This window comes from Eumetopias jubatus, unplaced genomic scaffold, assembly GCF_037043125.1.
Source record: "Eumetopias jubatus isolate StellerSeaLion01/CBP00866 unplaced genomic scaffold, mEumJub1_p1.0 scaffold_8, whole genome shotgun sequence".
Taxonomy (NCBI): Eukaryota; Metazoa; Chordata; class Mammalia; order Carnivora; family Otariidae; genus Eumetopias; species Eumetopias jubatus.
In genome coordinates this window covers 40,749,900-40,807,600 of record NW_028274814.1, presented here as the reverse complement: position 1 = coordinate 40,807,600, position 57,701 = coordinate 40,749,900, and the positions used below count along the sequence as shown (strand labels likewise).

At 43.6% G+C, this 57,701-nt stretch overlaps 1 protein-coding gene, 1 non-coding gene and 2 pseudogenes across 2 annotated transcripts; 3 read left to right on the top strand and 1 right to left on the bottom strand.

Moving 5' to 3' along the window:
- Window positions 1–4,616: 4,616 nt before the first annotated feature.
- FKBP4 (FKBP prolyl isomerase 4) lies at window positions 4,617–13,204 on the bottom strand. Its single transcript, XM_028121105.1, has 10 exons — window positions 12,902–13,204; window positions 10,642–10,786; window positions 10,042–10,184; window positions 9,100–9,220; window positions 8,703–8,859; window positions 7,969–8,059; window positions 7,789–7,872; window positions 7,438–7,623; window positions 6,766–7,005; window positions 4,617–5,429 (listed from the first exon to the last, which is right to left on the bottom strand). The coding sequence occupies exons 1-10, from the start codon at window positions 13,004–13,006 to the stop codon at window positions 5,322–5,324; spliced, it is 1,380 nt and encodes a 459-aa protein (XP_027976906.1). The 5' UTR covers window positions 13,007–13,204; the 3' UTR covers window positions 4,617–5,321.
- A 17,169-nt stretch (window positions 13,205–30,373) lies between these two features.
- LOC114222624 (small nucleolar RNA SNORA70) lies at window positions 30,374–30,505 on the top strand. The gene has a single exon (XR_003611977.1). It is a non-coding gene; the product is annotated as a small nucleolar RNA SNORA70 (small nucleolar RNA).
- Window positions 30,506–30,565: 60 nt separating this feature from the next.
- Window positions 30,566–30,867, top strand: LOC148163684 (large ribosomal subunit protein uL16-like; annotated as a pseudogene).
- Window positions 30,868–56,831: 25,964 nt separating this feature from the next.
- LOC148163683 (uncharacterized) overlaps window positions 56,832–57,701 on the top strand; it is a 2,187-nt pseudogene continuing 1,317 nt past the window's right edge.

Below are 57,701 nucleotides of genomic sequence, written 5' to 3'. Positions count from 1 at the left end.
ATGGTTGGCGTCTTAGGGAAACTTTTCATGTTGAATCAGTCCAGTCTTTCTTTGGGGTGCCTCATCAGTCAGGGCGTCCGAAGTCTAATATTTGTAAAATTCTGCAGGTGTTCAGTATTTTAAAATTTAGGTCTGCAGGTCAGTGCCAGTTTATGCACTGATCTTTCAGGAGTCGACATTGTGAAAATAAGGATATCCACCTCACCTGGGGAGTTTGGATAGGGCATGGTCCCGCTTTCTATATCTGAACAAACTGGGAGAAGGCACTGAGGGCAGGACCTTTTTGCCTGGGGGGGTGGGAGGGGGATGGCACATTTTGTCCCAGAGGTCCCAATGGATCTGACAGCCAGATAACATGAGAACAAGGAACAGCAAACAGAACAGTAAACAGAAGGCAGTCCAGACAAATACTGGGGACTGCAGATACACTCAAGTTTCTGTTTTTGGTGGTATACTGTGGGCTTGGCCAGGTCCCTTCAAAGGCTCTTGTGTCATACAGGTGTACCTAGTGCTTTAAATACATGATCTCATTATGAAGCGGTTGCATGCAACCTCATCCTGCTCTACCACATCTCTATTCTCTTATTCTAGCTCATACCTTAAGCTTCATCATAGGTTTTACGGGAGCCAAAGCAGAAAGTTATGTCACCGCGTAAGCAAAAGCCAATTTAAAATGTTTACCACTAAATGTAAAGTTAAATCGTTTTGAATTATGTTTCTTTTCTCTGTTATTTCTCCATTGTTTTTTCTTTTTCCAGCCTTTTGAATGAAATTATAAAATAAATAAATAAGTAAATTCATAAATAACCCAGGACAAAATAGATGAGGATCACCAGGCTTCTGCCACCAAGTGCCCTGGCCTAACCAGTTCTCTGAAATCGTACCCTGGCCCAGCAATCACAGTGCCTTAGTTTTATCTTCTTCAACGGTTGCGTTTCTTGTTCTTGACCCTTCTATGCCAGGGGTTGCCTGTTAATGTTTGTCCTGTAGGTTCTGTCATTATGATAACATTATGGATACCATGTCTTCTGGCTTTTGTCAAGAGAACCAAATAAATTTAGAAAGGGAGGTAAGATAGGTCTTCAAGAAATATGACATGAATCAAATCTTTCTACTCTCCCCACCTTGCATCAATTACTTTAACTGCATTGTGTTACATTCTTAGTAAGTGGCAGAGCCATGTGGACAGATCCCTGGCTCCACAAAGAACGCCCCTGTTCTTGGCCCTTTCTAATGGGGTAGTTGGTGGGTCTCCACTGACACCATCTCTAGAGCTCGTCTTTTTTAAGCCAAGCACTCTTTGAGCATGGGTGTTGGCTTACTCCCCAGAACTGCTTCACCAGGCCGTCTTCCTGGTTAGATGACACGGATACGGTTGTGTGGGTGGTATATTCTTTACCAACCAGCCAAACAACAGCTTCATTTGAAACCTGCTATGGGGCGGGGTGGGGGGGTGGGGGGGGTGGGGGGTAGGAGTTAAGTGGGAAGAATTTCCAGGGAGATCCTTTGTCCATTTCCTCCAAGAGTAGACAGAGGGGTCCAAGTTCTGTCTGCCTAGGATGGCCAGCTAAGAATCAGGACCTTTAAAACTCTTTCTACACCTGAGGCTCAGAGGCCACTCACCATCCTGGGGGCAGGGCCTAGGGCTTCCTAAGGGGGTCAGTTTGAGACTTCCTCATTCCCCTTCCCTCTCTAATCTACAGTGTACCTTACCATACTGAAGGTCCTAAGAAGTCCTCAAGTACAGAAACCTCTCTCTTAGACTTACTTGACCCAGAAATTAGATAGAACAGTGTAGTAGCCCTGCTCTGAGTGAAATGCTGTTATTCAGAGCTCTCCTTTTGAGTCCCACCCACTTCCTCACACGTTTGGCTATGTCACAAAGGATCACCCACTCTGGGAAGCTTTGATCCCAGAGCCTGTCAGGGTTGTTATCTGGCTTGGTTTTGTTTTAAAAGATTTTAAGTAACCTCTACACCCAACATGGGGCTTAACTCACAACCCTGAGATCAAGAGTTGGATGCTCTACCAACTGAGCCAGCCAGGCACCCCAGGATTGTTGTCTGTCATGCTCTACTGGCTATTAACTGAAGGATGAAGAGTAGTCCTTCACTGCCTCTGGAGTCCAAACATGAGGAAACAAAGGATGATGAAAACGTTTCAGAACTAGATAGAGGTGGTGGTCGCACATCGACGTTAATTGGATTAAATACCACTGCATTGTTCACATTAAAATGGTTAGTTTTCTGTTATGGGAATTCCACCTCAATAAAAAAAAAATACAAAACAACAATTTTATGTGTGAAGCACTGCTGACAGTTGGAACCTACAGCCTTGGGGACCAGTCCTCTCTTCTAGCCAGAGAAATCTGGAAGTTCATGAAGGCGTTTTTCCTTGATCGTCCCTCCTCAGAACCACTTTGTGAGTCTTTCATTCTTACTTTTGCCTCCCAAATTGGTATATTTAGTGTTACTCATGACATACTAAATGGGGTTTTATTATGATCCTTAGATTTTATAATTGAGGACAGTGGGTGGTGCATTCAAGTTATCGGAGGTTGGCAAGCAGCTGGGGAACTAAAGCCAGAAAGTAGCAATAATGATTTCCAGAAAGAGGACAAATTCTCTTAACGTAGGATCTCTTTACTTTGGCTTTACTCAGCACTGCCCTTAACCCCTTTTCATTTCGCCTTCTGGTTATAAGGCTCTGAGATGCTCTGCATTTGGAAAGGGAATGGAAGAAACATGGTAGACAGGAAGATGGGAGATTTCACTCTTTAAAGTGAAATGAGATGCACAGTTCCCCCATTTTACGGTGGTGTGGCTGGTTTGAGTGAAGGAGTCAAGTGCTCTGCTGCTGGTGTAAGGCAGGCAGGGCCGGGCCCCACAGGGTTTTGTGGACCTCAGTATAGGTTCTAATCTTCTTAAGTGGGGTAGGAAGTCATTGACAGGGTTTTAAGCAGTTGGACAGGAGACCCAGCGGGCGGTGCATGGTGATGTTGGGGAGGAACGGAGATGGGAAAGACTTGGGAGATCAAGTTCATAGAACTTGATGTGAGGATCAGCACTAGGACAAGATAAACCTGATCTTAAAATTTCAAAATCTGCAGTAAGCGCTAGCAGTATTGGTTTTTACTGGTTTTCTAAGCACATTCTCCCTGCCCAGGAAGATTTTGAGTGTTGGTGAGGAAAGGTGCAACTGACGAGGCAATGAACTTGAGCATGGTCCAGAGCAGAGTGAAAGTACATGACACGTCTGTTTTTAATCCTCAAGACTTCTGGCCACTTAGATAAAACATCTTCACAGTACCGTTTTAAATGTTACATCAACCAAGGCTTATCCAGCTCTAGAATTCTATGGAAGTGCATTTATTTTAAATTCCTGGAATCATTCAGAGCTGAAAGGAACCTTAGGAGTGTTTTGTCCACTCCCCTCTTTGTGTAGTTAAGGAAATAGGGTCACGTGAGTCTCCTAGCAAGTTTGGATTTGTTCTAGATTGCTCATATTCCGGACAGACCCGTCTCTTGAGCCGTTTTCCTCATCTGCAAAATGGGGTGTTAAACTCCTTTGTAGGATGGTTGCAAAGATTAAGTTTAATTCACACAAGACTCTTGGTTTAGTGCTAGGCTTATGTCCTAGGTGCTTCATGAGGGTTAGCTACTGTCGTTGGCTGCAGGGGCAAGATGGCTCTTGAAATAGCAAAAAGACCCAGATGCACAGGACCATGTGCACACCGCAAGAGCGTTAAGTGGGCACTGGAAGACTGAACCAAATTTTAGTTCTGGCTCATGGCACCAGCCATGCTATAGGACTTGGTGAAATTTTCACACAAATTAATCTTCCTCAGTAAAAGCATGGAGACATTTCTTCTTGAACTGTTACAGGCACGTGGATAGGCAGGCTACCTCTACCACCTCACAGAAAGGACAGCTCACACAGGAGGGCTGAGGGCTGAGAGAGGCTCTAGCCTGCAGCCACGACCGTCGGGACAAGGCAAAGGAGACTTGCGCCCCTTGGCTTCTCCCAGGGCCCTGAAATGCTATAGGAGCCAAAGGTCACCAAATAGAAAAAAGTACAAGCTCTTTCCTACTAAGGCCTAGAGGCAAGCTGGAAAGCAGGCGTGCGTGAGCGCCAGCGTACCCTGGCTTGCCGGCTTGCCGGCGGTTCCGTACCTTAACTGTCTAAAAGGTGTCTGATTGCAAGGTTGCTAACAGGGATTTTTACCCTGAGAAGAAACTGAGAAAGCTTGTGCTTTTGGCTAGATTACTCGCCTCTCCTGGATCGATTAGGCAGCAGACCCACCTAACCTAAAGACACACAAGCGGTCCCAGTATTTTATGTTTATATTTGCCTCCTCCTCAGTGTTAGGGAAGGAAAGCAGAGATACGAAAACCCACCCGGCTGTGGGGCACGGGTGCTGGACCACCTGTGGTGTCTGTGTGGCACCCAGGGGGAGGCCCTGCGTGCTGGCAACGGGCTCACGGAAGGCTTCATCAGCTGCTGCACCCCAAGCAGGACTGGTGGGGGGAGGGGAGGACGCTCCCTCAGCTTCGCCCCCCAAGTGTAGCCACCAGGCCCACCCTCTGAGGCCAAACAGAAAAGGGCTGCCCGACACCCAGGTTTTATTTCCACTTTATTGCTCAAGCACAGAACTTGAGGTAAGCCCGGACCTTCAGCAACGTGCAGAGAAGAGGCTGAGGGGGTTGGGGACATGACCTGGCTGAGAAAGGAAACTGATCCAGAGGGAAATACTGGTGGGGGTTGGGGGGCAGGAGGCGGGTATCAGGACACCAGAAAACATCTCAGCCATACCATCTGGGGTGAGGATGGGAACAAAGAGCAGGAATGGGCACAGCAGTGGTTTGTCCCACACCCCTAGCACCCACATGGAGGCCACATGTTGGGGAATGGACCGGGAGGAGGGAAGGACGAGGAAAATGGCTGCCCAGGAGTCCCCCTCTCCACCCTGGTTTCACATCAGACCCCGTATAGCATCCCTACCACTCACTCCCTTCTACCGTTTGAAAAATGGACATAGCGAACAGAAGAAGCAAAATAAATTAACATTCCGATGAGTGTGCGTGTGGATGGACGTTCATTCACATGTAACGGGGGAAGGGGGAAGGGGAGGGGGGGTGACACCACCTAAAACGATCCCCCAGCCTACTCCTTTCCCCCTTCCCCCAAAGCCACCGTCTAACCAGGTAGAAAAATAAAGGTCTAATTCACTCAAAATTCTTCGGTTTTTACAAAACTAACAGGGCGGAGGAGGGGAGGGAGCAGGGGAGGCAGGCAGCCATAGGAGTAGGGCTGGGCAGACTCTACGCTTCTGTCTCCACCTGAGGCTGGCTCCCTGCCACATCATTCTTCTGCTCATCTTTCATCTCTGTGTCCGCAGGATGGTCTCCCGCAGCCACTGCTGCCTTGGCCTGGGAGAGAGGAGAGGAAGGAGATAAGTTCCAGTGCTCATCTGGCCCAGGCCTCTGATGAGCCAGGCGACTTTCACTCCATGTCCCCACGCCCACTTGCCTGCACCGAGCTGGGGCGGGGACTAGCTATGTCCCCCTAACACACTAACACCGTGTCAGGTCTGTACCAGGTCTGTACCGCAAACACTCATCCCCCTAAGTAAAAAAGAGATACACACTAGCTTCTAACAGAATTACACAGGCACAGCCAACTCCCTCTCTGGGTGTGCCCGGAAGAGAGAGAGAGAGAGAGAGAGAGAGAGAGAGAGAGAGAGAGAGAGAGACACACACACACGTATACATTTACGAGAACACACACGTATACATTTACGAGATCACTTAGTGCAGTACTACTTAGAACTGCACTCATCCAACACAGTAGTCACTACCATGTGTGGCTCCTGGACACTCTACAACTAGGTCAAGCTGATGAGATTTTAAATACAAAATAATATGGTGGATTTCTGAAGACTGACTTAGTCTGAAAAATAAATGCAACTTAAAAATTACATGTTGCAGTATTTAGACACCTTGGGTCAACTAGATACTAAAATTAATCTCACCTGTTTCTGTTCACTTTTCTTAGCACGGCTACTTAGAAAACTGAAAATGTGTACAATTTGCATTTGATTTCTATTCAACAGTGCTGGTTTCGAACACTGGAAGACTAACAGGGACTGGGAAAAACGGTAGGATATACGCCTACGATGGAACACCATCAGCACAGTGAAGAATTTGAGAGCTGTTTTTATACGTTGTACTTGCAGGGATGATGCACAAAGAAAGCATGATGTACAAAACCGGTAGAACACGGTGCCTTTTATTAAGGAAGAGGAAGAAAACAGTCTACTTGTGCATGTATGTAATTTACCGGAACCATCTAAACACTGGTCATATCCAATTGCTTCTGCATGGTGGGAGAGAGCCTTTTTACTACGTACTCTTTTGTGCGGCTTCACTGGAATGATGTAACTATATTGCCTATTTAAACACAGGCTTTTAAAACCTAGGTTTTAAAAAGGAACGGAGAACGTTTAGGAGGCACAACCAACTCCTGACCTCTAGGGTTCGCGAGTGGGTTTTTAGCCCTGATCACAGGGGACCCGTGGCCCTCACAACAGGGGTTTTTGCCGAGGGGACGTACGTGTTACTGCTCCAGGGACAAGGGCTGGCGTCTGGCGTCCAGAAATGGCATACACAACCAGAGGTGAAAAGCGACAACAGCGGGGTCAGGCACAGGGACAAGGCAGCGCCTTTTTCTCGGTCTGTCCCCACCATTCCCTGTCCCGGGCCTTACCTTGCTCTCCTCCTCGGCCAGCCTCTCAAACATGTTGGCGTAGAGCTTCTTCTCCCGCGCGAGCTGCTTGCGGATCCGCTGCTGGCAGACAGCCAGCTGGGCCTTAGCGGCTTTGTTGCTGGGGTAGAGCTGCAGGACCTTCTGGAAGTCAGCCCGTGCCAAGTCAAAGTCATTCACCGCCAGGTGGGCCTCTCCGCGGCGGAAAAGGCCCTTCTCATTGTTGCTGTCCAGTTCCAGGGCCTAAGGACGCAGAGAGGAAGCAATGGGGAGACCTCAGCCCCTGCGGCCTATCTGGCCGAGACAGGGTTCCAAAGGGAGGCCTCAGAGGACCAGGCAGAACCCACACCACCAGCTCCACCTCAGGAAGTCGTCTTCGGGCATGAAATGGAAAAGACCAAGGTCTAGGGAGGAACCCGTTAGTCCTGGGCTTTCGATGAAAGAGAAAGACCTGCAACAACATTTCCATTCTCCCCAGAATAAAGCAGATAGTCATGAGGGACAGGCCAAGGTGCTTGCTTCTTGAAGCCCTTGCCTCTGGGCTCTTCGTCTCCGGGTGCCCACTGGTTCACCTGCTACCCTAACCCTACCCTAGTCCAAGTTTCGGACCCCCTGGCAGCTCACCCAACCGAGCCTGTAAAGGTTGCTCCCGTGCCCTCTTTAGACGGGCCTCACCTTGTTACAGCTTTCAATGGCAGCTGAAAAGGCCTGTAGTTTCAGATGACACATGGCCAGGTTGAGGTGGGAGGCCAGCCGAAGGCCCTGTGCCTTCTGCGCGTCCTCATTAGAGAAACTTGACTCGTATTCCAGCCAGGATACAATCTTCTTGTACTGCAGTAGAGCTTGCTTGTACTTGCCTTCCTAGAGAGGGAGGGAGGCTCAGGCACGGGGCTGTCATCCTCTGTAGATATCAGTGACACATGATCCCCAGGCAGGACCAGCCAGCTCCAATACACCAGGTGAAGACTGCAGGTGCTCCCCATTCCCTCCCTGGGAGTGTCCTCAGGGCCCTGGATGCTGGCTCACCTTGAAGTACACGGTGCCCCGCTCTTTCACTATGGTGCTCTGTTCCAGCTTCTCCTCGGAGTTCATCTCCCAAGACTCCTTGGCCTGCCGTGCCCCAAGGGAGAAACAAAGTCGTCAGCTACCCCAGAGCCACGTTCCAGGACCTGACTTCAGGACAGAGAGGACCTTGAGCAAACTCACCTTCTCAAAACTCTTGAGGTGTATTTCATATTTCAGTTCAGCATTTGGTGGGATCTGGAACTTTTCCTTCCCCACGTTGCCAAAAGCATAGCTGTGGGGGCAAAAAAACTAGGTCACCGCAGCCACGCCTAACCTGCTCCAAACTGAAAAGGTTCCCAGGCTGTTTCCTGCGAAGCACCTCCCCATCCCTTGAGACTTGGTTCAAATGTTTCCTGTATGGCAAAATCTTCCCTGACCTCTTCACACAATTAGTTGGGCTCTTAGCATCTTCCATATCCTTCCAACTCATACCAACACTGGAATGATTACTAACTTAATAATTACTAAATCTCACTGAACGAGTCCCTAGAAGGCGGGAATAATGTCTTTGAATGCCTAGGAATTTTCAGCACGGTGTCTGGCACGTAATAGGTGCGTTTCAATAAATGCCCTTAATGACGGAGTATGTTTAATAGCAGACACCAAATTTGACACTGGTAGAGGCGGAAGTCTGGAGCAGCCATGACTGAAAAGATTAGGCTTTGATTCCAGATGTGGACAGTTGTGACCATGCTCCTAAATACGAAGAGATCGGGTTTGCTGTGCCAGAGTCACAGGGACCACTAATGAGGCTTTGGGGGTGGTGAGCACACACAGAGGAACAGAAACAAACGGCTACATACACACCTCATTGCGGACATGCAGCTCTCAGGGTCACCCGCCTGCACCCACCCCACAAAGTGCCCACTCCTCACCTGGGCTTGAGGTACACAACAGAATGTTCTCCCTTTTCCATGCGCTGAATGGCTTTCTCCAGCCCACAAGGCAGGTCCAGGCTCTCCCCCTCGCCAACCTCAAAGCGGAGCTCCCGCTGGTCAAACATCTGGTCCTTGTAGTACCCTTCCAGTCCAACTAACAGGAGAAAGAGGCAGTGTGCCCGGGATATGAGCAGGCAGGGGGCTGAGGCCTCCCTCCGTCACCTCATCACTGCCTGCCCCCAAGGTGCCCTCGTCGTATTCTCAGAGCTGGAGGGATGTTAGGAAGGTACGGTCCCATCCCTCATTTCTCAGATGAGATACTCAATCAGAGAAGGAGTCACCCAGGGCCTAAGTACCAGAATCGGAATCGAAACCCCAGACTGCGCGGTCTCACCCTCCACGATGGCGCCCTCATTGGGCCTGGCGTAGCCTTCACCCCGAGTCCGTATTCTCCGGATGATCCCGCCATCTTCTTCTTCTGTCAGGTCCTCTCCCCTGAACTCGAACAACTCCACCTGTGGGATGAGACGCAAGGCGACACAACTCCTTTCAGCATTAGCCCGTCCACAGAAGAGTCCCTGGTCTCTGCCAGACCTGGCCTGAGCACCCAGACAGTCAAACCAAGAGTGGACAAAGTAGCACTTTTGGTAAGTTCTGGGAGCTCTAGTCTCAACTTTGGTAGCGGTGGGCCGGTCGCACACAATTTGTTGACCTCAGGAGATCAATCTATTTACTACCTGCTCCACCCAGGAAGGACAAGCTCCAGCCAATCCTAAGCCAGCCATCTCAGAAGGCCAATCTGGTAGGCAGTGGAAAGGACCCAACACCTTTCAACAGTCTCGCGAACATTCTCCAAGTATCCACTAAGGAGGGCTCAGCCATTCTGACACTGAATGGTGTCAAGTTCCACCGCTCAGTGAAGGCTTTCCTCAGCTCGACCCATGGAGGGCATCTCTCCCCTCCTTTGATCTCTAAAGCACCAACATTCTATACTGTCATTTATAACTATACAGATTCTGACCTTGACTCCTCTCAGTCAAAATTATAACCAATCTCCGGGCACGGCTCTTGGAATAAAACATGCCTCAACCCTTACCCCGCTTCAAGCCTGAGGAGGGGTTTGTGGCCACCTCTTTCCCCCCGGAAATCTCCACCAGCGGCCACTTTCTGGCAGTAGCAGAGCCAACTGCCCTCTCCAGGCCCCTTCCTCCCCTTTGGCTAGGCCCTTAGCCTTGGCTACATTGTTTCCAAGCGGCAGGAAGTGATGGAGGGCAGCCAGGCCCTGGGCTGAGATCAGGCTGGCTCTTTGCCTTGCTCTCCGTGCCTGGACACTCACCTCAAACACGAGCGTGGCATTGGGGGGGATTTTTGGAGGGCTGCCTGCCGAACCGTAGGCATACTCTGGTTTGCAGGTGATGTGGCACACTTCTCCCACCTTCATGGTTGCTACAGCAATGTCCCAAGCCTTGATGACCTCTCCTGTAGGTACAGAAAGCAAACAGGTCCTCCTTGGCAGGGATCTGACCCTGGGCTTAAACAGTGGCTCCAGAGACCTTTATTACACCATGCCCATCGGGAAGCTATACACTCTTCAGAAATGAGACCAGGGAGGTAGAGAACCTGGTTGCAGTAAGCACAGTCCTCAGACCTCTTTAAAAAAAAGAAAAAAAAAATCATTCAACTCTGGAACAAAGGAGTTCAAGAAACACGGCAATCCACCCCCCTAAGAGGAACTGAGGTGTTCAGAGGTGATCGGGGATGGTGAGATAGAGATCAATACGGTTCCAGGAGAGAAGAAAAAAAGAGTTAACCGAAGAGTAATTCACGGACTGTAACAGACCATTCCTCCTTACACTTCTAAGAGTATGGTTTCTGCTTGTGACAGCTTATACTCTCCTCAGAACTGATGCTACCAATCCACTAACCATGCACCTACCTTTGCCCAGGTCAAAGGAGAATTTGTCCTTGCGGTCCAGACTGGAGTCAAACTTGGTGCCATCTAACAGCCAGCCAGTGTAGTGGACAAAGACGCGGTCCCCAATCATGGGCATCTCTGTGCCCGTGCCCTCTCGCTTGATGACCTGGGAGGAAGGCAGAGAAGGTGAGTACTCAGGTGTGGGGGCAGAAGAGGCACCAAAGCTGCCTGCACACCTCTGACAGAAACACAGAGGGACTCTGTCTCCTTGGAAGCAAAGGGACCAAGCCTCAAATGATTCCCACATGAGGTTTGGCTAGACGCCAACGGACACCCCCACTGACCACCCCCCTCTATCTTTCTTGAGGTGCAACAGGACTTAGTTTGAAAACTAGAGACAAAAGACCCAAGTTCGAGTTTTTGCTGTATGATCTTATGCAAGTCAAGCTCTCTAGACCTTATTTATAAACTAGTGATAATCGTCCCTATCATGGTTGAAGAATTAAATTGGTAGGAAGTTGAAGATTATTATCAGCAGCAAAGGGGGAAGCACTTATGCTAGGTTTCCTCATTCTTCCTAAATGCCAGTGGTCATCAGATCCGGGTCTGGTTTGTGGGTAACAGAAAAATAAATATGAGTAACAGAACAGCAACAGTCCAAAAGAGGTGAAGAAAATACCAGGTCACTGATGAGCACAGGGGCGCTCACTCAGACCCTAAACTCTGACTTGGGACCCGAACATTCCTGACTGATAGGCTAGTGAAGTCTTTTATTTGAGGGCTAGAGCATTTCTCAGGAACTTAAACAATCTCTGCTTCTCTTAACATTTATAAAAGGTGACAGGGAGACTCCATGGGTCACCTGGTAGGTATGAGGTTACCTTCTAAAGGAAAGCCCGCATGACAGAATGGACAGACGACTCGAGGAGTAGAAAGGCAAAGGGCAAGGAGTGGAAGATAAAAGGGGAAAGGACCCTTCTGGGAATAATAACCTTGTAGAAACCACCAGGGTGCTGGAGAGATTAGGGGAAGCCACATGCCCACTGCAAGAACAGCTTAAGATGCCAAGATCTAGGGCAAAACCAGGAGCGTTTCTGGACCAGATAAGGGCTCCCCGAGGTCTCTAGCTTTGCCCAGGCCTCACACACACGTGTGGAAGGGAGGAGTGGAAAGCCAGGGTGAAGAGAAACACTAGAGGAGGAGGAGACGACATGAAATCCAGCCTAGGATTTCGCCATCCTGTACTCGGCAGAACCTGCTCTGAAGCACCATCAGTCGCCCCGACCCAGGTCAAGATGCCCTGCCCCCCCCCGAGTGCTGGACCCCTCCCCTTCGCTCCTCCGACGCTCCCAGCAAAGCACCTCCTCCCGGCCCCACACTCCTTGCCCCAACTCACGAGGGGGAGGGCGAGGTAGGAGGGGAACTACAGGTCCCGGCATGCACCGCTCCCTGGTTTTCCCGGGGCCGGGGGTGGGGGGGAGAGGGAAGGGGGCCAGCATGGCTGAGCCGGTGACCTAGCTGGGTCCACCCAGCCTTTAGGAAGGGGGTAACCAAGGGGACGGAGGGCGCCAGAACCTCTCCCGCAGCCAGGCCCCGGGCGCCAAGTCGTACAAAGGCCTCTGGGCCAGGAACTCACTCTGGTGACCGGCTTCGGGTCCTAGCTAATGTTTAACTGCCCGGGGGAGCCGAGATCTCGCAGCACCGCCGGCGAAGGCAGCCAGGGACTTCCCGGCTGCGGCCGGCGGGGAGGGCGCTGACGGCCTGGCCGGGGTCGCGGGGTCGGGGAGAGGTGAAGTGAAGGAGAGGCGAGGTCGGGGAGAGGTGAAGTGAGGGAGAGTCGGCGTCGGGGCCGGAGCGGGAGCGAGACGGGCCGGCTCCGGCCCGGGTGCACGCCGCCCGGGGCCCCCTAGCTGCAGCTCGCGTGCAGCGGTGCGGCCCCGCCCCTCCCTCCGCGCTGCACCGCGCACGCCGGAGTTGGCGCTGCAGTCCCGGGCCCAGGCGCCGCAAGGGCTGGGGGGCCCGGGGCCTCACCCGGACGGCGCGGGTTCCCCAGGGGGCCAGAGAATGCCGTGGGGGGGCCCGCGCACCTAGGCCACCCCCTGCGAGCGTGCGGCGGCCCTCCCACCCCCGAACAACGCAGCCGGGTCCAGGAAGGCGATGCAACCGGCCGCCGGCCGCACGCCCGGCTCAACGACCCGCCCGGACGATGCAGAGGCGGCCCGGGGCTCCCCAGCTCGGCGGGAGGCCGGCTGCGATAGGCGCCTGCGCCGCTGCCCCTTACCTTCAGCACGCCTTCGTCTTGCTTGGGGCTGATGTCCACCCCCTCGAGGGGCAGCGGCGCCGACTGTGCCCCGCTCTCGGCCGCCTTCATCTCCTCGGCGGTCATCGCCGCTCGGTGCGCCGTTTACTCCGGGAGCCAGGCACTGGGCGCGAGCCAAGCCCTCTCGGCCGGGCCTCTCTGCACGGGTGCGCGGGCAGGAGGGAACTGGCGGCAGCCGACCAGCTGCGAACCGGTCGAAGGCTGGAGCACCTCTGACTCCGGGCGCGCTCGCAGCCCGCGGCGGATCGGGCGCGGGAGCGGGAGTAGGTGGGTAATGAGCGGCCGCGGGGAGCGATTGGTCCCACCCCGCCGCGGAGGGAGGGGCTGGGAGGAGCTGGAGCGGGAGCGAGGGACGGAGGGGGAGGGGGCGGAGAACTTTCTAGAGACGGCGGCCGCTAAGCCAGTTCGGGCTTTAGTGCTAAGGGTGCTTATGTGAACGTGTGTATGTGTTTTGTTTTGTTTGGGGGGGTTCATTTCTCCCTCTGGCTGCCTGGCCTCCCTTCCCCCACTCCTGGGACCCTCGGACTCTGGGGATTTCCCCCGCTCACCCCCTCCCCAACCCCCAGCGCCCTTCCCGGGCCGTCCCCCGCCCGTTTCCCGGTCTAACCGGATTCTTCCAGATCCTTCTCCATCCCCCTACATCACTCCAATACCGAGTCGGCCAGCCGCACCAGATCCGCCCTATACATTGCAGCCTGCAGCGTGGTTTGCTTAGAGCCGTGTAGCCGGATGTGAGTGGCAGCGCGTCGCTCTTCCCGCACCCGAGACGCGCATTTTTATAAAAGCCGGTCGTAATCGCAGACTGCACGGCCTCCCCATCTTTACTTGGAGTATATATACTTAAGGAATTGGGGAGCGAGAAGGAAAGGGGAGTCAGGTGGGGAGTAACCCCAGTGCACAGAATCGGGGAAAGCTACCTTCATTTCCCCAGAGCCGGGAACACGTGCCGCCTGTAGCTCTTTAAAATGCTAGGGAGCAGACGATTTGCAAGAAAAGACCCGCTGAGCTAAGGACTCTTTAAATGGGGCGCATATTAAAGGGACCTTCCCCGGCAATAGTAAAACGACCGTTTAGGTTAGTATTCAAGAATAAAAATGTTTTCAAGTCACGAAAAAAGTCATTCCATTTTACCAAAGACCCACGGGAAAGAATATTTGGTTCTCAAGTGTTTATCGACTGCCTGTGGAGAGGATCTGTGCAGCAAGTCAGTTCTGCAGCACCTAGTTAACCTAAACAAATAGCCTTTGACAAAAAAGAACCATCTAGTGAGTGTTGATTTTGCTCAGCGCTCAACCCCAATTTAACATAGTGCCTGGTGAGTGGTATCAAAGTTATTGGCTGCATAGATTTGTATTCCAGTAATCTTTTTTTTTTTTTTTTTGGAGTCCTCGCTATGTGCCTGGTACTGTGCTGTTGTATGCAAGCCATCCCATTTAGGTACATAATTTTTGCCCTGTTATAGGCGAAATTGCAATACCCTAACGTAATTTGATCGTTGATTATAGTTCTTTCTGATGGAGCCTAACGGGAAGGGGATGCGGAAGAAATAAAACCGTTTCCTCCAGCAATTTACAGCAAATGACTTTAGCCACAACTAACACATGTCTCATTGGATGACTGGGGATGCCCTTAGAGGGTAAGAGGAGATAAATCTATTTTTTTTTTAAGAGAGATTTCATTTTATTTTATCTTATTTAAAGATTTTATTTATTTGACAGAGCACAAGCAGGGGGACTGGCAGGCAGAGGCAGAGGGAGAAGCAGGCTCCCTGCTGAGCAGGGGGAGCCCTAGCAGGACTCGATCCCAGCACCCCGGGATCATGACGTGAGCCGAAGGCATTCATTTAACCAACTGAGCCACCCAGGCGCCCAAATCTATTTCTTTTCTATGGGTCCCTTGGTAGAGTAAAAAGTAACAGTGTGGAGGTTCTCCAAAACTCCAGGAGACAGGGGTGGTGGGTAAGGTGCTGGCTGGATGGGTCGGCAGTTACCTTGCTGTTGGTTTATGCACTTGGCTATCCCATCGTGTGCTAGTTTCTTTCTTTCCCTCCCTCCCTTCCTCCCTTCCTCCCTCCCTTCCTTCCTTCCTTCCTTCCTTCCTTCCTTCCTTCCTTCCTTCCTTCCTTCCTTCCTTCCTTCCTTCCCTTTTCTTTTCTTTCTTTTCTTTTCTTTTCTTTTCTTTCTTGGTAGGATTTTTATCTATTGATTTATTTTAGAAGTTGGGGGCAAGAATTGGGAGAGGGAGAGGGAAGGGGACGAATCTCAAGCGGACTCAAGGCTGAGCGCAGAGCCCATCCGTGGGTTCAACCGCAGGACCCGGAGATCATGACCTGAGCCAAAACCGAAGAGTCAGATGCTTAACCGACTGAGCCACCCAGACACCCCTGTGCGAGTTTCTTTTGATGCTAGGACCATTGGGTATTATCTGGAGGAATGAGTTGGGATGGAAAAGAAAAGTTCACCTTTAGAGGACTGCTTTTCTAGATCTTTTTCTTTTTCTTTTTTCAAAAGATTTTATTTATTTATTTGACAGAGAGGGACACAGTGAAAGAGGGAACACAAGCAGGGGGAGTGGGAGAGGGAGAATCAGGCCTCCCGCCGAGCAGGGAGCCCGATGCTGGGCTCCATCCCAGGACCCTGGGATCATGACCTGAGCTGAAAGCAGACACTTAACGACTGAGCTACCCAGGCGCCCCTATATCTTTTTCTTTATTGGAAGCAAGTAGTGTAAGTCTACATCTTTTAGTTTCTGTTAGCACATATTGAGTGCTTAAGATGCACTTGCCATGGAGAGTTGGGTCACCCTCGTACTATTTGATCTGGAGCAGGTTCTGGGAATAGTAACATTTGTCAATGGGAGGAGTTATGATGGTTGAGAAAGAGGGAACATCGGGCAGATATCTAGCACAATGCCCACCTTCAAGTGGGTGGTTCCTGAATGATGGTCATTAATGTGGTTAAGTGTAATGGTGGACATTACACTTGGGGGGCAGAGTGCTAAGCACGTGCAAGTCTACTAGAGAGGGGAATGATAGGGTGGAAGGGAAAGATGAAGGATAGGAGGGAAAGGTTTCCAGTGAAAAAGCTCTGACCCGTTCTGTGGATGAGTACAGGAGGGGCTGAGAAGTGGAAGGGAGAGGGGAGGGGCAGTAGGCACTGGGGTCTTGAGTTCCCAGACCAGAACCTTATTGTTTCCAGATTTTTCCCCCCCAATTCTTCACTTTATATTCTTCTGATTGTAAAACTTACACATACTCAAAGTAGAAAGTACACAGATATTCTGTTCTTTCCCTCCCCTGACTGATCTTGTTCCTAAGCCTATTTAAATTAGTATTCCCATTAAAGATGTTTAACAATGTAATTATTTCCAGTGGTATTAATCACTCATTCAAAATCCTTCCAAAATTTTTCCTTTTTGCTAGAGAACATACTTTTTTTTTTTTTTTAAATCACCCACCTTATTCTGTAGATGACGCATGCTGTGGTCAGAATCTTTGTTATTGCCAAAATCAGCCTTCCCGAGCTCATCTAATTCACCTCCCTAATGCTAGGCCTGTCCTTCAGACATGAAGACCCTCCTGTCTTTTAAAGTTGCCTTTTTGACCTTCTTTGACTGCCAATGCTCTTAAACATTTAATATATATATATATATATATACACACATATATATGTATGTATTTGAATCATTCAAAAGTATGTGAAATGAGTATTTGTGGGTGTTTGTACATGTACACGTACACACCATATGTAACATACCAACAGGATGAACCTTGGGAATATGCCACCTAGCCTAAGGATTACTACGTTACCAGTATGATTTGTGTCAAAAATGTAATAGCAAACTCCACTGGGTATTTATCCAAAGAATATGAAAACACGAATTCGAAAAGATATATGCACCCCTATGTTTATTGCAGCAGTATTTTCAAAAGCTAAATTATGGAAGTAGCCCAAGTGTCCACTGATAGATGCAGGATAAAGATGTGGTATATTCATACAATGGAATATTACTTAGCCATAAAGAAAGGCATCTTGCTATTTTCAACAACATGAATGGATCTAGAGAGTGTAATGCTAAGTGAGATAAGTCAGAGAAAGACAAATACCATATGATTTCATATGTGGAATTTCAGAAACAAAACGAACAAAGAAAGTAAGACTCTTAACTCTAGAGAACAAACTGATGGTTACCAGAGGGGAGGTGGGTGGGGGATGGGTGAACTAGGTGGAGGGGATTAAGAGCACACTTAATGAGCACTGAGTAACGTACAGAATTGTCGAATCATTATATTGTACACTTGAAACTAATATAACATTACTGTGATAATTCTACTGGAATTTTTAAAAATGTAATACCAAAAATGTTAAGGACACTTACATAATTTCTTTCTACTTTCAGTGTCTTTTGATTGAGAAAATGACACCTATACTCCTGACTAAAACAGCTACTCCATAGTTCATGAAACATACATTTATTTACTTCTTATTTCAGTGATCACTGGTTCTTTCCATTTATTATTACTTTTATTCTAAGTAGGCTGCACACCTAGCATGGAGCCCAGGGTGGGGCTTGAACTCACAACCCTGAGATCAGGACCTGAGCTGAGATCAAGAGTCGGACGCTTAACCCATTGGGCCACCCAGGCGCCCCCCCCCCGTCCATTTTCATACACTTGAAAAATTGTAGACCGTTGTGTGAGATTTGCACATAAGAGATCTGCATAGTGTAAAGGTTAAGTTCTTGAGCTCTGGCTTGGGTTCACATTTCTCAGTTTCATCATTGAACACACTGTGGGTCCTTGGGCAAGTTTTCCTGCGCTCTAAAATGGGAATCATGCTAGTACCAACTCAGAGGGGTTTTCTTTGAGGATTAAATGATTAGGTGTGAAGTACTTAAAGCTTACATAGTAAGTAGGTAAGTGGTAATCACTCTGGGTGCCACGTCTTATTTATTCAGCCCGTTGATTGCTGGACCCCGTTTTTGGCCCTCTGATAGAGAGCCGCTGGTCTGGACAAAGGTTTGCTCTGTCATTTCCAGGGGAATGCTTCTTTCCTGATGTTAAATCATATCTGTACCTTTTGCTCTTTAACAATTATGAATCTGACTATCTAATATAACTCACAGTATCTTTGTGTGCTGACATTTTGTCTTTCCAAAAAGACTGGGAGCCCTGTGAAGATAAGGATTTGGTCTTCATGTTTCCTTGGGCTCCATCATTATCTGATCTCTCTGGGGATAGAACAGAATATTTAGTGGTTGTCCTGCTAAGTGAAAGAGTTGTTCTTCTTTTTAAACATAAAATCTAATTTCCTACCACAGATAAATATATATATTTTTTGTTTTGCTCCTAGGGTGACAAAAGGCAGCCAGTCTTCATCTTTCTATATCTACGGAGGCACTGAAATTTGGCTTTGGCCTTGTTTTTCAGGGGATCGTATAGGCAAATACTTACTTTGGCATTATTTCTAGTTTCCCAAACTTGAGTGTGATTAAAGATCAGGTGTTTGTGTAGGTTGTCATCCTGTCTAATTAACATAACTAGAATGAGGATTGTCGTTTGAGAAAAATAAAATCTTGCCCTCCATTGTCCTTGGTTGAAAGTAAATGTATATTTAATATTGTATATGTGCACTGTAATAACCACAGGAGCAACCCAGCAGCTATCATTACTGAGAAATTAAATTATTTTTCCTTCAGTACAGGGTCAAACTTCTATAATGGGTCTGCTAACATTTTTAAATGTTTAAGTTGTAATAATAAAAACATTATATGAGAGTTTGGATTTATTCTTGTATTCCAGAAATTCGTTCAATATTGGTAATAGCTTTAGTTTAGTCAAAAATTGACTTTAGTATTTATTCCTTCCACATTTATCCAAAATGTGTATTCAGAGCATCTCTCTCTTTAACCTTTCACATGGTGACCTTTAACCTCTCCACAACTAGCCACCTGCAGGGGAACTATCTGGTATTTCCTTGGGCTTACTTCCTCAGGTTTAATTTCCTCACGAAGCCCTAGCCAGAGGTGGGAATACTCACACAGATTTTGGGATAGACCAGACGGAGCCTCATACACCTCTGGAGAGAAGGTATCCTTTTATAAAGGGGTTCTTGGTTTGCTCCTTCATTGATCAATTACTTGATCCCAACTAGCCTCTCTTTCCCATGGGAAGGAAAGACAGGGTGTGGAGAACATCCCTCAGCCCGTCTTCAAGACTGGTGCCCGCTAATGCTTGCCACCAAAGCTTCCTATAAATGGCCAGTGGGTGTGCAGATATTTACTGAGCACGTATTGGGTTCCAAGGTCAGCAGTAGGGATTGTGGAGTGCCTAGAGTCTATGACAGAATTATCCTACCCTTGAGGTGCTTACACAGAGAAGTTAGAGCAACACTAAGGGCTGACTGGTGTGGCCCTGTTTTAGAATGCAAAAATGCCCAGATCTGGTAAGGGGAAAAGTATTCTGGGCATGCCTCAGAAAGAGCTAGAACTTGAGAAAGATCTTGAAAGGTGGATAATAATATATTTTGTTTTTAAAAGATTTTATTTATTTGCCAGAGAAAGAGAGAGGGAGGGAGAGCACAAACAGGGGGAGAGGGAGAAGCAGGCTTCCTGCAGAGCACGGAGCCCGATGCGGGGCTCGATCCGAGGACCCTGGGATCATGACCTGAGCCGAAGGCAGATGCTTAACTGACTGAGCCACCCAGGCATTCTGAAAGATGGATAACAATATTTACTTTTTAAAAATATGTAAATGTATAGCTTAATAAATTCTTGCATGTATATGTATATACCTAACTACCACCCACATCAAGGTAGAACATTTCAGCACCCCAGTAGCCTCCCTTATGTCCCACTGGGGCAATAATAATCTCCAGGAGTAACCACTCTTCTGACTTCTATCACAATAGATTATTTCTTCTTCTTTTTTTTTTTTTAAAGATTTTGTTTATTTGACAGAGACAAACACAGCGATGTTTTAGGTAAGAACACAAGTAGGGGGAGCGTGAGAGGGAGAAGCAGGCTTCCCGCTGAGCAGGGAACCCGATGCAGGGCTCGATCCCAGGATCCTGGGATCATGACCCGAGCCAAAGGCAGACACTTAATGACTGAGCCACCCAGGCGCCCCCACAATAGATTATTTCCCTCTGTGTTTGAACATCATTCAAAACGAATCATACAGTATGTACTTTTTTTGGACTGGCTTCCTTCATTCCACATTATGTCTGTAAAATTCATCCATTTTATTGTATGTAGGAGGAGTTCATTAACTTTCATTGTGACATAATATTTGATTGTATAATTATATCACAATTTTCTTATCCAATCCATTGTTGATGATATAGGGGTTGTTTCCAGGTTTGAACTATTATTACAAAGCTTCTATGAACATTCTTTTTTTTAAAAAAGATTTTTTAAAAATTTATTTATTTGAGAGACAGCACAAGCAGGGGGAGTGGCAGGGAGAGGAGAGAGAGAAGGTGTCAGCAGAGAGCCCAACGTGGGACTTGATCCCAGGACCCTGGGATCATGACCTAAGCTGAAGGCAGGTGCTTACCGGCTGAGCTACCCAGGCATCCTATTCTATGAACATTCTTATACATGACTTTTAGAGACACAAGTGCTCATTTCAGTTGCGTATGTACCTAAGAAATGGAATTGCTGGGTCATGGGTTTTTCTTATACTTAGCTTTGGTAATGCTGCCAATTTTCTGAAATCGTGGTATCAAGTTACACTCCCACCAAGAGTGTCTGAGAATTCCAGTTCCTGCATATTCCTGCCAAAACGTGGTATCGTCAGTCCTTTTAAATTTAGCTTATCTGGAGGATGTAGTGCTATGTAATTTGTATTCCCTTGATAATTAATGAAGTCAAATACCTTTTCATATACTTATTGGCCATCTGGATAGCTCATTCAAATCTTTGTGAAGTACCTGTTCTTATCTTTGGCCCATTTAAAAGGATTACATTGTCTATCTTTTTGTTATTAGTTTTGGCGTTTCTTTCTATATTTTAGGTAAGATTTGCTTTGACAGATATCGCAATAATCTTTTGGTCTGTGGCATGCCTTTTCACTCACATAATAGTATGTTTTGGTGAATGTGTTAGTTTTAATGAAGTTTAATTTACTAATGTATTTTTTATGATTAGTGATTTTCTTTAATAGACTTTACTTTTTAGAGTGGTTTTAGGTTCAAAGCAAAACTGAGCAGAAGGCGCAGAGATTTCGCATAGACCCTGACCCTCACGCCCATTACTGTAGCCTCTCTCCAGTGATCAACACTCCTCACCAGAAGAGTACGTTTGTTACAATCAATGAACCTACATCAACACGTCACTATCAATCAAAGCTCATAGTTTACACTAGGGTTCACTCTTGGGCTTGTACTTTTCTACAGATTTGGACAAATTTGTAATGACTTGTATTTGCCATTATAGTAACCTACAGGGTAGTTTTATTGTCCTAAAAATCCTCTGTGTTCTGCCTGTCCATCCCCCTCTCGCCTGATAATCCCTGGCAACCACCGATCTTTTTACTGTCTCTATAGTTTTGCCTTTTCCAGAATGTCTTATAGTTGGGATCATACAGTATGTATGTAGCCTTTTCGGATTGGCTTCTTTCACTCAGTAATACGCATTTAATTTCTTCCATGTCTTTTCATGGCTGATAGCTCATTTCTTTTTAGTATTGAATCATTTTGCATTGTAGGGATGTACCACAGCTTGCTTACCTGCTCACTGCTGAAAGACATCTTGGCTGCTTCCAAGTTTTGGCAATGATACTGTTATTGAACAACAGTAGTCAGTTTATTGAATAACTGAAGAAAGCTGTCTTAAACATCCACATACAGGTTTTTGTACGGACATCAGTTTTAAACTCCGTTGGGTGAATCACTGTACGATAAGAGTATGTTTAGTTTTGTAAACTGCCAAACCAGATTGCAAAGCGGGTGTTTTGCATTCCCCCCAGTGACAAATAGGAACTCTCTTTCCTAGTGCTCCACATCCTAACCAGCATTTGGTTTTGTCAGTGTTCTGGATTTTGGCCATTCTAGTAGGTATGTAGGGCGATCTTGTTTTAATTTTGTTTTCCCTGTGACTTATGATGTGAAGCATCTTTTCATATGCTAATCTGCCATCTGTATATCTTCAGTGAGGTGTCTGTCAAGGTTTTTGGCTCATTTTAAAATCAGATTTGTTTGTTTTCTTATTGTTGAGTCTTTTTTAAAAAAAGATTTTATTTATTTATTTGAGAGAGTGAGCGAGAGAGAGAAAGCACAAGCAGGGGGAACGGCAGAGGGAGAGGGAGAAGCAGGCTCCCCGCTGAGCAGGGAGCCTGATGCAGGGCTCAATCCCAGGACCCTGGGATCATGACCTGAGCCAAAAACAGACGCCTAACCGACTAAGCCACCTAGATGCCCCTTACTGTTGAGTCTTAAGAGTTCTTTGTATATTTTGGACAACAGTCCAATATCAGTTGTGTTTTGCAATTATTTTTCTCCCAGCCTGTGGCTTGTTTTTCCATTCTCTTGCCATTGATTTTTGCAGAGCGGAAGTTTCTAATTGTAATGAAGTCGGTTTATCCATTGTTTCTTTCATGGATTGTGCCTTTGGTGTTGTATAAAAACTCATCGCCGTACCCAAGGTCTTCTAGGTTTTCTCCTGTGTTACCTTCTAGGAGTTTTGGAGTTCTGCCTTTTACGTTTAGGTCTGTGATCCAGTTTGAGTTAGTTTGGTGAAGGGTTTAAGGTCTGTGTCTGGACTTCATGTTTTTGCATGTGGATGTCCAGTTGTTCCAGCACCACTGGTTGAAAAGGCTGTCTTTGCTCTACCGTATCACCTTCGCTCCTCTGTGAAAGATCAACTGACTGTATTTATGTGGATCTGTTTCTGCGCTCTCTGTTGTGTTCCATTGATCTATTTGTCTATTCTTTAGTCTGTATCACACTGTCCTGATCACTGCTGTAGCTTTAGAGCTCCTTTGTCACCTGTCCCATGTGACCATATGTTCATGTCTGTTTGTGGACTCTATTTTTGCTCCATTGGTCTGCTAATCTATTCTTGTGCCAATACCTTCCTATCTTAGTTGCCTTGGCTCTAAAATCAGTTTTGATATCTGGTAGTGTAAGTCATCCAGTTTTATTATTCTGTTTCAAGATTGCCTTGGTTTTTCTGTGCTTTGATTTTTTTCATATACATTTTATAATCACCTTGTCAATATCTTTAAAAAATGCTGTGATTTTAATTGAGATTCCACTGAATTTATAAATGAAATTAGGGAGATCTGACATCTTCAAATACTGAGTTGTCCATCCATGAACATGATACATTCCTCCATTTTTGGGGGTATTCTTTAATTTTTTCAGCAGTGTTTTATGTTTCACATTTTCAGTGTAGAGGTCTCGTACTTCTTTTATTAGATTTATTCCTAGGTATTTTTTTTTTTTTTTGGTTTTGGTTCTATTGCAAATGCTATTTTTAAAAGTTTACTTTCTAATCATTTGTTTTCAGTATATGGAATGCAATCATTTTTTGTTTTTATTTATTTTAATTATTGTAAGATATACATAACAAAATTTACCATTTTAACCATTTTTAGGTGCGTGGTATAAGGGGTGTTAAATACATTCACATTGCAAACATGCAGTTGATTTCTCTTGGTAACAGCTCTATTGAGATAGAATTTAAACACCATACAATTCACCATTTAAAGTGTGCAAATTCAGTGGCTTTTAGTATATTCACAGAGATGTGCAGCCATCAGCACAACCAATTTGGAACATTTTCATCCCCCTCAATAAAGCACCCTGTACCCGTTAGCTATCACTTCGCAGTGCTCCCCAGACCCCAGCCCCTGGCAACTGCTTATCGGCTTTCTGTCCATCTATTCCCTTCTCAGATTGCAGCAGTTTGAGAGGTTTAAAAGAATGGCTGGAGCTTCATCTCTCCTTGTGGGTAATGCTTTAAGAGTTCCTGTAGGTAGAACCTGCTCCTGGACTCTGTCAGTCTTTAAGACACTTGCATTCTTTTCTTTGCTTCTCTGCTCAGTTCTTAGCTTTCTATTTCTTTTCCGTTTCTTATTCATGAAACAAAGAAGTGCGTTTCTAACATCTGTCACTCACCCTCTCTGAAAGTTGAGGCAACAAACCCACTCTTCCTTGTTGGTGGGTTCTTCTTCTTTTTTTAAAATTTTTTTATTGTTATGTTAATCACCATACATTACATTATTAGTTTTTGATGTAGTGTTCCATGATTCATTGTTTGTGCATAACACCCAGTGCTCCACTCAGAACATGCCCTCTTTAATACCCATCACCAGGCTAACCCATCCCCACACCCCCCTCCCCTCTAGAACCCTCAGTTTGTTTTTCAGAGTCCATCGTCTCTCATGGTCCGTCTCCCCCTCCGACTTACTCCCCTTCATTCTTCCCCTCCTGCTATCTTCTTCTTTTTCTTTTTTCTTAACATATGTTGCATTATTTGTTTCAGAGGTACAGATCTGTGATTCAACAGTCTTGCACAATTCACAGCGCTCGTTGGTGGGTTCTTCTAACCCCAACACAATGTCCTTCTTGATGGCATGCCTTTCCCTGGTTCATTCAGCTGCCGCTTGAAAACACTTGTTTTCTCCATTCCTATTCTCCAGTCTTTCTTTCTCTCATGCAACTGATTTTTTCCATGCAATTGATTTTTAAAATCAGTTCTATTTTTTAAAAGATTTTATTTATTTATTGGGGGGAGAGAGAGAGAGAGAAAGCACGAGCAGGGGAGAGAGGCCGAGGGAAAGGGAGAAGCAGGCTCCCTGCTGAGCAGGGAGCCCCATGCAGGACTCGATCCCAGGACCCCAGGATCATGGCCTGAGCCAAAGGCAGATGCTTAACTGACTGAGCCACCCAGGCGCCCCTGGGTTCTATTGAGGTATAATTCACATGTGCTTGAATTCACCAATTTTAAGTGCATAGTTTAGTAAGTTTGATAAATATATATCGCCATGCGACAGCGAAGGTGTCAGCTGGGCTGACAGTTAAGATATAGAATATTTCCATCATCCCCCAAACTTATGCCCCTCTACGGGTAACCCCAAGCAGCCTTCCTCCTAGGCCCTTGGCATCCACTAATCTGTTTCCTCTGACCATAGTTTTGCCTCTTTAAGAATTTCACAAAAAGGAATTATACAGTAGGTATCTTTTATGTCTGGCTTCTGTCACTTAGCATAATGCTTTTCATATTTACCTATGTTGTGTGTATCAGAAATTTGTTCTTTTTATTTATTTATTTTTTATTTGTTTTATTTTATTTTTTTAGTTTTTTTAAAGATTTTATTTATTTATTTGAGAGAGAGAGAGAATGAGAGATAGAGAGCACAAGAGGGAAGAGGGTCAGAGGGAGAAGCAGACTCCCTGCCGAGCAGGGAGCCCGATGTGGGACTCGATCCCGAGACTCCAGGATCATGACCTGAGCCGAAGGCAGTCGCTCAACCAACTGAGCCACCCAGGCGCCCAGAAATTTGTTCTTTTTTAAAAAAATTACTGAATAGTATCCACTGTATGGATATACCACAGTTGATCTGTTCACCAGTTGAGGGACATTTAAGTTGTTTCCAGCTTGTGGCTACTAGGAATGAAGTTGCTGGGATATTCTTGTACAACTCTTTGTTTGGAAATATTTTTTCATTCCTCTTGTATATATACCTAGGAGCAGGATTGCTAGGCTAGATGGTAAATATATGTTTGACTATAAAGAACTTCTAACCTGTTTTCTAAATGGGGCTATGCCAATTCGTATTTCCACCAGCAATGTAGGAGAGTTACATTTGTTCTGCATCCCTGCCACACTGACTAATCTTTTAGCCATTCTAGTGGGTAGGCAGTAAAATACCACTGTGGTTTTAATTTACATTCTTCTGATGAATAATGATGTTAAGCATCTTTTGTGTACTTATTTGCCATTTTGTATACCTTCTTTGGTGAAGTGTCTGTTCAGATCTTTTATCTATCTTAAAAAATCAAATTGTCTTATTGATTTGTGAGTGGGAGTGTGTGTGTGTGTGTGTGTATCATGCTGTGGGAAGCTGGATGAATAATGGCCCTCTAAAGATGTTTATGTCCTAATCTCCAGAATCTATGAATATGTTACCTTAGATCTTGAGATGGGGAAATTATCCTGGTGGGTCCAATGTAATCACAAGGGTCTTTATAAGACGGAAGTAGGAGTGTCGGCATCACAGGTGGAGATGGAAGCAGAAGTTGATGTGCTGTGGAGCTGCAAGCCAAGGAATACAAGCAGCCTTGAGAAACTGGAAAAGACAAGGAAACAGATTCTCCCTGGAGCCTCCAGGAGGAAAGCAGCCCAGCTGACACCTTGATTTTAGCCCAGTGAGACTGATTTTAGGCTGTGGTTTTTTTGTTTCGTTTTGTTGTTAAAGATTTTATTTATTTATTTGACAGAGAGACACAGCGAGAGCAGGAACACAAGCAGGGGGAGTGGGAGAGGGAGAAGCCGGCTTCCCGCTGAGCAGGGAGCCCGATGTGGGACTCGATCCCAGGACCCTGGGATCATGACCTGAGCCGAAGGCAGACGCTTAACGACTGAGCCACCCAGGTGCCCTTTGTTGTTGTTGTTTTTTTTTTGTTGGTTGTCAAATGATCCTTTATTGAAACACTTTCCTTTGTAGTTAGCTCGCTGGGCATCCCACCGCCCCACTGTTGATGTCATCTATGATGTCATGAGGGTGGTGGCCATCAGCATTGCAGCCCACAGACTGGGTAGTCCCCAGGATTTCTTTAATGGTTCCAGAGAGTTCTCTGTCTAAAGATCGGTGTCGCATCTGTTGGGCAATACTGACAATCTCATCAAAAGTGATATTTCCACTGTGCTTAATGTTTTTCTGCTTCTTTCTGTCTCTTGGTGGTTCCTTGAGGGCTTTGATAATCAGGGCAGAGGCAGAAGGTACCACTTCAATCTGGGCCTGTCTGTTCTGAGGGGTCAGTTTCACTGTAATCCTTAGACCTTTCCAATCACCGGTTGCCGTGGTGATGTCATCACCAAACTTTTTTGGAGACAGACCCAGCGGGCCGATCTTCGGGGCCAGGGCAGACGTGGCACCGACTTCGCCACGGGGGCACCTCAGGTACACGACTTTGATCTCATTGTGGTAAAACGTAGGTGGCATGGCAGAGGTAGCTGGTGTCGGATGAACCCGGATTCGGGACGACCGAAGAAAGTTGCACCTTTGCCTCCCCGAGCCGAAAGCCAAAAGTGATTTTAGGCTGTTAACCTCGAACTGTAAGATAATTGATTTGTAGGGCACCTGGGTGGCTCAGTTGGTTAAGCATCGGCCTTCGGCTCAGATCATGATCCCAGAGTCCCGGGATCGAGTCCCACATCAGGCTCCCTGCTCAGTGGGGGGGGCCTGCTTCTGCTCCTCCTCCCCCTGCTCATGCTCTCTCTCAAATAAGTAAATAGAATCTTAAAAGATTCTAAAAAAAGATAATTGATCTGTATTGTTTTAAGTCACCAAGTTTGCAGTAATTTGTTAGAATAGAGGTGTGCCAGCACTCAGGGTTTATGGAATGATTCTAAGTCTTTTTTCTCTGCTTCTAAGCCATCTTGTTTTTGGTTCTACCATATTGTTCTGAGTGGAGGAAGCAGGGTGTTCAGGAGGTGAGAACGGCACAAGAAAGCTGACCCAAAGTGGACATGAGCATCTGCTGCGCAGAGCGGATGGGTCTCAGATAGAGTAGAGTGTGTTGGAGAGTGGACATGAGGTTATGTGGTGCAAGCAGAGGAATTTGGCCTTGAGAACCCACTCAGATTGGAGCGTTTGAGTGGTTCGCTGGAAGTATGGGGCAGGGGCGGTGGGACTGGGATGAAACAGGCAATGGGGAGAAAAGACTTTCCCAGTCTCTCTCACTCTGTCTGGGTGCAACGTGAACCAGGCATGCTCATGACTATTATTTTAACACAGCATTGCACAGTTCTGCGAATGAAGTGGATCCTGTTCATGAGGGATGGGGGCTCTGGGAGGTCACAGCCATCTCATCTGTCTGGGACCTTCTGGCTCTCCAGATTGCCCAGCATGACCCCCCCCCCCCCCCCCCCGCCGCGTCAGTCTTCTTCCGAACTGGCACGGGCCTTACTGAGGACGTTCAGAAGCGGTGCTGTCTGCCTTGTCCACCCTTCACTGTAGCCCCGCAGCATTTCAATATACCAGCAGGGCCATGGGGTTTGTTGGAGGGTGGCCTTCTGCGAAGGAGCCAAAACATACCGGCTGGGGTCTTGAAAGCTATGCACTTTTGTCTTCTCTACTTCTCTGGCTCTGGTGGCACAGCCATCACACCGCATCTACCCAGCTCTGGGGACCAAGACTTCCATCCCGTTCCGAACCCAGGCTACCTCCAGACCCCTGGCCAAGGAATTTTCCATTCTCTTTTCTACTTCTACCTAGCCTAGGGCAGTTCAAATGCAACCTCCTCCAGGAAGCCTTCCCTGATAGCTCCACCTAAATAATACTTATTTTCTACACTGCACATGTTCAGTGTCCAGTGATTGTCTGTGTACTACTTCATTGTATATTATGTGGTCCTCTAATCATTCTGAAAAGGCAAGTGTGGATGGATGCCTTGTCTTCCAGTGAGATGGCATGCTTCTTGAGGACAGGGAGCAACCTTTCTTCATTTGTGCCACATCTCACCAAATATATTGTAAACCACTTGGGGACAGGTGCTGGTCTACACGAAGACAGTGTTTATGATGCCATTCCAAAAGTTGTTCAGTAAACTCTTGAGGGGTAGGATGACTGGACTGGAACTAAATAAGAGGTGAGGAGGAGTTCTTTGGGAGCCCAGAAGAGAACATTTGTTTATGGAAAAAGACATTTTCTTTCTAGTGGTATCAATTCCTAAATTTAGGGCAAACCTATCAGCCAGCACTAGTATTTTACACTGTCAGAAACTGGGCTTCTGGTCCCTAATCCCTTTTTTCTTTCATGTGTGTGTGTGTGTACTCTCCTTTCAATATTTCAACAGACAGTGGAAGTTTAGTGAGTATCTTGTATGATAAACATTAAGGACTCCAAGATGAGTAATAGGTGATGTTTCTCTGCAGGTGGGCGATCTTAGCTGCTCTGAGTCTTTACCTGTCTGGGTGCATGTCACTCACAAACCTCCGTCTCCAGCCCCAAGCTCCTTCCCCAAGTCCATTTCTCATGTTAGGTGTTAGGCAATTTCCCACATGTCAAAATACAGAAAATAAGACTGCAGCCCCACAAGGAGTGAGGTAATGATTCTCCTTGCCGAGAGCCGCCCTCCCCTGCCATGATGTCACATGGCTTGTTGAAGCTGTGGAAGGAGTGAGGGGTGGGAGATCCTAATTCGTGGTTGGATTTTGGCAGAAAGCTGAGACACCCAGAACACTAGAGACCACCTCCTACCAGTGGGAAGCTGAGTTAAAATCGAGAGAAACTAGTGGTCAAATTCAGTCTTCCCATGCACAAGAAAAAAAACATAACATCAGAGGAAAAAATTAGTGATCGCCTACTAAAATGAATGAAAGCAGCAGGAATAGTAACAACAACAGGACAGAGTGGGAAACAAATATGGTATAATTTGGAGAGTTTATAGTTTGGGTGGGGGGACAGATCCACTCTAAGGATATGCCCTCCTTTGGTAGCACTCACTTGGCTTCTGCATCCTAGCTTGCATGGACATGGGAACTGTGTGGGAGCTGATAAAGGTGTTCCACCAAGACCTCAATCCAATCCAGTCTCCATCCTCCCCTTTTGCAGCTTCCCCTACCTCCACATTTTTTTTTTTTTTTTTTTTGGCCGGGTGGGGTGGTGTCTGTGGTTAGGACAATGCCTCCGATTGCCAGGAGAGGGCAGCAGATCACCCCCCCCGCCCCCACCCCCACCACCCAGGTGTAACCTTAGCGCTTCCTAGAATTCCAGCCAGTGGTTACTGAGTGCCCACTACGTGCCGGGCTCTGTGCTGGGCACTGGGGTTGCAAAACTGACTAAGATATGGTCCCTGCTCTGGAGGAGCCCATGGTTTAAATGAGTCAGACAGCCATGGGAATGCATACAGTGCCAAACAGGGGGTGAGGTGCTAAGGCAGAAGGCTCTTTGGGGGACTGCTGTGTCTCAAGGAGGGGTGGGGACTATAGGGGCATTAAAAAACACCTCAGAGGGGCGCCTGGGTGGCTCAGTCGTTATGACCTTTGGCTAGGGTCATGATCCCAGGGTCCTGGGCTAGAGCCCCGAATCGGCCTCCCTGCTCAGCGGAGAGTCTGCTTCTCCCTCTCCCACTCCCCCTGCTTGTGTTCCTGCTCTTGCTGTCTCTCTCTCTGTCAAACAAATAAATAAAATCTTAAAAAAATAAAAATAAAAAGCACCTCAGAAGAGGAGATGCTTGAACTGGGTCTTGAAAGATGATGGGTCTGCAGCCAATTAAACTGACTCTGCTCTTTCCCCATGGGGGCCCAGGGTGCAATGGCTGCAAACAGAGCCTCCTTGGTAGTGTATGCAGCCTGTTGCCCTAAGGATTGCCCTAAGGGACCTTGGAGACAGCCCTTTCCGGTGGACATTGATGTCTCACCTCATGTTATCTCTAATCTAGGCTCCAGACAGGTATGCGGGGTGCCTTTGGAAAACCCCAGGGCACAGTAGTCAGGGTCCATATTGGCCAAGTCATCGTGTCCATCCATACCAAGCTTCAGAACAAGGAGCATGTGATTGCAGCCCTATGAAGGGCCAAGGTCAAGTTCCCTGGCCACCAGAAGATCCACATTTCCAAGAAGTGGGGCTTTACTAAGTTTAATGCAGAGGAATTTGAAGACATGGTAGCTGAAAAGCAGCTCATCCCAGATGGCTGTGGGTCAAATACATCCCTAATCGTGGTCCCTTGGACAAATGGCAGGCTCTACACTCGTGAGAACCTCGGCACTGTGCCCTCCCTATTCATGCCCACCAACAAATCCTATTTCCTGTCAAAACAAAACAAGACAAAACAAAACAAAAAAAAGAAAGATGATGGGTTTTTTTTGCAGTGTACACAGACAGGAAAGACATCCCAGGCAGGGAAACCAGGGTAAGCATGATACTCACTATGGGCAAAAGTTGCTAGGGAAGGGGCAGGGCAAAGCCTCGGGAAGTTCATGCATCATGGAGTGCGATCCTTCGCTGCCATGCTGAAGACTAGAGCCATGAAAGAAATGAGAAGCCATCAGAGGGGTTTAATTAGGAGAATAACACACTCAGATTTGCACTTTAAAGAAGTTCATTCTAGCTGTGTGGAGGAGAGATACCATAGGGATGTAGCAAGGGCAGACCTTAAGACTTACTTAAAACAGGTAGGGTGTGAGGTGATGGTGGTCTGAACGAAGATGCAAGCAGTGGGGGTGGGAAGGAGGGCTGGGCATGAGGTTTGGTCTCTGATTAGATGGAGTGGGCTGAGGGGAGAGGTCTCCCAGGTTTCCGGCTTCAGTGGTGGGGGTGAGTGCTGGTGGCAGCTGATAGGTGAACAGAAGGGAGGAAGAGAGATCGGGCGAGAAAGATTATGTGTCGTTGACAAGTATGGGGCATCATGTCCAGCTCTCCATTTTGTTCCTGCCATACTCCCCCAGTCTAGACTCTTACCACTTCTCACTGGTTCTGTGACAGAGACTTCCTGTTGGGTCTCACCATGCTTAGTCTCTCTCACTGTTGGAAGAGCTTCTGACTTCTTTCACTTAATACATGTTTATGGACAGCCCATTATGTGCAGGCACAGGGATAAGTTCCTTCCCCCACAGAGCTTATGGCCTAGGGGGGTTGGGGATGAAGGATGAGACAGATAAGCTGATAGTGGCAATATAGTGTGAAAAATGCTTTCATAGGTGAGAACATTCGGTGGGGTGGGACGTATAACCTGGACAGCAGCAGTATGGGCCAGAGGACCAAGGGAGATTTCCTAGAGCAATAACACTGAGGCTCAACTGGATGAGTAGAGGCTTGCCCAACGCAGGTGTGGGTGGCGATGGGGCTGGGGACAGGGAGAAAGTAGTGCAGTGTCTGACCCTGGGTCGTGCAGCACGGGAGAAAACGAGCAGGCTCCACTGGAGAGTGGACAGGAGGAATCATGTTGTTGGGTTTCCACCAAGGAAATGAGATGAAAAGGGCATTCAATGAAGAGGATAGAGGGAAGTTTTTGTAGTGCAGAGCTTTTCCGAAGGCCTTGGGGAGAAGTTGGAAGGGGAAGAGGCAGAGGGATATTTCGGGGGAGGAAGCACAGAGCAAATACGGCAACTCATTCATTTGTTCATTTTATTTAATAAGCAGGGCCTGGGGACCTAATTCAGGTCAGAAATACAGTAATGAGCAAGATGAGCAAGTTTCCCAATCTCATGGAACTTACCTTTTTGTGGGAGGTTACATACAATAAACAAATAATTTCAGATAGTAGGAAGTGCTATGAAGAATGGGAAATGGGATGTAATAGAGAATGCCTGGGGGAGCTTAGTTTCCATTGTGGAAAATTTTAATCATATGCAGAAGTCAAGAAAATAGTGTAATGAACTTTCCTGTACCCATCACCAAATGCACTATTCAGTTATTACCAGGTGGACAAAGTCATGTGGGCCATGGCTCTTGGTCTAAATAATATGCTTTTTGGTGTGATTAATTGAAATGGAATATAAAAGTTAAAAACAATGTTTGAAGGTTATCTGTCAACCATGGTTACAAGCACTCTATATAATTATCTTATTTATTACTCTCTACGAAGTCATGAAGTAGATTTTTAGAAAAACTTTCTATGGTGGAAAATTTTAATCATATGCAGAAGTCAAGAAAATAGTGTAATGAGCGTTCCTATACCCATCACCAAATGCACTATTTATTAACTCATAGCCAGTCTTGTTTCACATATACTCCCACCCATTTCTCCCTCTCCCTTATTATTTTGAAGCAAATCCCAGACATATAATTTCATTCATAAATTATTCAATATATATCTGTAAAAGAAAAGATCTCTTTAAAAAAACATAAACACAATACCATTATCACACCAACCACCCACACAATTATTCTTTAATATCATCAAATATTCTGCTATCTCCAAATTTACAATCATTTCATATTTTTTTTTACAGTGTGTTTGTTTGGGCCAGGATCCAAATAAAGTCCTACTTTATGATTGTTTGATTTGTGTCTTAGCTTTTTTGAACTTTGATTTCCCCTTTCATCTCTTTTTTTCTCCCTTGAGATTTAGTTATTGAAGGAACAAGTCTGTTTTCCCACATTTTGTATTTTGCTAACTATAGCCTTGTGAATTGTTTAACATGTTCCTTTGTTCTTTGTATATACTGTAAATTAGTAGTTTGTTCTGGAAGCTTGATCAGATTCAGATTAGAGATGGGGGTGGGCAACAGAGATTATGCTAGGTTCTTCCATCAGGAGGAGGTATGTCATTTCTGGTTCTCTCTCTCTTTTTTTTTTTTAGTGATGTTAGCACCCATTAATTAATTATGAATTGAAAAATGGTGGTATTATTATATCATTGCTTCTTCTTTTATTAGCTGGCATACTTCTATAAAGAGATACTGCCACTTATAAACTGTTTTTGTTACCCAGTGGTACAATTTATCTAGAGAAGCCTGAATAATTGCTTGATTTGTTCTGTTTATTTACCATTTTTCAAAATAATGTGTTTTTTTTAATACCCTTCAAAGGTAACCACTTTTTTTCCCCTTTAAGAATCATTATGAACTCAGGCATGTAAATTAGTATATTTGATATGTTTGATATATTTCAATACATTATAATTATTACCTTTTGATATATTTCAATATATCGTAATTATTATCTTCACTAGTGTTTAAAATGTCTCATCTTTGGCCAGAAGGGGTTCTTTAAATTGGCTCTTGAGACTTGTTGACATTATCCTAATAATCTTTGATAGATTCCTTGCTCTTCAGGGTGGCAATATGTTCCAGGCTTATCTTACACATTCTTGTTCCCAGACCTGGAATCAACAATTTCTCCAAGAAGTCCTGGTTTCTTTTAGTGGGGAATGGTATTTGGAGACCACAGTCTTGGCGCTAGTGATAAGACATATTTCTTTTTAAACTATTTTTAAAAATTGAGGCGCCTGGGTGGCTCAGTCAGTTAAGCATCTGACTACTTCAGTTCAGGTCATGTTCCCGGGGTCCTAGAATAGAGCTCCACATCGGTCTCCTGCTCAGCGGGGAGTCTGCTTCTCCTTCTCCCTCTGCCCCTCCCCCCACTCATGCTCTTTCTCTCTCTCTCTCTCAAATAAATAAAATCTTAAAAGAATACTTTAAAAAATTCACAGCTTTATCGAAGTATAATTTAAATACCATAAAATTCACCAATTTTAAGTGTACAATTCAATGATTTTTAGCGTATTTATAGAATTTTGCAACCATCACCAAAATCTAATTTTAGAACATTGCTATCACCCCAAAAGAACTTCATGCTTACTAGAGTCCCTCCTCATTCTTACCCCCAGCCCTAGACAACCACTAATCTATTTTCTGTCTCTGTGTATCTGCCTATCCTGGACATTTGTTATAAATGGAATCATGCAGTGTGTATTCCTTTGTGTTTTACTTCTTTCATGGAGCATAAGAGAGCATGTCTCAGTACTTCCTTCTTTTTATTGTTGAATATTATTCCATTGCATAGAAATACCACACTTTGTTTATCCATTCATCAGTTGATGGGCATTTGAATTATTTTCACCTCTTGGCTCTTGTGGATAGTGCTTCTATGAACATTTATGCACAAGTCTTTGTGAAGACATATGTTTTCATTTTCCCAGGGCAGATACTCAAAGTAAAATTTCTTGGTTTATGATAATTCTATATTTAACATTTTAAGAAACTGTCATATTATTTTCCAAAAAAGTGGTTGCACCCTTTTACATTTCCACCAGCAATGTATGAGGACTTCTATTTCTCTACATTCTCACCAACACTTGTTATTTGTCTTAGTGACTATAGTTATTCTGGTGGGTGTGAGGTAGTAGCTCATTGTGGTTTTGATTTGCATTTTCTACTGTCTAATGATGTTGAGTAGTTATTAATGTGCTTATTGGTCATTAATATATCTTCTTTGGAGAAATGTGTGTTCGGATCCTTTGCCCATTTTTAAATTGAGTTATTTGTGCTTATTATTGAATTGTAAGAGTCTTCAGGATATAAGTCGCATATATCTATATGACTTGTAAATATGTTCTCCTATTCTATGGGTTGTCTTTTCACTTTCTTGACTGTCTTTCAAAGTGCCAAAGTTTTTAATTTGCCATTTTATTTTTTCCTGGTGCTTTTGCTTTTTGCCCAACATAAGACTACAAAAATTTACTCTTATGTTTTCTCCTAAGTTTTTGTTCTAACATGTAGGCCTGTAATCCATTTGAGCTAATTTTTGTGTATGGTGTCAGGTAGGGGCCCAAATTAATTTTTTTTTCCTTCAGGTTATCCAATTGCCCCAGCACCATTTGTTGAAAAGACGATTTCTTTCCCATTGAATTTTCTTGGTACTTTTTTTTTTAAGATTTTATTTATTGGGGCATCTGGGTGGCTCAGTCATTAAGCGTTGGCCTTCAGCTCAGGTCATGATCCCGGGGTCCTGGGATCCAGCCCCGCGTCCCGCTCCCTGCTCCATCTCTGAGACGGAGAAGCAGGCCTCCCACAGAGCAGGGAGCAGGACGCGGGGCTGGATCCCAGGACCCCGGGATCATGACCTGAGCCTAAAGCAGATGCTTAACGACTGAGCCACCCAGGCGCCCCTCACTCTAAGTTCTTTGAGGTCAGCAATCATGTTAGATTTATCTCGAATGCCCTCACAACACTCATCGTATAGACAATGCTAAAAAATATTTGCTGATGTCACTTGAATTAGGCTTTTTTCTATAAACCTCCTTGCTTTTAATAAACCATTTTCTAAGTCATCAGTTTACATTTTTAAAAGAACATACTTAAGAATAACATTTTTTGGATGACAAAAGTAACATATGTTTATTTTGAACTGCATGGAACTTATAAAGAAGTCCTTAGAAGAAAATAAAAATTCCTTATAAATCTACCATCTGGATATGTTACCACTTTGATGTATATTCTTCCAGTTTTTTCTGTGCATTTGTGTGTGTGTGTGTGTATAGACACATATGTATATTCTGGTTACATGTATATATATAATATATAGTTGGATATATATAAAACAATATTATACACACTTTTTGTAACTTGTCTTTTTTTAACTTAATGTATATGAATATCTTGTCATGTCATTAAATATTATTTTACAAAGTTAATTTTAATGACTGTACAAATATATGAACTGTAATGTATCTGTGTATTGTTGGGTGTCAAGAGAATTTTGAATTTTTACTTATAGATAAATAATGCCATGGTAAATATATATAAACCCTGTGCACACCTTTGATTTGACATAACAAGTTTAAAATAATAATTCATTCACTCATTTATTTTCTCAACACATTTATTGAATAGCTACTATGCAGCAGGTATTTTAAAGAAGAAGTTATAATAAAGCCATTTCTCTCCAGGAGTCATATTTGGGGGAGGGGAAGCTCTATTCCACCTTAGGTTCTTTAGAATAGGAGCTGGTGGGTTAGTTCCACGGTAAACATTCTAGGTTTGGTTGCTAAGATGTGATTATATCTCAACAATTGGGTCGTATTCCCAGGAGACACTTCCTCTGTGACATCTTAACTGCTTCCTCATAGTGCTGTTGTCTGTCTGGTGTAGGTGAGAAGGACACAAACAGGGACTGGAACAGGGTCAGGCCTAAAGAGGAGGTGAGTCTGAACATGAGAAATGAAGTAGGACAGTGGCCGTGTAAGAGTAGCAAAGGGTTGGATTCAAGGAGCATTTAATACGGAAATTCCTCTGTCCTGGCAGGGCTGTGGGTGGTGTGGGAGAGAAGTTAAAGATGACCAAGACTCAAGAACTGCCCAGAGATAGGGATTAATTTAGGGATGGAAAGAAGATAATATGTTCAATGTTGGTTGTATTGAGTTTTAAGTAGTATAAGAAATGAAGAAGTCTAAAATATTGAAATAAGGTTTTGCAACTCAACATCTGGAGAGATTTTTTTAAAATTTTATTATGTTATGTTAATCACCATACATTACATCATTAGTTTTTGATGTAGTGTTCCATGATTCATTGTTTGTGCATAACACCCAGTGCTCCACGCAGAATGTGCCCTCTTTAATACCCATCACCAGGCTAACCCATCCCCCTACCCTCCTCCCCTCTAGAACCCTCAGTTTGTTTCTCAGAGTCCATCGTCTCTCATGGTTCGTCTCCCCCTCCGATTCCCTCCCCCTTCATTTTTCCCTTCCTACTATCTTCTGATTCTTCTTCTTTTTAACAAATAATGTATTATTTGTTTCAGAGGTACAGGTCTGTGATTCATCAGTCTTACACAATTCACAGCACTCACCATAGCATGTACCTTCCCCAATGTCTATCACCCAGCCACCCCATCCCTCCCACCCCCCACCACTCCAGCAACCCTCAGTTTGTTTCCTGATATTAAGAATTCCTCCTATCAGTGAGATCATATGATACATGTCTTTCTCTGATTGACTTAGCATAATACCCTCTAGTTCTATCCATGTCATTGCAAATGGCAAGATTTCATTTTTTGATGGCTGCATAATATTCCATTGTATATATACATATATACCACATCTTCTTTATCCATTCGTCTGTTGATGAACATCTTGGCTCTTTCCATAGTTTGGCTATTGTGGACATTGCTGCTATAAACATCAGGGTGCACATACCCCTTCGGATCACTACATTTGTATCTTTGGGGTAAATACCCAGTAGTGCAATTGCTGGGTCGTAGGGTAGTTCTATTTTCAACTTTTTGAGGAACCTCCATACTGTTTTCCAGAGCGGCTGCACCAGCTTGCATTCCCACCAACAGTGTAGGAGGGTTCCCCTTTCTCCGCATCCTCGCCAATATCTGTTGTTTTCTGACTTGTTAATTTTAGCCATTCTGACTGGTGTGAGGTGGTATCTCATTGAGGTTTTGATTTGGATTTCCCTGATGCCGAGTGATGTTGAGCACTTTGTCATGTGTCTGTTGGCCATTTGGGTGTCTTCTTTGCAGAAATGTCTGTTCATGTCTTCTGCCCATTTCTTGATTCGATTATTTGTTCTTTGGGTGTTGAGTTTGATAAGTTCTTTATAGATTTTGGATACTAGCCCTTTGTCTGTCATTTGCAAATATCTTCTCCCATTCTGTTGGTTGTCTTTTGGTTTTGTTGACTGTTTCCTTTGCTGTGCAAAATGTTTTTATCTTGATGAAGTCCCAATAGTTCATTTTTGCCCTTGCTTCCCTTGCCTTTGGCGATGTTTCTAGGAAGAAGTTGCTGTGGCTGAGGTTGAAGAGGTTGCTGCTTGTGTTCTCCTCTAGGATTTTGATGGATTCCTGTCTCACATTTAGGTCTTTCATCCATTTTGAGTCTATTTTTCTGTATGGTGTAAGGAAATGGTCCAGTTTCATTCTTCTGCATGTGGCTGTCCAATTTTCCCAACACCCTCTGTTGAAGAGACTGTCTTTTTTCCATTGGACATTCTTTCCTGCTTTGTCGAAGATCAGTTGACCATAGATTTGAGGGTCCATTTCTGGGCTCTCTATTCTGTTCCATTGATCTATGTGTCTGTTTTTGTGCCAGTACCATACTGTCTTGATGATGACAGCTTTGTAATAGAGCCTGAAGTCCGGAATTGTGATGCCACCAGCTTTGCTTTTCTTTTTCAACATTCCTCTGGCTATTCGGAGTATTTTCTGGTTCCATACAAATTTTAGGATTATTTGTTCCATTTCTTTGAAAAAGTTGATGGTATTTTGATAGGGATTGCATTAAATGTGTAGATTGCTCTAGGTAGCATTGACATCTTTTTTTTTTAAAGATTTTATTTACTTATTTGAGAGAGAGAGAGAATGAGAGATAGAGAGCACGAGAGGGAAGAGGGTCAGAGGGAGAAGCAGACTCCCTGCTGAGCAGGGAGTCCGATGTGGGACTCGATCCCGGGACTCCAGGATCATGACCTGAGCCGAAGGCAGTCGCTTAACCGACTGAGCCACCCAGGCACCCAGCATTGACATCTTCACAATATTTGTTCTTCTAATCCATGAGCAAGGAATGTTTTTTCATTTCTTTGTGTCTTCCTCAATTTCTTTCATGAGTATTTTATAGTTTTCTGAGTACAGATTCTTTGCCTCTTTGGTTAGATTTATTCCTAGGTATCTTATGGTTTGGGTGCAACTGTAAATGGGATTGACTCCTTAATTTCTCTTTCTTCTGTCTTGTTGTTGGTGTATAGAAATGCAACTGATTTCTGTGCACTGATTTTATATCCTGCCACTTTACCGAATTTCTGTATGAGATCTAGCAGTTTTGGGGTGCAGTCTTTTGGGTTTTCCACGTAAAGTATCATATCATCAGCAAAGAGTGAGAGTTTGACTTCTTCTTTGCTGATTTGGATGGCTTTTATTTCTTTTTGTTGTCTGATTGCTGTGGCTAGGACTTCTAATACTATGTTGAATAGCAGTGGTGATAGTGGACATCCCTGCCGCATTCCTGACCTTAGGGGGAAAGCTCTCAGTTTTTCCCCATTGAGAGTATTTGCTGTGGGTTTTTCATAGATGACTTTTATGATATTGAGGTATGTACCCTCTATCCCTATACTCTGAAGAGTTTTGATCAAGAAAGGATGCTGTACTTTGTCAAATGCTTTTTCTGCATCTATTGAGAGGATCATACGGTTCTTGTTCTTTATTTTATTAATATATTGTATCACATTGATTGATTTGCGGATGTTGAACCAAACTTGCAGCCCAGGAATAAATCCCACTTGGTCGTGGAGAATAATCCTTTTAATGTACTGTTGGATCCTATTGGCTAGTATTTTGGTGAGAATTTTTGCATCCATGTTCATCAGGGATATTGGTCTGTAATTGGAGAGATTTTTACTCTAAAAATAATAAGTATTTATCCTGCCTCTTTATTTTTCTAAAAAAAGTTTAAAGTTCACCAATTCTCAGGCACCTGGGTGGCTCAGTTGTTAAGCGTCTGCCTTCAGCTCAGGTCATGATCCCAGGGTCCTGGGATCGAGCCCCACGTTGGGCTCCCTGCTCAGCGGGAAGCCTTCCTTCTTCTCCCTCCCCCACTCTCCCTGCTTGTGTTCCCTCTCTCGTTGTGTCTCTGTCAAATAAATAAATAAAATCTTTTAAAAAAAAGTTCACCAATTCTCTATATTCCTTCTAAGGAAAACGAGGATATTAAACTCCTTAATTGTCCTTCAAGCTCACCCTTCTCATCTTTTGTGCTGTATTGTCTAATGGTTTGATTCCGTTATGGTTTTAAGTTCCTCAGTTTAGTGGTGATTATTTTATTTCACAGTCAATGCTTACTTAAATTTACCACCTTCCCAGGCTCCTAACAGAAAACAAATTACACATTCAAATTAGGATAATTCAAGGAGAGGTTAACAAATAAATTAAAGCAACTATTTCTAATGAGTACATATGGGTAGATATTAAGAAACCCACAAAAGATAGTATAATATGCTAGAGCTGGTAACAACCAGAGTTTTATCACTCCTAGGCCTGAAGGGAACTGGGGAGGAGCAGTCATGAGAAGCTGAAAGGAACGTTGTGCATACAGGGCTATCTTGAGAGAAGCAGTGACCTCAAGGTATACACCCAGCCAAGGATCACACTGCCAGGAGAATGTATGCTCTGACATGACCATCCTTTCTTTCTGCAGCTTCCTATCAGGGCTTCACATTGGCAAAACCCAATTGCAAGCCAGAGGACAAGGGGGTTTATTTGATATAGCCTCCAAAACACTTAACAGAGTGAGGAAAGGTGTAGGGAAGATCTGGAGAGCCAACAAAAGATATTCAGGCTACCAAGTGTTTTACTCATTCTTAGTACATAATTAATACATTTCTTGCATTCTCCTCCTCCTTTCCAGGTTTATTTTATTCCTTGCTGAAAGAAGAAAGATTATTAGTATGTATTTCAGTGGGGGCTTATGAATAATAAATTTCTTAGCTTATCTGGAATGTCTTCATTTTGCTCTCTCTTGAATGATAGAGCTGAGTATAAAGTTCTAGAATGATAGTTACTTTCCTTCAAAACTTGGAAGCTATTATTGCATTGTCTCCTCTACTGTTGCTGATGAGAAGTCTGCTGTTGGTCTGGTCATCTGTCCTTTGCAGTTAATCTTTTTTCTCTGTATGATTTAGGATTCTCTTGTTTTCTTTGGTCTCTTATTTCATTCCAATGTATCTAGATATGGATTTATTTTCTTTATCCTGTGAAAGACTTGGTGTGCTTTTTCAATCCAAGGATTCATGTTTGCTTTAATTCTGAAAGATCTGCAGCCACTACTGCTTCAACTATGATCTTTTGCCCATTCGCTATATTCTTTTGGCATTCCCATTAAGCATATATTGGAGTTTTTCACCCATCTCTCTAAATGTCTCTTTTTTGTTTTCTTCTCTATGTGTCTGTGCTAGGTTCTGGGTCACTTTTGCTACTGTGTCCTCAAATTCACTAACTCATTCTTCAGCAGTATCTAATCTACTATGAAACCTATCTACTGAGTTGTTGAATTTCTGTTTTTCTTTTCTGTATTATCTTTTAAAAATATAACTTCTTTTTTTTTAAAGATTTTTTATTTATATATTTGACAGAGAGAGAAATAGCAAGAGAGGGAACACAAGCAGGGGGGAGTGGGAGAGGGAGAAGCAGACTCTATGTGGGGCTCAATCCCCGGACCCTAGGATCATGACCTGAGCTGAAGGTTTAACAACTGAGCTACCCAGGCACCCTAAAAATACAACTTTTTGTTTCTTTTATGTAAAATCCTGTATTTGTCTTACAGTTCCTATTTTTTAACTTAAGAAAATCTATTTTGTTAAACACAGAGAGAAGTGCATGGAACAAGTATGTAGACCTCAATTATTTACCACAAAGCAAATATCTGTGCCACCACCAACCAGCTCTCCCTATTGTGATCCTTTCTAGTCATTACTCCATCCCAAGACAACCATTAATTTAAAAAAATTACTGTTGAATTATAGTTGACATACAGTGTTATATTAGTTTTAGGGGCAGTACAGAGTGATTTGACAATTTTATACGTTGTACAATGCTCACTCCAATAAGTGTAGTTACTATCTGTCACCATACAGCATTATTACAATATTATTGACTATATTCCCTATGCTGTCCTTTCATTTCTGTGACTTATTTATTTTATAACTAGAAGTTTTTACTTCTCAATCCCCTTCACCTACTTCACCTATCCTTCCCTCACACCTCTCTCCTTTAGCAACCACCAGTTTGCTCTCTGTATTTATTAGTATGTTTCTATTTGTTTGTTCATTTGTTTTGTTTTTTAGATTCCACATACAAGTGAAAAACCACTTTTTATTTACTTTATTTTTTTTAAGATTTTATTTATTTATTTATTTGTCAGAGAGAGAGAGCACAAACAGGGGGAGTGGCAGGCAGAGGGAGAAGCAGGCTCCCCGCTGAGCAGGGAGCCCGATGCAGGACTCCATCGCAGGACACTGGGATCATGACCTGAGCTGAAGACAGCCGCTTAACTGACTGAGCCACCCAGCTGTTCCAAAAAACCACTTTTTTAAATATAAATCACATTCTTGCTTTTCTTTTAAGTTTTACTACCTAAGTTTGCATCCCTGAACACAGTAGTTTATATTTGCTTGCTTTGGGTTTTTTTTTTTTTTATAAATACAATAATGAAATATCTATTATTTTGTCTCTGGCATCTTTCACTTATTTATATTTGTTAGATTTATCCATATTGTTGCAGGAAATTGTAATTTGTCCATTTTCGTTGCTATATAGTATTCCACAATATGACGATTATATGAATATATCACAATTAATCTATTATGGTGATATTGGACATATGAGTTGCAGTTTGGGCCTATTATGAATAATGGCACTATGAACAGTCATGCACATTTCTATTATTATAAGTAAGCATGCATTCCATTAGGTATATACCTAGGAAAGGATCATAGAGTATACATATCTTAAGCTTCTAGTAGATAATACCAAGTTGTTTTCCAAAGTGGCTGTATTATTTTATATCCCACTAGTAGTATATGAAAATCCCTATTGTTCCACACTAGTTATTGTAAACCTTTTAAGTTTAAGCCATTCAACTGGTGGGTGTGTTGCAATATACTTCTGTGGTTTTAATTTTTACTTTCCTAATTCCTAGTTAGATTGAGTCAAACCTTTAAATGTGTTTATGGGCCATTTGGATATACTCTTTTATAAATTCCTTTTAAGTCTCTTACCCATTTTTCTTTGTGTTTTTCTTTGATTTGCAGGGGATTATTATATATTTTGGATATGGATACTTTGTTGATTTTATGTGTGATATGTATTTTTTTGCACTCTGAGCTTTGCCATTTTTACTCACCTAAGGGCGTCTTTTGATAACTGGTGAATCTTAATTTCTCTCCTAACATTTTATTTTGAAAAAATACCAAACCTATAGAAAATATTATTCATTTGATGATGATGAGGAGGAGGAAGAAGATGGCAACAATGATTATTATTACTATTATTTTGTTTAAGTCTTTAAGAGGCTGTTTTACAAAATTAATCTCCTCTGAAGTAATTTCCTGCTCCAATTGTTGATTTTGTTGTGTTACCTTTCACAGCATTAGATTTCTACATGTCTTTGGGAATTTGGGCTTGTTCATTTTAAGTAATATCTCTCTGTTTCTCTTCCTATCCCTCCGTCTCCCTTTCTGTTAAATACACTTCCTCTCTAGTTGCTTTTTGGTTGTCTCATTTGCTACCCCTAACCCTGATCTAATGTGATCTGGTCTTAAAATGACAACAAAGAGCTCTTCTCCTGTAGGGATATGGGGATCCTGTGGATTCAGGTAGAGTGCCAACAGTTTCTAATTGAGAATAATAGTAATCAATATTGACTGAGTTATTACTATATGCCAGGCACTAGTCTACATGCATTATTTCATATACTGTTCCTAACAACTCTATGAGTTAGATCTACTACAACTACTACTGCTACTGTCACTACCACAATGATGACCATTTTACAAATGAGTAAAGTAAAGCACGTTAAATAATGTCTTTAGTAAAGACAAACCAGAACATTTAAACCAATCAGTCAGTCAATCAACCATCCATCCTTGCTGGTAAGTAGATAGACTGAACTCAGACTAAATCAGTTTTCTGGGTTTTTTTTCTGTCACTATTAACCAAGACTATGGGTATATGTCACTGTAAAGATAAGTTTTGTAGTTTATAGTAATCAATTTTTCATAGTCTTAGGGACAAGCACTCCCCTACTCCAAATCTCTGTCCAACTTTTACCCATAGAAGGCAGTTTATGATCTCAAGGGGAAAGATGTGATCCAAAGGGCAGGCTGAAGTTTTGAAAGTTGACACCTAATAGCAGATATCTCGTCTTTTTTGACTCTCATGTAAATTTTTTAAAAAGATTTATTTATTTATTTTAGAGACAGAGAGTGAGAACAAGTGTGGGAAGGGCCAGCGGGAGGGAGAGAATCCTGAAGCAGACTCCCCACTGAGCACGGAGCCTGACTTGGGGCTCAATCCCAGGACCCTGAGATCATGACCTGAGCCATCCAGGCGCCTCTCTCATGTTAACTTTTAATATACTTATTCTACATATGAAGAAATAGAGTCTCCAGGAGTTAAGTAAATTCCCTAAGGATATATTGTTGGCGGGGGGCAGACTCTGAGTCAGGACCCAAACTTGTGTCTTCTGATTCTTAATATTCTTTGCTTGTTTTGTTTTACCATGATACCCACCTCTGATGATGAAATACCCACCTATAGCAAGAGAGAAACAGTTCCCCCACTTCACCCTCTTTATTTCTTATGGAGATGTTTATAGTTATGATAGGTTCCTCAGAGATCACTGACAGGAACCGGGAATGGGATATCTCAAGAAAGAACATTGAGGATATTATGGAGGCACTCCAAGTTGCTGATCAGGTGAGGACATCTCAGACATTTTACTGGCTCCAATCAGCATAGGACCATCTCCATCAAGGTAGCTGGTTGGGTACATACCTGTTGTGCCAGGAGAGTAGGAAAAATTTCCAGTCAGCAGAGCACTACTTGATCCAGTTCATTCATAGCTCCAGGTCTGATTCCCATGTCCCTAGTCTGACCTATATACCTTCTCCATCCCCTCAACCCCTGATCCAGCTTTAATCCTCTTCCTGGATTCACTCCTCTTCCTTTCTCTACCAGGGATCCTTATGCTCTTTATTTTTATATTTTTTAAAGATTTTATTTATTTCCTTGAGAGAGAGAAAGAGAGAGAGCACATGAGAGGGGGGCGGGCCAGAGGGAGAAACAGACTCCCCGCCGAGCAGGGAGCCCAATGCGGGACTCAATCCCAGGACTCCAGGATCATGACCTGAGCTGAAGGCAGTCACTTAACCAACTGAGCCACCCAGGTGCCCCCTTATTCTCTTTATTATCTTTACCCTTCAACCTTCCTTTCTTCCCGAGTCCCCTCTCTCCTATAGTTGTCAACAGATAATGTCTTATAAACTCTCAAGTTGCTGGAAGTTAAAATCCTAAATAACAAGATGGCAACTCCACTATGCCAGAAGGTGACAGATATCATCGTTGACTACCTGAGGACAATGGTGAGGAGCCTGTACCTCTGGGCTGGGGGCTTTGGGGAAAGAAAGCAACCCAGGTCTGAGCCCAGGAGTTCTTTCTGTTGGATGATGATACTTGGAAACTAATTGGGAGCTGGGATATGAGTATCTCATTTCTAAACAGTTTGCTAGAATCCATATCTAGTACTCTGAGCATATCTCAAGAACTGTGACCTAGACAGAATTGGAAGCTACAGTAGTGAAGTGAAGTGGTGAAGCAGGAGAAGTGAGATGGAAATGGGGGGGAAGGACGTGGGCTATTGGGCTCAAAATCTGACCTGGTTTTCAGATTGTGTCCTGGTATACTACAGGCAGTCACCTTTGTTACTGCAATTCAACTAATCATCTCACTCTATTTACTAAGCTATTTAAATCCACCTACCCATGTGCTAGCCCATCTTTAGACTGAACGTTCATGATGTCTACCTATCCATCTATCCACATACCTTACACTTACTTTCCTGACAGTGGGTTAATCTGGTTTCTTATTTTCTTGGTTAACTACCTACCTATGAATTATCTTTCTTCTGGTTTACCTGCCTTCCTTGGCATGCCTGTCTTCTGATCAAGACTCCTGACCTGCCGGAGACTTCCAAAGTTGCTTCCATAATCTACCCACCTTTCTGATGATTCACTTGCTGCTGTAGGGGAATTTCTGTGCTCTGAAATCTTCCATCCCCACTCCCGCCCTAATGCAGAGACTTGGCAGATTTCTTGTCTACCTGTTCTTTGCACACTCTAGGAAGTTCCTGCCCTCCATCACTGGGAAGGTATATATTGAATGGGGTAGTAGGTGAGTTCTTGTCTTCTAGATGGAGGAGAATTACTTACTGACGAAAGCTGATTCTCAGAAGTTATGGGATTCATCTTGGGGATTAGCCTTAAAACAGTTAATCTTTCTCTTTCCAGAAGCCAGAGGGAGAACTGGAGGAGTTGTGTACTGCAGTCCTAATGGCTCTGGGGTTCCAGTCTCCAGGAATAGTCATCTTCAAACTGTGGGACAGATGGCACAAAAACCTACCCCCAAATTGCCTCCTGGCTGCAGTGGGGAGACTCATCCACTGTCTGAGTTAGTCTAAGAGGACAGGGGCAGCTGAGGTGGAGACATTGTATGTGCTCTAGATTAGCTTTATACTCCTGATTTCTCTCATTGGACATCTCCACTTAGTTCAGGCATGGGTGTGTATGTGTAGGTGGGAGGGGGACAAACTAAGATCCCTATTGGGCTGCTGGGAACTCAGGAGGGAGTTCCTGGAGACCTAGAATGGCATAGTAGGACATATTAGGACATGGGAGACCCACAGAGCTAAAAAGAAGACTCCAGGTGGAGAGAGAAGGCAGAGTAGAAAGCCCCCATTCAACAGTGGTAGGGAGGGGCAAGGAGGAAGAAAGGAGTGCTTTACTTAAGGGAACCTGCAGTGTTGAATTTGATTAGAGGTTTGGAAGGTATTAGAGTAGCAGGATGAAGCAGAAAATCACCACACAATCTCTGCCCTAGTGCCTACTGGTGGTGGTGGTGGCTCTCTTACCCACTCTGCTCCCCTCCCCCATCACAAAGTGTGAAAAAACAATCAAGTCACTGGGCTAGTGACAGTGACCCGCCTTTTCTTTACTACTTGGAGCTGGGGGCAAAGAGAGTCTGGGGGAAGTAAGTTTGCCTTCTGGGCATTAGGTTCAAAATGACAAGGCATGACACAGCAAGCTCAGGGGACACAGCAACAGAAGTAGGAAACATGTCTCTTGATCTAATCAGGGCAAATCTTTTCACATCCACCTCAGACAGCATAGCTCTTTATTTCCTAAGGGTCCTTGGAAGAGAGTGTTCATGTGTAGCTTGTACTAATACCCTGCATTTGTATGCTGTGCTAACATCCATTACTGAGCTTAATCTTCCCAGCATCCCTGTGCAGTGGTCACATCAGGAACTGTACTCTTATTTAACAGTTGAAGAAGCTGAAACCCAGATAAATTTAGTAACTTGTTCCGGGTTGCCCAGACTCTGGAGGCAGAACTAGGATCAGAACCCAGGCCTCCTGGACTCCAGTCTATAAAATTTCCTACCCTAAGGCTAGGATGCTCCCCTCCCTGGGATAGGGATGTCTTTCTTGTACTCTCCCTCTTAGGTGCAGCTTCCTACATTGGCGTTACATGGGAATATATCCTGCACCTTCTGAGGATGGCCCAAACGAAGGATGCCATGTTGGCAATATGTCATGGTAAGGGTCAAGAGGGTCTGGGAAAGACTCTGTTGGAATCAGGGAGGGAGGAAAGAAGGGCAAACAAAGAGACTGGATGGGTCCCTCTGAATAGGGATCCCAGAAAGCTGGGGAGGGACAGGAAATGGTTGAGAGCAGGCAGGTGTGAGCAGCTACTCTTCTCCCTCTGACTTCTTGGCCTGGATTGGGGCAAGGACCAAGCTTGATAGGGATGTTTTGGGTGTTGATAGCCTCAACCACTTTCCCTTCCCCTGCTGGGTGGACCAGGTGTGCTCACAAAGAAAAGATAGTTGGGGTGGTGGTAAATAGGTTGGTGTTTCCCAGCATAGGACTCCAGAAACATTTAGGGTTGAGGATGAGAGGACTATGCCCATATGTGTGTATGTTTCCCTTTGTGGGAAGGGAAAAGTGATGGGTAGCTCAAACTCCCTGCATCCCTCACAGTGCTCAAAGGATTGGTCATCAGTGCCCGGAAACATCTGGATCTGGGCATTACAGATGATGAAATAATGGACATTACACAAGAGGCAGTGTCCTTCAAGGCTTATCTCACCCTCAGGCTTCTCTTCAATTGTTGGTCCCTGAAGAGCAACAGCAAGGTGAGAGTTGGAGATAGTGGGGTTGGATGGATGGCTGAAGGAGTAAATCTTGAGCCAAAGATGGGGCAGGGCCGTGTCTGTCTACTTACTGGTGGAAGGATAACTTAAATGGCTCTTCCAAAAGAGCAGGGTGACTTTCCTTAGGCTCCTCTTCCCATTCTCCAGAAAAGGGTACTATCAGAAAAATGCCACTGTCCAGCCACATATTTGTTAAATATGCAATTAAGCAACTTAAATTTACTGATTACTAGCATTAGCCAGGCACTGTGCTAGGCCCTGGGGATACAAAGATGAATAAGGAAAAGCCCCTAAGGGATTGTCTTGTCTTCATCCCTGGCTGAGGCAAGTTTGTTTTGTCTTCTTGGGCACAGGTGACAGAGCAAGCTCTGGTGATAATTGGCCACCTCTTCTTCCTCATGCCACCATCCAAACTCAAGAACCAAGTGAACCAGTTAACCCAATGGTTAATGATTTTGATAGCTGTAAAAATAACACCTTTCTACATTTCCCAGGTGATTGGAATGGGGTGAGAAGATAATTTAACTAGTTTATTCTTTCCACATTTGTTGAATAGTTAATGCTACAGTTAGCAAAGCATGGCCCACAGGCCAAATCCAGCCCAAAGCTTGTTTTTGTAAAATAAGGTTTTGTTGGAATTCCACCATGCACATTTGTTGAATTCATCTAGCCCTTTGAATCTGACTTTCCTGTCTCTGACCTCTAGACCCAGATTTAAATGGCTCATGAGAGTAGATCAAGCCCAACTGGATAATCTGTTTTAAGGTCAACTAGTGTGGGACCTTAGTTACGTCTGCAAAATCCCTTCATATCAACACCCACATTACTGCTTGATTGAATAACTGGGAAAAGGGGCCTGGAATTTGGGAGGCCATCATAGAATTCTGCCTACCTTAGAATTGTTATGCCAATGTTAGGTATGTTTAGGAACAGAGAACCCAGAACTGGAACCCCAAATTTCTGATTGTTGTTTCAGTCCTTCTTCCATTTCAATGGCATTCCTCAAACCAAGTTCCCTCCAGTTTTTGATGGGTATTTCACAAAAATGTGTTATTTAGCAAAATGGGTGGGAAATACTGAGTTAAAATTAACATCTTAAATGTAGGACTTCTCAGGAGCCTTCAATATGTAAGCTAGTCTTGTCCTCCAAGAAGCAAATACCAACATGGTATTAGAGGTGCAGGAGACTTATTGGAGGAACATCTGTGAGGGAAAACAGGGAGGGAGCCAGAGGAGGCTGGGAGCCATCAGACTGTGTTGTATGTCTGACCCTTGATAAGGAGAAGAGGAAGGAGGGAAGGAAGGGAAGGAGGGAAAAAGTGAGGAAGGTCTTAGATTACAGTGTAGTTCTAAAAAAGTTTCAGTATGGCCAACAGGGAGTCACTGAACCAAAGTCACCCATCAGAAAATGTGCCTGCCTTAGTGGACTTGCCATATTCATTCATTGGCTGGGAGAAACCTGTGGGAATCTGGCTTCAGTTTCAACAGTGATGGATTTTAGAGCATGACAGCTGGAGATACTGGTTAATTATGCACCTCAGAATAGGCATCTGAGGGGGCACCTGGGTGGCTCCATCGTTAAGTGTCTGCCTTCGGCTCAGGTCATGATCCCAGGGTCCTGGGATCGAGCCCCGCATCGGGCTCCTGGCTCCGCGGGAAGCCTGCTTCTCCCTCTCCCACTCCCCCTGCTTGTGTTCCCTCTCTCGCTGTGTCTCTGTCAAATAAATAAAATCTTAAAAAAAAAATAGGCATCTGAGAGGCATATTTTTCAGGGTTGGTAAATATGCTAATGTGCCTTTGTGAATTTCCAAGATGAGGATTTTTTTTTTTTTTTTGAGTGCAACAATTATTAGCATCGAGTTTCCAGGGACTACAGTTTGTAGTCTACCATTACACTACCACCTCAAATGCATTTTCCTTGTTATATAAAGAGATGACCTTTCTCACATATGTACTCTGAGTTTTGCCCATTAGTGGACCACCCACACGATCTCTTGTTTAATCTCGCTCCTGGCACATGTCTGAATGTTGCCTAGGGTAAGGTCTATGAATTTGGAACAAAGGTTTGCTCTGTGTAGTCAATTAGCCAGTTGGAGGATGAAATTTGTTTCCCAACTACTAGTCCGAAAATTGTTCAGGTGGAGATTCCACCCCACATCTTGGCTGACAGTGGAAATGTTTTGACTACTCCCTTTCCCCTTCTCCTTCCTCCTCCTCTCTCACTCCAGGGCATGGTGATTGAGAATCAAGATATTTATCAGTCCATAGTATAATTTTGTTTGGACATCAACCAGCACTAACCAGCTCTATTTAAGCAAACTGGCCCTAATGGGAATCGATCAGGTAGACCAAAGGAGAGGAAATGTTGAATATCCAAAATCCAGTGGAGGGATTTCTGCTTCTGGTAAAGATGGAATAACTGGGGTCAGATTTACCCTATTGCCTGAAACAACTAAAAAGCTGGACAAAATGTATGAAATAATGGTTTTTAAAGCATTGGACATGAGGCAACAAAGAACAGTGATTCCTGAGAGGCAGGAAAGAAATGAGGTGAGCCCTATTATTGCCCCAGCTAATTTTCTTGAGAAAATTAGGTCCAGGTCATGGCATAGGGAAAGAAAACCCAGGAAGAGTCTAGTGGACTTTCTGAGTTGACGAGATGGCAATGAGAATCCAGGGAGACCAAGGCAGCTAGAGTTTACAGAGCAGAATATTAAACAGTGCATGCATATGAGGAAACTGTCTCAGGTAAGGAAAAGAACAAAGAATTGAGAGAACTGTAGCCAGAACTCACGCAGGGCCAGGAATAGCGCCTGTTCCCACCAACGAGCCTGAAAACTTCGTAATTCACAGGCATTGGGTAGAGTACTGAGAAGGTGGGGCAAAGTTAAGAACAGGCTGAATGCTGTTCTGGTCTAACAAATCTTAAAAGCAAGACCCCCACCAAATCAAACTATTTCCAAGTAACTGCATCCCAGAAGAAATTCAAGAATATAAGAATACAAAAATATCCAGCACTCAATAAGGTAAATTCACAATGAGTGGCATTAAATAAAAAATCACCAGGCATGCAAAGATGCAAGAAACTATGATGTATAATAGGGAGAAAAATCAATCAAAATGGACCCATAACTCACACAGATGTTAGAAATAGCAGACAAGGACACTAAAACAGGTATTATAATTGTATTCTCTAGGTTTGAAAGCTAGATCGGAAAATAAAAGATTGATTAACTTGAAGACATAGCAATGAAAACTATACAAAATGAAACACTGAGACAAAAAGATAGAAGTAGGAGGGGGAAGAAGCTTCAGTGAGGTTTGGACAACTTCAAGCAGCCTAATTTATGTGCAGTGGGAGTCCCACCAAAAAGGAGAAAGACAGAAAAAATATTTGAAGAAAGAGTGTTTGAAAATTTTCCAAATCTGAAGAAAGTGATGAATTCACAGTTCCAAGGCACTAAGTGAACCCCAAACACAAGAAATATTAAGAAAACCACACCAAATCATACCATAATCAAATTTCTCAAAACCAGTGAAAAAGAGAAAATCTTAAATGCATAAAGTAAAAACAAAAACCAAACCAAACCAAACAAGAACAACATGTTTCATACAGAGGAATAAAGATAAAGATAATAGCATATTTCTCATTGCAAACAATGCAAGTGAGAACATAGTAGAATTCAAGGTACTGAAAGGAAAACACTATATCCTAGAATTCTGGGCTTAGTGGTAATATCTTTTAGAATGAGTGAAAAAAATATTTTCACACATAAAAAAACTGAAAGAATTCATCGCCAGTAGACCCATATTATAAGAAATGTTAAAGGAAGTCCTTCAGGCAGAAGGAAAATGATACCAGATGGAAATATAGATTTATACAAAAGAATGAAGAAAATCAGAAATGGTAACTGTGTGAGTGAATATATTTTTTCTTATTTAAAAAAATCTCTTTAAAAGGTAACTATTTAAACAAATATAACAATGTAGTGTGGAGTTTGTTACATGTAGAAGTAAAATATATGACAACAATAACACAAAGTGTAAGTATACCTATACTTAGTGTACATAAAGTAGTATAATATCACTTGAAGATTGACTGGGATAAGTTAAAAATGTATGCTATAGGGATGCCTAGGTGGTTCAGTTGGTTAAGCGTCTACCTTCAGCTCAGGTCATGATCTCAGAGTCCTGAGACTGAGTCCCGCCTTAGGCTCCTTGCTCAGTGGGGGAGCCTGCTTCTCCCTCTGCCTGCTGCTACCTCTGCTTGTGTGCTCTCTCTCTCTTTCTCTGACAAATAAATAAAACCTTTTAAAAAAGTATGCTATAAACCCTGTAGCAACCATTAAAATAACAAAGAGTTACAGCTAACCGGCCAACAAAGGATATAAAATGGAATTATAAAAAATATTCAACTAATTTAAAAGAAGACAGAGATAGAGGGATAAGAGAACAAAGAATTGGGACTAGTAGGAAACAAGTAGCAAGATGATAGATTTAAGCCTAACTATAATAAACAAACAAACAAACAAACAAATAAATAATCATATTAGATGTAAATGGTCTAAATACCCCAATTAAAGGCAGAGATTGTCAGATGGATTAAAAAAGCAAGACCCACCTGTATACTACCTATAGGAAATGCACTTAAAGATAAAGATACAAATAGGTTAAAAATAAAAGGATAAATAAAAATATGCAGGCATACCTTGGAGATATTGCACATTTGGTTCTAGACTACTGCAATAAAATGAATATTGCAATAAAGCAAGTAAAAGGAATTTTTTGGTTTCCCAGTGCATATGAAAGTTATATTTATACTATACTGTAGTATAGTGTGCAATAATATTTATCTGTAAGTACTTTAAAAATACTTTATTGCTAAAAAAATACTAACCATCATTGGAGGCTTTAGTGAGTTATAATCACTGATCACAGATCACCATTGCAAATACAATAATAGTGAAAAAATTTCAAATATTACAAGAACTACAAAATGCAACACAGAAACAAAGTGAACAAATGCTGTTGTTCCAACAATTGGGAAAATGCAGACAGACTTGCTTGATATAGGGTTGCCACAAACCTTAAATTTATAAAAAAAACATACCATCAGTGGAGCACAATAAAGGGGAGCAATAAAACAAGGTATGCATGTACCATGTTAACATTTATGGAAAAAAAGCTGTGTTTGCAGTATTCATATCAGATAAAGTAGATTGCAGAGCAAAGAATATCAAGTATAAAAAATGTCATTTCATAATGATGGAAGGGTCAATTCATCAAGAGCACATAACAATTCTAAATGTTTATGTACCTGTTGTTGTTATGTGTCTGTTACTATAACAGAGCTTCAACAATATATAAAGCAAAAACTAATAGAACTGCACAGAGAAATAGAAAAATCCAGAATTACACTCAGAGATTTCAACAATCCCTCTTTCAACAATTGATAAAACGAGTAGATGATCAGAAAGCGTATATAAGATCTGAGCACTATCAAACAACTTGACCCAATTGGGACACAGATTGGAAAGGAAGTACAAATGTCTTTATTCACAAGCAACATGATCATCTATATAGAAATATGAAATATTTAAGAATAAATCTGAAAAAAGGTAATACTTGTACACTGGAAACTACTAATCATTGCTAAGGGAAATTAAAGAAGACAATTAAATGGAAACATATGCAGTATTCATGGACCAGCAGATTCAATATTGATAAGATATCAATTCTTCCCAAGTTGATCTAGATTCATTGCAATCCTTTTTTTTAAGTCTCATTTTTAAGTAATCTCTACACCTAATATGAGGCTTGTACTCACAACATGGGATCAAGAGTCTCCCATGTTCCACTGACTGATCCAGCCAGGTGCCCCAGATTCATTGCAATCCTAATCAAAATCCTAGCAGTCTTGTGGCATCTGGGTGGGTCAGTCAGTTAATCACCCCCACATTTTGCTCCACACTGGGTGTGGAGCCTACTTTATTTTATTTTATTTTTTAAAATTTATTTTCTGACAGAGAGAGACACAGTGAGAGAGGGAACACAAGCAGGGGGAGTGGGAGAGGGAGAAGCAGTCTTCCCGCGGAGCCAGGAGCCCGATGCGGGGCTCGATCCCAGGACCCTGGGATCATGACCTGAGCCGAAGGCAGACGCTTAACGAATGAGCCACCCAGGCGCCCCTGAAACCTACTTTAAAGAAAAAGAACCTAGCAGGTTTTATTTAACAGGAAGTGACAAGCTGATTCTAAAACTCACATGGAAATGCAAAAGAGCAAATACATCAGAGAAAGAATGACGACTTATAAAACTACAACAATGGAGACTGTAGTATTGGTATTAAGACAGACGAATGGATAAATGGAACTGAATAGAGAGCCCAGAAATAGACCTACATTTTTACTGTCAATTGATTTTTTGGCAAAGGTGAAAAGGCAATTCTTTGGAGAAAGGATAGTCTCTTCAACAAATGGTGCTGGAACATTTGGATATCTATACACAAAAAGATAAACTTCAATCCATACCTCATACCATGTACAAAAATTAACTCAAAATGGCTCATACTTAAACGTAAACCCTAAAACTATCAAAGTTCTAGATGAAAATAGGAAAAATTTATGTGAACTTGAGGTAGGCAAAGATGTCTTAGCTACAACACCAGAAACATGATCTGTAAAAGAACAAAGGAATAAAGTGGACTTCATCAAAGTGAGTAACTTCTGTTCTTTGAAAGGTACTGTTAGAATGAAAAGACAGGCCTCAGACTGGAAGAAAATAATTGCAAATCACATACACATCCAGAATATATAAAGAACTCTCAAAACCCAATAAAAAACAATTTAAAAAGTGGATCAAAAAAATTGAATAGCTGCTTCACCAAAGAAGATATGAGGATGGCGAGTCAGCACAGGAAAAGTTGCTCAACATTGCATAGACGTGAGGGAATTTAAAATCATCATGAGATGCCAGTACACATCTGTTAGAATGTAAACTGGCAAACTACTTTGGAAAACAGTTTGGCAGTTTCTTAAAAAGGAAGTGACAGGTCTGTAATGACAGAAAGCAGATAAGTGTTTGCCTGGGGAAAGGAAAGGTCCTGGGAAGGAGGAATTACAAAGACACAAGAGGAAACTTAAGGTGTAGTGGATATGTTCGGTATGTTAATTGTGGTGGTTTCATTAGTGTATACGTTTATCAAAACTTGTTAAATTGTACACTTTAAATATATACAGTTTTTTGTATGTCAATTAGATGTCAATAAACTTGTTTTAAGAAAATCAAATGGAGTGTTTACACATGTGAAAACTAAGGTTATTTGTAGAACTCTCATATACCAGTGATAAGAACCCACAAGATAATAGAATCCACCAGGTAGAGAGTAGAAACATAGGCTTTTAGACTTGGTTTTCAGAATTTTGAAAGTCACAGAACCATAGAACCAGTTCTTGCTTTGGCAATGATTAATTTACCCTGCTCCTTTGAAGTCAGCCAATACTTGAAACGTTGAATTGCCCTGAAGATTTCTGTGGAATAATGAGATTATTTGAAAGTAAATGTAGCTTACTGGGCAAGGTGGAAGGGCAGGTCATGGCTGTATTTAGCTATGAAAGAACTAGACCCTGAGCCTTTTTTGGAAAGGTCTAAGAGGGCAGTGTGAAACTATGATGACTTGGCCCATCCTTGAAGAGAAGACGTGAGGACAGAGGATTTCTCCTGAGGCTGTGGAAAGTCTGGGCTAACTTATGCTTACTTTGTCCTTATGCACACAGTGTATCTGCCAACTTATGGATGCTCTGGCTCTTAGTGGCTGTGGAGGTATAAACTTGGAATCCCAGCTGGAAAATATTATAGGTATACTGTTCAATCAGGTGAGTGCTGTGGGGCTAGAAGCATCCTGGGCTTGCTTTTTCTCTCTTCTTTGGAGGTGATGGCTACTGCAGCCCAGGTCACAACCTCCATAAATGCAGGTGTCTTTCACGTGGTGACCTTAGCCATACAGATCTCAGGTTTCCCTGGAACAGGTAAATGCCCAGATTCTGGGCATAGACTCGGATATTCTCCATGAGGTAAATTGGGTACATTCTGTGTGTTTCTTGAAGGTCACAGACCTTTGTTGCTCCCTCTAATTTCTGGTTAAAGGGCAGAAGGTTCAAAGCACTCCATCATGCCTGTGGGAAATGTCAGGCCCTCTGTGTTGCAGCCTAGAGTAGGAAGAAGATAATTGAACATTTTGCAAAAAGGTGTTAACTTCTATATGTTTAATTTGTTTGCCACTGGGGGCTGGGAATGTGGATTCCTGGCTTCTATTTTCCTATTCTCCTTTATTACTAAGCACCACACTTTCCATGGATGCATGCCTTGGTTCCTCCATCCACACCCATGGCCCCTAGTTTCAGTCCTCCCAGGTCTGATGGCCTTGGTCTCCCCACAGCTGAATGAAACAGTCAAGGACTCAGATCCTCACTCTGCACAGAACCACAGCCTTGCCCTGAAGGCTTTCTACATCCTCAGTAAGTTAACAGAGTTCCCTAACCCCAGGTATTTGTGTGGGTGGGCACTCAGAAAAACTTTTGTGTCTCCCTGGACCGGAGCAGGGACCTAGGTTCCCATAAGGGGCTTCCATCCTTCTAGACAAGATGCAAAGTAATCCATGTGAGCTTCGCTTGAAATTCAAGGAATCTTGAGGGGCAAAGACACAGCTCCACTCCCTTCACCTGAAGTTGGCTTCCCTTTCTCCTTCAATGAATCCCAGCTTAGAAAGGTGATCTTGTCATTACAACATTGATGATCATGCGAGGTGTGCTAACCTATGGGAGGGCACATGGTGGGGCAGGGGAGGGACAGGGCCCAGCTCAGGGAAAGCATCTAGCCCCATGCTTGGCACATGGGGCTAGATGCTTTTCCTCCTTCTTTTCTCCAACCTAAAGGACCCTAATTTATCTGGTTCATGGCATCATGGTTTGCTCTAAGCATGATTTACTTCTACTTACCACTTGCTAGTTAAACATACCGTGATTCCCTTGTATTTGCACCCTTCTGATAGCCAAGTTATACAATGATCAGGTGGTATTCTTAATACGAAAGAACACGCAAGCCAGTGATCCAGCCAAGATAATATCAGCCCTTCAAGTTTTCATGGATGTGTTCCAGGAAGGT

Excerpts from the sequence above, each read along its gene's own strand:
- FKBP4 (XM_028121105.1), bottom strand. The coding sequence starts at position 13,006 with ATGACCGCCGAGGAGATGAAGGCGGCCGAGAGCGGGGCACAGTCGGCG. Across the intron at positions 8,860-9,099 it reads TGAGGGCGCCATCGTGGAGG|TTGGACTGGAAGGGTACTAC; the intron begins GTGAGACCGCGC and ends TTCTCCTGTTAG. Across the intron at positions 7,006-7,437 it reads CCATTGAAAGCTGTAACAAG|GCCCTGGAACTGGACAGCAA; the intron begins GTGAGGCCCGTC and ends CTGCGTCCTTAG.